The sequence below is a fragment of the Pistacia vera genome, unplaced genomic scaffold (genome assembly GCF_008641045.1).
Source record: "Pistacia vera cultivar Batoury unplaced genomic scaffold, PisVer_v2 Contig213, whole genome shotgun sequence".
NCBI classification, from domain to species: Eukaryota; Viridiplantae; Streptophyta; class Magnoliopsida; order Sapindales; family Anacardiaceae; genus Pistacia; species Pistacia vera.
The window spans coordinates 492,187-553,134 of record NW_022196017.1 but is presented as its reverse complement, the minus strand read 5'-3'; the positions used below and the strand labels follow the sequence as shown (position 1 = coordinate 553,134).

Here is a 60,948-nt window from a genome sequence, read left to right as displayed (position 1 = left end):
TCACAACTCATAAAACATAAATAGCAATAACTTCATGTATAATGAATTCAAGGCAATAAGTAGAAAAATGAGTTCAACTACACTGCCATCAACTAATTATATGCTAAAGCTTTAATTTAAGGTTTCTAAAAATCTACAAACCCTAGCATAAACCCTAAAGTCATGGGAGGTTCTTCTACCTTTTTAACTCCTCCAACAAATCCTTGCCTTTGACTTCTTTTACACCTTAATCCTTAAACCCTTCTAATTGAAGATCCAAGGCTCCTATCTTGTTCTGCTTGAAAAATTATGCAAAACTCTTGAAAACCTAGAGAAAGAAAGCTTGTTTCATGGAAGATTTGAGAGAAAATGGAAGAAATGTTGAAGAAAGGCTCTCTCTTTTGGCTTGAACGAATTTCATCCATATAGGAAAATATTTCATTTATTTTCCAAAAATTGCAATTGGCCCAATTATTTTAATTGTTAAACTCATAAGTCCTTAATTCTTATATAAGGGCATTTGGTCATTTCACACTAGACATAATTATACTTAATTAATGCCATTAAATGCAATGAAGCCTACTCATCCTTGACTTTTTCAATGCTTATCCATAGGCAAAATAACCATTTTGCCCCTAAGCCTCTTTATGGATAATTGATTCATATCGTTCCAAATGAATTGACTATTTGCCCTTAGTTAGATTTTATGCTTTTTAACATAAAATAAACATTTAAAGGACTCTTTTGAGTTAGGAACATACCTTTGACATCTTGGGTATTACAATTTCCATTTAAGCTTCTTTTACTGAGGAAACAGCATCTTTGTAACTAACCTCCCTTTAATAGTTTCTTTTGTTTTTCCCTTTAATTTAGTTCTTAAAATGTCTTTTATGTTATATTGTATAGTTTGTTCGATAGGCATTGCATTTTGGGAGTGTGGATTAAGTATGTGCTTGGGCTTTTATCGTTTTGAAAGAGATTGCAGGTTTTCATAATTAGTAGCTAATACAAGTTATGTTTTTGGTTTTGATTGAAATTACACATATCTAATTTTTTAGTTTTTAACCTCTTAATAAGTTGTTTTTGTTTTGTTTTTTTTTTTTTTAATGTTGATAGCATGGAAAACACAAATCAATCCTTGAAGAAAGCGAAGCACATTGTTAACATTAATGTTAGACGTTTTGCGTTTCCAATAGTCAGATATGCAAATGCAGAAACATGATATTCAACATCTGATTGATTTATGTTCTTCATGAAAGTGATAAAGTGATAAATGTGAATTTTGAAATTCAATGGTATACTAATTTGACATAAACAGATAAAAATTAGTAACATGTTATGTGTACGTCCACATCGAGTTACGTAGCTTAAAATCCCTTATACCCTTAGTTGAATTTGTTAAAGTTATTTTGGGAAAAATGTGAAGAAAATCCATTAAACTTGCATTAAGGGTAAATAGTCTTTCCACTCAAAATTAGTTGAAAAAGTGGGGAGTGAAAAGAAGTAGATTTTTATGGAGAATGCAATAAAAATGAGGGCATTAGTGAAATGACCAAAGGACAAAGATGGAAGTTTCAAGAAAGTGCAACGGCAAAATGGGAAAGAAGGCATATTAATATGACATATTAAGGGTTCAAGCACACAAACCCTCTCATTCTCTACACCCCACATGACTTTCTTCTCAAATTCTCTATCTTTCATCAAATTTCCAAGGAAGACAAGGGCTTTTGTTAGAATTTGATAGAGATTTGATCCTAAGCATCAAAAGGTAAGGATTCCTGCTTAGAACGAGATTTAATTTTAAGTATTGAATTCTTATGATTTATGTCCTAGGATTAGAGAAAGGAGTTGGATTAAAGAAGGCTACTAAAGGGTTGGATTGCTCACATCTAAGGTAAGTAAATCCAACTCAAGTTATGATTTGAGAAATCAATCGAGTAGAGAACTTTTAAATGTATGTGTGGTTATGATTTTGAGAATTGATGAGATTGATGATTATGATGATTAGAATTCAGCCATGAGAAGTGGAATTTGTTGTATGGTGATTGATGGAAGTTTGGTTGAATTTAGAAAGAGTTTGAGTAGAATTTATGGAGGTATTTTGGCCAGGTTTAGTGTTGATTTTAGGGAGTTTTGCTCCCAATTTGGTGGCTGAAGAAAGGTAGAAGTGTAGCCAATTTACCATTTGTGTGTGCATATATGTGTTTGATGAAAATCTTAGAGAAAAACATGTTACCATGGTTGCCCTGTCACAGCGTGACCTTCTAAGTGATTTTTGGGCATCTTACCAATTTAATTGGGTTGAGCTTAAACACAAAAGTGTAGCCCTGTCTCCAAGCTTTAAAACGGACTAAGATCGTAGCAATCCAATGTGTATAACTTAAGATAGCCTTCGTGAATATGACCTATGCAGAATGACTACCTCAAAATATTTTGTAGTCTAATAATCTATAATCATTCAAGTATGGGAATGTTGTTGGTAGAAAATATTAGTTCTCTAATGGTATTTTTATATGCATAAATGATTAGAAAGAATAGCAAAGAATGACCATAGTTCCATGCACATACACATGGATGAGAATAGTAAAGAATAAAGAAAAAGAAAAAGAAAGAAAAGAATTAAAGGTAGAAGTATTATCTAAAGAAATATACTTAAAGAAGAATTCAAATCTGAAATTTTACTTAAAGAATGTAAAAAGAAAAGAGAAGTGAAGGTTGTTGCGATGGGGAACCCATGATTGACAAAGAAGAATAGTCCCACATACACGCCGCCTTCAGTGAGCGGCCTCTGAATCAGAAAGAAGTAAGTGTACAATTCATTAGAAGTGTATGTGGATAAGAACTGTACCAACAGAATTACCTACATGCACGCTGCCTTTAGTGAGCAGCCTCAGAATCAGAAAGAAGAGTAGTACAGTCCATTAGAAGTGCATGTAGATGAGGACTATACCCACAGAAAAAGGAACAAAGAAAGAAAGAAAATAATAAGAAAGAAAGAAAAGAAAGAAGAAAAAACAAAGAGAAGTAGAATGAAAAAAAAAAACAGAGAGAATTAGAAAGAAAGAACAGAGAGAATTGGAAAGAAAGAACAGAGAGAACTAGAAAGAAAGAACAAAGAGAGCAAGAAAGAATAGAGCAAGAATAGAGCAAGAGTAGAGAAAGAATAGAGAACGAATAGAGAAAGAGTAGAGAAAGAATAGAGAAAGAACAAAGAAAGAATCGAGAAGAAGAGAAAAGTGTGATGTAAGGAAAGAATTCAGAATAAGAGCAACGGAGATAAAAAGGTAGCATAACAGGTTTACTTATTGAGTAATTAGTGCTCACCCCGTTGTTTTTAATGTTTTTGTAGGTAGTAGATGAGATGCGGTCGCTTGGAATGTCAAGATGTGGAAGGGTCGGGCAACACTATTTATAGTTTTGTATATATAAAATAAAATTGGGCCCATTATTTTATACTCATCTACATGTGTATTTTTGTAATATATATATTTAGTGAGTTTTACTGTTTATTTTACGAGTATACTAGTTAGAAAGAGAGTCATTACATTTTTGGTATTAGAGCAAAGATTTTGGGATTTGACAGTGTGCCTCTCCCGCCGCATTGATGTTCCATAGCCGATCGCTATAAGTTGTTTATTTCCTTACTTGTAGTAGATGAGTTAATTGAGTTGACTAAAAGTGTTGGTGTTATGTAGATGATACATAGAACTCAAGCAGGCAGTAAGAAGGCAATAAGTACGGGTGAACCTTTCAACCCGTCAGAATTTACTTTCCCTGTCCTCGATGAAGCGAGGATATACAATAAGTTCTGGTAGAAACTCAGGGAGGCTCGATACTAGAGAGAGTTGAGACTCCAGTTAATGTACTAACCCCAGAGAGGAGAGAGAGAGGTCGATAGACCCAATAGTGGTAGACGAGTGGTTTGGGTCCGTGGAGCGTATGACGACGCTATTAAAGCTGATGCTCCAATAATATAGCGATGAGGAATAAGAAAAGATTGTAACCCAAGAAGAACAAGAGGGATTGGCAGAATAAAAGGCCGAGAGCTATCTCATTAAGAAAGATTTACTAGATGGTGTTAGTATGGTAACTAAAGAGATGCTCCCAGGGGAGTCCATAATGATCCATGGAAGGGAGTTGTAAGTGGAATTGATAGTGTTTGATATGCCTAATCTTGATGATAGTGATAAGTTTAATTTCGGTGAGGGCCACCAACTTCGTATGGTAAATAGCAATGCAAAGGCCAGAAAAATGCTAAGAAAAAAGGGTGTTCGGGGTATATTGCTCCTGTAGTGCATAGTAGTGAGGTCCCACAATCAGAGATTCAGAATGTGCCAGTAGTCTAGGAGTTTTCAGATGTATTTCAGGAAAGAAAAGTAGAATTCAGTATTGAACTGGCACCAGGGACTGCACCAATTTCTAAAGCCCCTTATCAGATGGCCCCAGCCGAGCTTCAGGAATAGTTTACAGAGAGTTAAATAAAGTGACAGTAAAGAATAAATACCCGTTAGCTCGCACAGATGATTTGTTTGATCAGCTGAAAGCAGTAGTGTTTTCAAAGATTGAATTGAGGTTAGGCTATCATCAAGTAAGAGTTGTAGAACAAGATATTGCCAAGACTGCTTTTGGACTAGATAGGGGCATTATGTGTTTGTGGTGATGCCTTTTGGGTTAACCAATGCCCCATCAGTTTTTATAGACTTAATGAATTGAGTGTTCTAGGATTGTCTTGATCGATTGATAGTGGTGTTTATTGATGACATCCTGGTGTATTATAAGACAAAAGAGGAGCATGAAGAACACCTTAGATTTGTGCTACAATGATTGAGAGATAAGAGTTATGTGCCAAATTTTCTAAGTGTGAGTTTTGGCTGGATCACGTTATCTTCCTAGGCCATACTGTTTCAAAGGAAGGTATCTCAGTGGATCCGAGTATGGTGAGAGCAATTCTAGAATGGCAAAAGGCAAAGACACCTTGGAGCGAGCAGGCTACTATAGGTTGTTTGTAGTAGGGTTTGCTTAGTTAGCTAAGCCGTCTACAGCTCTTACAAAACAAAGGACTCCTTTCATATGGTCAGATGCTTGTGAAGACAGTTTTCAAGAGTTAAAGAGAAGATTGACCACATCTCCTATTCTTGTGTGACCATAGGAAGGTGTAGATTATGATATTTATACAGATGCCTCCTTTCAGGGACTTGGTGCAGTATTGATGTAGTTGGGTAGGGTAATAGCTTATGCTTCTCGGCAGTTGAAAGGGTATGAGACGAGATACCCTACGCATGATCTAGAGTTGACTACTGTAGTTTTTGCACTAAAAATATGGAGGCATTATTTGTATAGAGCAAAGAGCAACATTTATACGGATCATAAGAGCTTGAAGTACTTCTTCACCCAAAATGAGATAAATATGAGGCAAATGAGATGGTTAGAGCTGGTAAAGGAACAAATAGAGGTGATACCGGGAAGGCTTGCCAGGTTAGAAATTTAGCCTACTTTGCTGGAAAAGATTAAAGAAAAAAAAGTTGTTGATGAGTGGTGTCAGAAAATAAGTCAGCAAGTGCTTGAGGGCAAGATATCAGAATTTCACCTGTTAGATGGTGTCCTCCATTTCTGGAATCGTTTATGTATTCCCCAAGATGTTGAGTTGAAGAAGAAGATTTTTGCAGACGCTCATGAAACACCATACACTGCTCATCTTGGAGGAACCAAGATGTATCAAGATTTAAAGAAAAGTTATTGGTGGCCAGGGATGAAGAAGGACATTGTAGAGTTTGTAGCTAAATGCATGGTTTGTCAGCAAGTGAAAGCAGAACACCAAAGGCCATCAGGGTTGCTTCAGCCACTTAGTATTCCTGAATGGAAATGGGAGATTATCTCGATGGATTTCATTACAGGTCTCCCTAAAGTACAAAAGGATATAATGCACATGGGTGATAGTAGACAGATTGATGAAATCAGCCCATTTTCTTCCAGTAAAGGAGAGTACCACTTCAGATAAATTGGCCCAGATGTATATTAAAGAGATAGTGAGACTTCATGGTGTACCCAAGAAAATAGTATCAGATAGAGATTCCAGATTTGTCTTAGCTTTCTGGATGAGTTTAAAGAGGAACTTGGGTACCAGATTGGCTTTTAGTACAGCATATCACCCTTAGACAAATGGCCAGACTGAGGATATGTTGAGAGCATGCTGTAGAGATTATAGAATGACTTCTTGGCATGAGATGTTACCGTTAGTGGAGTTTGCCTATAATAACAGTTATCCGTCTACAATTAAGATGGCTCCTTATGAAGCCTTGGGGTGAGATAAGAGAGAAAGATGAGTTACAAATAGCTCTTGGGCTAGAGATGACTCAGAAAATGATAGAAGATGTCCAACTGATCAACTGTAGAATGATGCAAGCTCAAGACAGACAAAAACGTTATGCGGATTTAAAGAGAAAGGATGTAGAATTTGAAGTGGGTGATAAAGTGTTCATTAAGATTTCCCTCTACAAGCAGGTAATGCGGTTTGGTGGTGATAAAGGAAAACTAGCACCTAGATACATTGGCCCTTTGAACTGTTACAACGAGTGGAAAAGGTAGCTTACGAATTGGCGCTACCACCAAATATGGATAGAGTGCACAATATTTCCCATGTATCAATACTTCGAAGGTATGTTGGTGATCCCTCCCATATACTAAAAGTAGAATAAGTGGACTTAGAAGAGAATCTCGTTTATGAGGAGCAATAAGTACAGATCTTAAACCAATAGATTAAAGAGCTCCAAAACAAAAGCATTCCACTAATAAAAGTCCTATCGAGGAATCATAAGGTAAAAGAAGCAACATGGGAGGTAGAGCAAGACATGCAAAACCATTGTTCCGAGTTGTTTGTTTGAATTTCGGGGACGAAATTCTTATAAGAGAGGGAGAATTGTAACGCCCACATCGAGTTACATAGCTTAACTTATGCCCTTATACCCTTAGTTGAATTTTGTTAAAGTTATTTTGGGAAAAATGTGAAGAAAATCCCTTAAACTTGCATTAAGGGTAAAATGGTCTTTTCACTCAAAATTAGTTAAAAAAATGGGGAGTGAAAAGAAGTAGATTTTCATGGAGAATGCAATAAAAATGAGGGCATTAGTGTAAATGACTAAGGGAAAAAGGATGGAATTTTCAAGAAAGTGAAAGGGCAAAATGGGAAAGAAGGCATATTAATATGAGATATTAAGGGTTCAAGCACACAAACCCTCTCATTCTCTACACCCCACATGCCACTTCTCTTCTCAAATTCTCTCATCTTTTCATCAAATTTCCAAGGAAGATTCAAGGGCTTTTGGTTAGAATTTGGTAGAGATTTGATCCTAAGCATCAAAAGGTAAGGATTCTTGCTATAGATATGAGATTTAATTTTTAAAGTGTTGAATTCTTATGATTTATGTTCCTAGGATTTAAGAGAAAGAGAGTTGGATCAAAGAAGACTACTAAAGTGTTGGATTGCTCACATCTAAGGTAAGTAAATCCAACTCAAGTTATGATTTGAGAAATCAATTGAGTAGAGAACTTTTACATGTATGTATGTGCTTATGATTTTGAGAATCGTTGATGAGATTGATGATTTATGATGATTAGAATTCAGCCATGAGAAGTGAAATTTGTTGTATGGTGATTGATGTAAGTTTGGTTGAATTTAGAAAGAGTTTGAGTAGAATTTATGGAGTGTATTTTCCTGGCCAGGTTTAGTGTTGATTTCAGTTTTGCTCCCAATTTTGGTGGCTGAAGAAAGATGTAGAAGTGTAGCCAATTTAAAGTTTGTGTGTGCATATAAGTTGTTTGATGAAAATCCTAAGAGAAAACATGTTACCATGGTTGCCCTGTCAAAGCCGTGACCTTCTGAGTGATTTTTCTGAATCTTACCAATTGAACTGGGTTAAGACTTAAAGACAAAAGTTGTAGCCCTGTCTCCAAGCTTTAAAACAAGACCAAGATCGTAGCAATCCAATGTGTATAACTCAAGATATGCCTTCTTGAATATAACCTGTGCAGAATGACTACCTCAAAATATTTTGTAGTCTAATAATCTATAATCATTTCAAGTATGGGAATGTTGTTGGTAGAAAATATTAGTTCTCTAATGATATTTTTATATGCCATAATGCATTCTCACATTCTCACATTTGCATTTAGAAAGAATAGCAAAGAATGACCATAGTTCCATGCACATACACATGGATGAGAATAGTAAAGAATAAAGAAAAAGAAAGAAAAGAATTAAAGGTAGAAGTATTATCTAAAGAAATATACTTAAAGAAGAGTTCAAATCTAAAATTTTACTTAAAGAATGTAAAAAGAAAAGAGAAGTGAAGGTTGTTGCGATGGGGAACCTGTGAGTGACAGAGAAGAATAGTCCCACATACACGCCGCCTTCAGTGAGCGGCCTCAGAATCAGAAAGAAGTAAGTGTATAATTCGTTAGAAGTGTATGTGGATGAGAACTATACCAACAGAATTTACCTACATGCACGCTGCCTTTAGTGAACGGCCTCAGAATCAGAAAGAAGAGTAGTACAATTCGTTACAAGTGCATGTGGATCAGGACTATACCCACTCACATGGCCAGGGTTCCGAATCCATGCCTCAACTGAGTCCGATCGGCATAGAAAGAAAGAAAAGAAAAGAAAGAATAGAAAGAAAGAATAGAAAGAATAGAAAGAAAGAATAGAACACAGAAGAAAGAAAGCATAGAACACAGAAAGAAAAGATGAGAAACAGAAAAACAGAAAACAAATTGCATTCTTTATGCATTTATGTACATGCATCATGACATTTGTTTCTCTAGTTGTACTTACATGTTAGTGAGTGAGAAAAAGGAACAAAGAAAGAAAGAAAAGAATAGAAAGAAAAGAATAAGAAAGAAAAGAATAAGAAAGAAAGAAAAGAAAGAAGAAAAAACAAAGAGAAGTAGAATGAAAAAAAAAAACAGAGAGAATTAGAAAGAAAGTACAGAGAGAATTGGAAAGAAAGAACAAAGAGATCTAGAAAGAAAGAACAAAGAGAGCAAAAAAGAACAAAGAAAGAATAGAGGAAGAATAGAGCAAGAGCAGAGAAAGAATAGAGCAAGAGTAGAGAAAGAATAGAGAAAGAGTAGTGAAAGAATAGAGAAAGAACAAAGAAAGAATCGAGAAGAAGAGAAAAGTGTGATGTAAGGAAAGAATTCAGAATAAAAGCAACGGAGATAAAAAGGTAGCATAGCGGGTTTACTTATTAAGCAATTAGTGCTCATCCAGTTGTTTTCAATGTCTTTGCAGGTAGCAAATGAGATGCGGTTGCTTGGAATGTCAAGATGTGGAAGGGTCGGGCAACACTATCGAGCTTCTTGAGAAATTTATTCACACTATTTATAGTTTTGTATATATAAAATAAAATTGGGCCAATTATTTTATACTCATCTACATGTGCATTTTTGTAATATATATATTTAGTGAGTTTTACTGTTTATTTTACGAGTATACTAGTTAGAAAGAGAGTCATTACATGTTATGAGGGATTTAATTTAATTTCTTTGTCTTTCTATTTTGGTCATCTACACAACATTGTCTACAAGTGATATTTTCTGGGGTTGTTATTCTGTCCTAGTGTATAATATTTTTATCTTCTTTGTCGCAAGTCCCTAGTATTTTCCTTTTGATGAGAATCCTTGTTGTTGGATTCATGAATTTGAAGGCTTGTTTGCAATTCCTCATCCCGTTGAAATAGTTTGGTTGTTTTACCAATTTCAATAGAATTTGTATACCTTTATTTTCGTATATGGTTAGCAAAGCAATTGCGAAATGATATAGTGCTTGCATGGTATTTGTCTTGCAAGTTGCACTCAGCATAGGTAAAATGAACACTAAATGTATTCCAAGTAGTAACAAAGCGTGTTCATTTTCTGTGTTTACAAAGGTCGTTAAAATTGAAAGTCCCTCTGGTGTTATTGTTGGTAGTTTTTATATTTACTTGTAAGTGTTCCTTTTATGCATGACTTTCTTATGTTCACTTGTTTGTTAAGATATTTACACCTGCAAATTGTTAGATAAATAAAGAGTTGTTGGAGTCCCACACCGACTAGGCACGCTCAAGCCTACTGGTTTATAAGAGAGGGTAATCCTCCCATTCAACAAGACCTTATTGGGTGATGAGTCAAGCCCACGTCAAATTCTATCATGGTATTAGAGCTGAGGTTCAGTTGAGCTGTGTTTGACCAGCGGGTGAGGAGTTAGAGCCAACAACTACCTCCGTCAACAGGCATGACCCAACATATGGGCTTGACCGTGAGGGGGAGTGTTGGAGTCCCACACCGACTAGGCACGCTCAAGCCTACTGGTTTATAAGAGAGGGTAATCCTCCCATTCAACAAGGCCTTATTGGGTGATGAGTCAAGCCCACGTCAAATTCTATCATGGTATTAGAGCTGAGGTTCAGTTGAGCTGTGTTTGACCAGCGGGTGAGGAGTTAGAGCCAACAACTACCTCCGTCAACAGGCATGACCCAACATATGGGCTTGACCGTGAGGGGGAGTGTTGGAGTCCCACACCGACTAGGCACGCTCAAGCCTACTGGTTTATAAGAGAGGGTAATCCTCCCATTCAACAAGGCCTTATTGGGTGAGGAGTCAGCCCACCTCAAATTCTATCAAGAGTGACTTATAGCTTGCCATAGTATTTTATTATAATAATCAATATTGCTGGTGTTTCATTGAATGCTCTATGCATGCCATAAACAGATCCAAAATCCATACTTGGAATCTCCAGAAAACTTGGTTTCATCATAGTAGCAAGAGAAAAGTTAGTAAGATTTCCTACAACGTATCAAGCTACCAGCACCCAAGAAAAGACCAAAAGTTGCTGCACCCCATAAGGTAGTTTGACCAAACGAAGTATAAGAAGAGTCTCATAAATTCAAGCAGATACACCATGAAGTTATTGAATACACAAAATAAACTAAAAGATTTTGAGCAAAGGCAACTTGAAAATATACTAAGCCCCCAACTAGAATGTTTTAAAGGTTCCTCTAATAACACCTACAAGTCAAAATGGACAAATTTAGCACAGAACCACATTGAAAATAAGTATAAATAAAGTTGAGAGCACACGTGCATGAGCTCGTCTGCTTTCTTTCCTAGCTTCGGTAAAATGCATGGTGATACATGTATTTATTAGAAGGTTATCCAATTCTATAGTCTCTATCAAGTCAGAGTTCCTAGCAAGCAAAAGATTTTAGAATTAACACCATGATGCAAATACGTTACACGAAATAATTTAACCATCAATATTCTCCAACACAAAAAATGTTACCATATCAAACTACGATCTGTCAACTTAACATCATGAGAGCTCTCCCATGCTTTGTCAATCAATTGACAACTCGCAGAAGCAACACATAAATTAAAAGAATTAAACAGCGTTTTAAGGGATGATTAAAGGGTTATGATACAAGTAGTAGGTTCAACCCATAAGCAATTTCGCATAGGCAACAATAAGTAGACTCAACTAAGCGAGGGAGGTCTAACCCTCAAATTCATCTAACAAAGTTGGAATGTTTAATCCCACAATAATCCGGGTAAAAGAGTTATTAAGAGAGAGGATATGTGCAAAGTACAAAAGTCTAAGGGATACTAATAATTATTCATCAAAGATACATTTTTCTAATGTATCCTATGTACGAAACACATCAGCGTTATTCTGCATTAGTCGTTTCATATTCAACTGAATTTTTGAAGTTGGCATTGAGCCATTTGAAAACAAAAATCTACACTGTAAAACCTCAAATTACTAAATATTAGCCGCCCATAAAAAATTTATAGAATTATAACCATTCAAATTGGAAACTTTAGTTGAAAGAAATAAACAACATATGTTATTTTTTTTTTTTTTCCAATTATACCTCCCCATGGTGATTAGTGCGAATTCCACCTATATTGTAATGCAGAGTCAATAAAACTGGAATGGGCTCCTTTGTAACATCAATTATCAATCGAAGAAACCTTCTTCTAGTGAATCCTGTGTATGGAACACAACAGCATTATTCTGCATTAGTCATTGCATATTCAACCGAATTTTCAAAGTTGGCATTGAGCCATTTGAATTTCTAATTTTGTCTAGCTAGGCAATGGTCTTCCAACCCGTGTCTTTCTCCAATGGTTTTTGTTTATCCCCTGCACAAAAATGGAAAAAATATCTTTAATTGATCATACAAACATCATCCACAATTATCTACCACTTCTAGACATTAAACTTGCCTAGTCTCTAGATCTCTCTATTTGCACAAGCTCGATAAAAAACAACAATGTCAAGAAGAGAATTTGCACCAAGCCAATTGGCACCATGAATTGATGCCTAGGAAGCCTCACTAGTTGAGGACAAGGTTAGTTGCTTTACAATGCTGCAAAACAAGAGACAAATTAGATAAACAAATGTCAAAAGAAGAACCAAAAAATAGAGAAGTCATCCATGAAGACTTCTATAAATTGTTCCACCATATCACTAAAAATCACCATCATACAACGTTGAAAGGTGGCCAGTGCATTACATAACCCAAACGACATCCTTCTATAAGCAAATGTGCCGTAACGACAAGTGATTGTCTTGATCTTCAGGAGCAATTGGAATCTGGTTATATTCTGAATAACCGTTTAAAAAGCAATAGTCATCATGTCTTACCAATCTCTCTAACATCTGATCAATGAAAGGTAATTGGAAATGATCCTTTCTTGTTTCCTCATTCAACTTCCAGTAGTCTATGCATACCCTCCATCCAGTGATTGTCCTTGTTGGTATCAATTCATTGCTTTCATTTTTTACCACAATGATACTGCCTTTCTTGGGAACCACTTGTATTGGACCAACACATGGACTGTTTGATATGGGATAAATGATTCTTGCATCCAAAAGTTTCACCACTCCCTTTCTCATTGCATCCTTCATAGTAGGATTCAATCTTCGTTGTGGTTGAACTTTTGGCTCGAAATCCTCTTCCATCAGAATTTTATGCATACAAAATGAGGGACTGATATCCTTTATATTTGAAATAGTCCATCCAATAGCAGATTTGTGTTCTCTCAACACTCGAATCAACCTCTATTCCTCCTCCTTACTCAAATTGGCACTGATAATGACCTGAAAAGTGTTTGATTCTCCAAGGTAAACATACTTGAGATGGGAAGGCAATTGTTTAAGCTCAAGCTTCGGAAACTTTTCTAATTCATCTTTCTCTTTCTCTTCACTCACATCCAAGTCTTCAAATTTTGGAGTTTGAATGGCATTCATCGGTTGTAATGCTTTTAAAAGCCTTGCACATTCTTCTTTCTCCAAATCATCTGCACTTATAGTCTTGGATTGAGTGATACATGCTTCAAGAGGTAAGTAGGATTATCTTCTTTGAATGATTGAATAACCAATCTATCCACTACATCAATTCCAAAGCATGATCCATTTTAGATGGAAACTTCATCGCCTCAAACACATTGAAGGTTACCATCTCATCTTTAACTCTCAAAATCAACTTTCCTTGCTGTACATCAATCAATGTTCATCTAGTGCAAGGAATGGTCTTCCAAAAATGAGTGGTATCTCTTTATCTTCTTTCATGTCCAATACCACAAAATCAGTAGGGAGGATAAACTTGTCCACTTTTACCAACACATCTTCAACAATGCCCCATGGATGTTTAATAGATCTATCTGCAAGTTGAAGAGAAACCATGGTTGGATTGACTTCACCAATCCCCAATTTCTTGAAAACAGAAAGAGGCATTAGGTTAATACTAGCACCCAAATCACATAGAACTCTATCAAACTGAACATCTCCTATAACACATGGAATAGTGAAACTCCATATATCTTTAAGCTTTGGAGGTAGCTTCTTTTGGATTATGGCACTGCATTCTTCTGTGAGCATCACAGTTTCATCCTCTTCAAGCTTCCTCTTGTTTGAAGGAATCTCCTTGAGGAATTTGGCGTAGCTCGGCATTTGTTGCAATGCATCTGCAGAAGGAATGTTAATTTGCAATATTTTAAATACATCAAGAAATTTAAAGAATTGTTTATCCTGGTTTGGCTTTCTAAGTCTCTAAGGAAATGGCACTGGAGGTGTGTGATGTGCAAGGTTATGTGGAATCTCAGGAAAAGGTAGCTTTTCCTTTCTTGTCCTTGGCACATTCTCTTTCTTTGAATCATCTTTCTGTGGCTCACTTGGTGGTTCTTCCACAATGATTGTTAGAGTAGGTGCACTAAAGCCAATGATTTGCCTCTTGTAAACCCATTTCAAATTAATGAATAAAAGGCATTGCTTATTTATGAGCATATATTGTAGCATATATTTACTACGCATAAAGAGAATAGTATATGTGCTTAGAAAGGTTGGAACTGGTGACAAGGGAGTTAAGCATTATAAGTCTTAATTGTGAGAACCCTATGAGCAGAAGGTGGCCTTCTTAAATTGTCCGTAGTCATAGTATAAATCTGACCAAGGATACAGATCATACGGAGAGACTATCATTGCGTTGAATGACCCTGTCAAAAGGTAGTGATAGATCTCACTTGTCAAGGTTGTGGGCATCAACCTGGTGCAATGTATAGGTGCTTGCTTGTGCAAGTACACTGGACTGACCTATCAAAGGATTCCACACGAGATGGTAAACCCAGTGTCTGTGGAATATATCCTCTTACGGATCTTGAGATTTCCAGAGCGTCATGCGTAAATATCGATGTGATTTGACACTAGCCTAATGTCGTCTCTTTTAGGGATTACCAAAACGGTGGTGATTGGTTACATCAAGAAGTACACTATGGCTATGGTGGATCAACAAAGGATTCATCACTCCTGGTTGCAGGAGATTTCATCTTAGCGAGATATTTGGTTAAAGAATTACGACCTCAAATCTGTGGCCATGGTGAAACCGAGTTGGTGCTCGAATCCAATAGTCATCAGATTCAAGAACTAAATATAGAATATGTCGAGGTAGCTTTTGAGGTAGACACTATTTATGTACCTAAAACCTTGATGAGATAAAAGATGATGAAACAGATCGAATTGCATAGTAACCATATTGAAGACAAGGTAAGCATAAATCGCTAATTCTTTACTTACTGGGGATTCATGACGTAAGTGAGTGAAACAGATTCACGCTCAAGAAAAAGATAACAATGTAAAAAACAAAATGAATCTGAACATCTGGTGTGCTGTCATAGGCAACCAAGATTAAAAACCTTCATAACCTAACTACTGAACTGTAAATAGGGTAAGCAAGGGTCGATCCCACGAACAGTGTCTAGCCGAATTTTCGATGATGTGAATAAGGCTGGGGGGTTTTGAGTAAAATAGAAAACAATCTTAGCCAAAAACAAAAACAAAAACAATTCAATTCAAAATCAATTAATATAATGAAACTTGGTCTCCGTCAACATCCACCATCGGAATCTTACAACTGATCATTGATGCAAAAGTAAATCAATTCTTACTTTGAATATTCACCGTTAGAACTATTTTCCTATCTCTCCTTAATTATAATTAATAAGGAAACAAGCGATCTTAATTAATCTTACCACTAAACAACCCTAGACAAGTGCTAAAGATTTAATCTAGTGGCAGCCTTAAGAATTAGAGAAATAGATGAAGCTAAACAACACAAACACAAGCGGTTGTATTTAATTTAGTTGAATGTTCTTCTTAAGATTACTAATTCCTGACGCAGCAAATTATTAACCCTAATTGCTTCACAAGTTAGAGGGATCAAACAATTACGGATTTGATATCAAACTTAGCAGTAGATTACAACAAATAATACACTAGTAGGCCTCCTAGTAATTAAATGCATCAATCATGAAGATATGCGCAGAATAACATTCAATACTCAAACATGAAAATTGAACACTAAAATAAAATAGATTAGATCTCACAGTTGGTTGATTCCGAGGTCTCCGTTTCCTTCGACCAAGTTACCAAAAATCAGCCACTCATGGCCATCACGAAAATACAAAGAAAAGTTCCAGAAAAGACCGGAGAGAGGCATGTGTGTTTTTCCAAACCTAATCTGATCTCCTTAACAAATATCCAGTTCAAGTATTTGAAATCCACTAAATCTCCTAAAAGAAATATTCTAATATCCTAAAATAACATTTATCCTAATCTAATTAATTGGAAATAAAATAAAGTCCTAAAATAAAATAGGAAAGTGGTGATTGCGTGCCACATGTCCTCAAATCTTCCAATAATAAACTGCCCAATTGATTTGCATGACAAGGCAGAATGCTCCAGGACGTCGGCAGTGCAGGTGCATCAACTTCAAGCTCTATTACAACCTTGATTCAGCGAGTATCCCTCCAAACTCAAAACATAAAAGTTGTAGATTCTTTCTTATGGTTCCACATCATTTCGAATCATCTCAATCGGAGCTCGGATGAGAGAGTTATGCCCAGATTACCAAACAATGTCGAAACTGTCCGAATTCACTTAATTAATTTCGTTTTGCAATTAACGCTCCCATTTGCTTCCTAAATCAAAATAGAATAATAATCAGTACATTTTAAGAAACAAATAAGTATAAAAGACTAGACATTAAGGGGGGTCAATATGACATTTTGCATTCTCATCAACATCACATTAACGACCCAAAATCTGGGTAAAGATTATAACGTTATAAACGAAAACAGTGTAAACAAAATCTGTATAAATCAAAGTCTAACCCATACAAGGATTCGGAATACATTACCAGCATTTGGATGCTCCTTCAATATCTCTGATTTGATTTTGCTCTCGATTCAAAGTAGAATCACACTCATGTCATCCACACGAAGATAATCCATAGAACTATCGAGTGATTTGCTAGATCCTCTTGATGGCTTCAAGAATCAAGGTTTTCAATGAGTCAAGAAGAGAAAGAATATTTCTATTCAAGCAATGAGTGAGGCGTGAGAGAAAGAATAAAAGGGTGGCTAGGGTCTTAATTATTGAATAATCATCATCTCTTGATTTAATTTTAAGTTGCACTTGTACAGTGCAACAATTAAAACCCTGTTCCACTTAGGTATAGCCATGGGCTCCAACCCTAGTTCACCCTTGTGACCAAACACCCCCTTTATGGTATTTTAATTAATTAATTATTATTATAATTAAAATCAATTAAAATATAATAATATATTAACATTTAATTAATAATAATTCATTTAAATATATGCATAGATATATTTAAATATAATGTCACTAATTTAATTTTAATATTAAAATTAAATACAAGCAACAACCTCAGCAAATTTAATTGCATTATAAGATTACAAAAATACCCTTTTATCCTGAAAGATGAAAATACCCTTCTCACAAATTGATTTTTAAATTATCTTCTAAGTTTGTGACCCGTAGGCTTCTCATCATACCGGCAGTGTATAGTATTGCGATTAACACCAATTAATCGTCTCACTACACAAAAACCAAGATTAGCCCCTAGCAAGGCATCATGGCCACCCAATAGCTTTGGATTCAGTAAAACTGCAGTCTGTCAACAGTATGGTTACCATGTAATCAAATCCTTTCATCATCTGTTATCTCATCGAGACTAAGGTACAGAAATAGTGTCAACCTCAAAATCCTCAACATGTTTGTATTCAGTTACTGGACCAATGACTGGAATATAAAATTGGATTGAGCAACAACTCAATCCCACTGTGGCCACAGATTTAGTATCATTGCCATTTACCGAATTACCCAGTGAGATAACTTCTCCTGTATCCAGGAGTATTGAATCCTTTGTCGATCCACCATAGCCTCGATACACTTCTTAATGTAGCCAATCACTATTGTATTGATAGCTTTGAATAGAACTACGTTGGGCTAGTGTCAAACTACATCAATTGGTGCATAAGGCGCTCCGGTGATCTCAAGTCTAAGGATCACACGTAGCACCATCCGTTAGAGGATTTATTCCATAGACATTGGGGTTACCATCCATATGGAATCCTCTGGTGGGTCTGTCCAATGAACTTGCCTCTAGCAAGCACCCATGCATTGCACTAGGTTGTCGGCAAACAACCTTGACAAATGAGATCAGTCACTGCCTTTCGACAAGGTCTTTCAACACTATGATAGCCTTACCGTATTATCTGTGTCTTTTGTCAGAATAATACTAGGGCTACGGACGTTTCTAGAATGGCCACCATATGTGATCATAGGGTTCTCACTATCAAGATTTGAAACACTTGATATCTACCATCCTAAGGACATATATCATTACATATAACTATGATTTACACAATATAGAAGAGTATGCCTTTTATTGATAAATGAACATTTATTACAAAGTCAGTTTTACAATAATAGATTGGCTCTAGGGCACCTACTCTAACAATCTCCCACTTGCACTATAGCTAATCATTCATGTATTTAATACCGAATGACCTTAAGTGTTTTTCATGCTTTTGTTGTGATAGAGGCTTCGTGAATGGATTAGCGAGATTGTCATCAGTATGCACTTTACTGATCTATACATCTTTCCTCTCAACCATTTCTCTAATGAGATGAAAATGTCTGAGTATGTGTCTAGACTTCTGGTGAGACTGTGGTTCCTTTGCTTGAGCTATTACTCCATTGTTATCACAATAGACATCTATTGGATCAACAATTATAGAGACCACACCAAGTTTAGTGATGAACTTCTTAATCCAGACTGCTTCCTTGGCTACATCGGATAATGCAATATACTCAGCCTCCATTGTAGAGTGTACTACAATGCTTTGCTTGGAGCTCTTCCAGCTCACTACACCCCCATTGGGACAAAATACAAACCCTAATTGAGATCGATAATCATCTTTATCCGTTTGGAAACTAGTATCACTGTATCCTCTTATAGTGAGCTCATCTTCCCCTCCATAAACCAAGAACATGTCCTTAGTCCTCTTCAGGTACTTAAGGATGTTCTTGATAGCTATCTAGTGACACTCACCTGGATCCGATTGATATCTACTGCAAGTGTTTAATGCACACGAGACATCAATCCGAGTACATAACATGACATACATGATAGATCTAATTGCTGACGCATATGGGATCTTGGCGTGCTGTTGTAGGCACCCAGAATTAAAACGCTAAAAATACACATAGTAGTGTTAGTAGGGATCGTTCCCACGGAGAGTGTCTAGCCGAGTTTTATGTTACGTGAACCAGTATGGGGGGGATTTTATTAAAAACAGAAACAATTTCAGGAAAAGAAATTCAACCTAAATTACTGAAATCAATCAAAATAATGAAACTTGGTCTAAGTCAACATCCACCATCGGAATCTTACAACTGATCATTGATGCAAAAATAAATCAATTCTTACTTTGAGTATTCACTGTTGGAACTATTTTCCTATCTCTTCTTAGTTGTAATTAATTAGGAAACAAGTGATCTAATTATATCTTACAACTAAACAACCCTAGACAAGCGCTAAAGATTTAATCTAGTGGCAACCTTAAGACCTAGAGAGATCGATGAAGCCAAACAACACAAACACAAGCGGTTGTATTTAATTTAGTCAAATGTTCTTCTTAAGACTTAACAATTCCTAACGCAGCAAACTCTTAAACCTTAATTACTTCACAAGTTAAAGGGATCAAACAATTACAGATTTGATATCTAACTCAATAGTAGATTGCAACAAATAATAAACTAGTAGGCCTCCCCAGTAATTAAACGCAACAATCATGACAATATGCATAGAAGAACATCCAATACTCAAAACATAAATTGAACACTAAAAAAAATTAGATTAGATCTCACAATTTTATTGATTCTGATGTCTTTGTTTCCTTCGACCAAGTTATGAAAGTTTAGCCGTTCATGGCCATGAAAAACTCAAAAGAAAATGAAGAAGAAAGACAGAAAGAGAGGCGTGCGTGATATATCTCAATCTGATCTCTCTCTTCTTTTAAACATATCCCATTCAAGTATTTGAATTCTACTAAATCTCCTCAAAATATTCTAATATCCTAAAATAACATTTATCCTAATCTGATTCTAATTAATTGAAAATAAAATAAAGTCCTAAAATAAAATAGGAAAGTGGTGTGTCCAGCTGTAACTTGCTTGCAACAGGTCTTCAAATCTTCCAATAATAAACTGCCTCTTTATTGCATGACAAGACGGAATGTTCCAAAATGTCAGTAGTGCAGGTGCGTCAACTTCAAGCCCGATTATAACCTTGATGCAAATGTAGCAAGTATACTAATCGCACAAGTAATATAATGATGAGTGAGTATCGTTCCCACAAGGATTGTTGCTAAGCACTAAGTTTCATAACGTTCTCAAGTTGAAGCAATCAAATTCTTTTTGGATTAAAGGGAGCAATTTAAACTATGATTAAAACAAAATTTTACTAAGATAAACTTAAACTATGAAAGCAAGAATTAAACGGGATAAAATCAATTCAAACAAACGGGTAGGGTTTTGACTTCATTCGGACTCTATGGGTTAAACTTTAAGAATTAAACTAAATTCAATTTCTCATGCATTGATTGTAAATCGAACTCTCTAAGGTGTCAAACATACTTTCTCAGGCTATGTTGTCCTACTCTTCCCTATTAACCTTCCGCACCCAACAAAATGAAAGTTAATAAATCTAAGTTCATTAAGCACAAGAATCCTAGATTGATTTCATCGGTTCTTGAATCTATCTCTAGCATCCAATAATACAATGGTGATTATCCAAGACGCTTAACATAAATTATCTCTCCATCTCATCATGTTCATCACATACAAACAATAAAAACAGAATAATCACACAATCAACACAAAATTATATGAAATTAATAATCATCAATTCTCTAACCCATTAGAATCCGAACTACATCAAAACCCTAACCCAAAATAGGTTAGTTCATGGCTAAATCAAATAAACAATTAAAAGAAATGAAAAACTCCAGGTTCAACATAATGGATACAAAAGAAAAGGAAAAGAATCTCCCCAATTTGATGAATCCACTGGTTTCCTCGAATCTTCCAACCTTGTTAATCCAAAAATCACTCAAAAATCAATATGAAAATAATGTGAAAAACTATCTCTATCACTCCACGAACGCCCTAGACAAATAGACTAAGTCTCCAATTTATACCTCGCCCAAAATAATACAACTTAGCCTAAACACGAAACTGTGCGTTTTACAAAAAGTAGAATACGCAGACTTCGCCATGGCGAAGAAGGAATCTCGCCACGACGAAGATAGAATCTGAATCTGGTGCGTCACTAGCCCATTTCGCCGCGGCGAAGCTTCCTGAAGAATTCTGAAATTCCAAAATTGCCCTCCGCATGCTTCTGAGTCCAAAAACTCCAAATCCACCTTTATTCGCTCCAAATTTCCATTTTTAACCTGAAACATGAAATGTAAGGAATTAAGTATCAATTCAGGCAAAAATAGACTAAGAAGTATCTAAAATCCGGCCTAAAAGCTTAAATAAACTAGTATAATCCTCCGATTATCAAATACCCCCAAACTACGGTGATGCTCGTCCCCGAGCATCACGTACACAACAAGATAAAAGAAATAAACACAAACATACAGAAACACAAAACAGCAAATGACACAAATTAAATAAGGGAAACAAAAGACTCGACTCACAAAACAATTGCCTAGAATTTATACCAATCTCAAAAGTTGTTGCAAAATTATTAAAATAAAAATGTTTAACACTCCAAGAAGTTATAAGTTGCATCGACTTTCTTTCTCAACTGGTCCCCCGAGTAGGTAATCCCCACTTCAATTCACCTTCCGACTTCCCGGATTATTTTATACAGGAATGCAAAGTTTATCAAATGGTGGCAGCCTCCATAAGCCTAAATATTGAACTACTCTCCACTAATGAGGACTAGACAAAGATAAGAATCAACAGGTCTTTATAAGCTTGTAACGTTAGGCTCGGGAAATGGGTTCCAAGAAAAAAGATAGGAAATACAAAGTAAGAGAACTCGGTTTTCCTCATGCAAACACTCAATTCATATCGAACTCCATTTCTTCTCACCCACCAATCAACGTATCCACTAATTTACACCCCTCAAACTTATGTCTTTCTTATTTCTGATACCATAAATGCGCGGGTCTAAGGTGTACATGGCGTTGTTAAACCAGAGGTTGCCAAGTACTGCTAGGCAATTATTAAGGCGGTTACTGGTTTCCAGCCGATATACCCTTAAACTTGGCAAAAGAATTTTTTGTTTTTTTTTGAATGAAAGCAAATCGATTGAATTGAGGTGAACTACCTCTTTTTTTTTTTTTTTCCTGCCCTTCTCACGACCCCCAAACTATTCTTTTGGCTTATTCATACAACTCTTTTTCCGTTCTTTATGTTTGCACTAAGGCCGAATTCTCTTAAGGGTACGACAAAGTGTTTAGGGTAAAAGGATCGGACAATTTTCGGTTTGCCAAGAAAAATAAAGCAATACTGATTCATACAGCTCAAACGGGTGACTAGGGACAATTTCATTACTGGGTCAGCTAGAAAGGCTCAAACGTTCCAAAAAGAATGCCTACATCATCTTCTCAACCATGTCTAATCCTAGAATTTTGCCTCAAGCACTTCTCTACTAGGTTCTAGAGTCCACCAACATTATCAAACTTCACCTAATCACATAAAATGAATCTAAGCATGCCGAAATAAATGAAAATTGTGGCTAAACCACTCAACAAACCTCAATCAAAATCCAGTCAATAACATAAACTTGAAGCAATGCTTAACATTTCTCAACAATAAAATTGCAACAACCCTATTCTCATCATTGATTTATACAATTCATCATCGACAAAAACAATCAAATTAAAGAAAAAAATAACAAAAGTTTTTTTTTTTTTTTTTTTTTCATTTGAGATGTACATGGCGTTGTTATACCAAAGGTTGCCAAGTACTACTAGACAGTTTTTAAGGTGGGTTCTGGTTTCCAGCCGGTATACCCTTAAACTAGGCTTTATTTCTATTTCCTACCCCCAAACTAAATATGACATTGTCGCCAATGTTCCATTACGCATAAATCAAGAATAGAAAACCAAAAATAACAAAGGTACGAGAAAGCTCCCTGGTTAATCCATGAAGTGTCGCTCCACAATGCACACTCGGTCTCAGACTTTTCATTACCCATAATATATAAACTAAGTTTAATGTTTCAAATGAAAAACCAATTCAACTAAAACAAAATCAAATAAAGAAAAACTAAAAACAGGTGCTACGATGCTCATTCTTCTCCTCCCTCTTCTTCCTCTTCTTTCGCTTCTAATTTGGAGCCCATCCACTCATCTGCATCCCAGTCGGCCCATTGGTATGCTGAAGTGTCGACATTGAGCTCTTTAAAGCTATTCTTCTGCATCTCATACATCATATGGGTCTGCTCAACCAACCAATCCTGACGTTTTGCCATATGTTTAATCAAACCCACCATCTGCTGCATCATCTCTTTCTGTGTAGCTGTGGAGCTGGAGGATGTGGCAGGGCCTTGTGTGGTTCGCCATTGTTTTGTCCCTGCTCTTGGTTGATCAACTTCTGGATGTTCATAATGCTTCTGAAAATAATCTGTATCGAGGATAGAGGCAGCATGAATACGTTGCTCATCATCTCCTACCTTGGCTCCAGCTCTAATGCACAAAGCTGTGATGAGATGTGGGAAAGAATAACTTGATCGACCTGGTTTGGCGGCATGATGAATGTTGTTAAAGATAATTCTTCCCACATCGATACTCTTTCTTGTGGTAATGGAATGAAGCAGTAATGCTTTTTCCTAAGTTACTGTACTATAATGCATTTCTGGCATCAACTTCGCAATAACAAAATACTGCCACACTCGAGCAACCGGTGTCAAAGAAGTTCCCTTAATGGTCTTCTTTTGTTTCTTTGACATTGACCAAGTTGCCTCCGGTTTTGCAATGATCGGAGGAATGATATTATCCTCAAACTGTGTCCCCCTAAACCTTCCATACTCATCCTAATCAAATCCGGGCAGGTTGTAAAACTTGTTGATCTCATCTGCTGTAAATGGCACATCAACCCCTCTCACAAATGCAAAACCCTCATCACAATCCAGGAGATTGGCATAAAACTCCCTTACTAGCAGCTTTATAGCCAGTTGTGCAGGAGCACTCATGAATAGTTCCCATTGTCTCCCTCGACTCCAATCCAATGCCTGACTCGCGGTGAATCCGCGCTCAGGAATAAAGCCATTATCTCTCCTTTAGATAGCTGCTTGATACCATTTCTGGGCCTCTTCATTCACAAAACAGCTATCCACTTTCTTTCCTTTTCCCTTTCCTTTGTATGGCAACTTAATTTTGGGTGCCATTTCCTATAATCCAATTCACAACACAACCCAAAAATTCAAGCCTAGGTTCCCACACAACCAATTCGAACCTGAAAAAGAGAATGAACAACATTTCCAAAAATCTGCAATCAGACCCCCAAACTTTGATTTCTCCGAATTCAACAACACACTCCAAAAATTCAACACCCACACTTCTCAAAATCACAACATGCACAATAATTCCTTCTTCAACAAAATCCAACTCACAAAATCCGCAATTCAACCAAAAATAAATTTCTCAGATCTACAACTTAAAACTTGGAATTTTGCGAAAATGAGTTAAGGGAACTTGAGATCTTACCAATATGAAGGATCATTTGCCACCAATTTCCTCATAATCAGCCCAGATTGGAAAGCCCCAAATTTCTTGAACTTGAATTTTTTTTGCGAAATTTTCAAAAAAATTATTGTTGAAATGAGTTGTTTTGGTGTTTAGGAAGGTTAATGAGTTAAAACTTTGGTTGGGAAAGCACTTGGGAGGCAAAGGATTGAGATTGGAAAATTTTTCTCTCAAAAATATTTGACAAAACGCGTGAAAAATGAAAAGACAACGCGAGTTTATATAGAAAACAGTCTTCGCCGCGGCGAAGTTCTTCGTGTATGAACCCTAATTGGAAACCCAGGTTTCGCCTCGACAAAGTACAAACTTCGCCGCAGCGAAGTTCTTTGTTCATGAACACTAATTTGAAACCAAGTTTTTGCTGCAGCGAAGAAAAATACTTCGCCGGGGCGAAAAAATACAGTGGCTAATCGCCGCAGCGAGAAAAAATCTTCGCCGCGGCGAAATTTCCTTAGAAATATTTCGTCCAACCTTCTTCACTGCGGCGAAGACAAATTCCTCACCGGGGCAATAAAATACAGTAGCTATCACAAAAATTCAGGTTGCGTTGCCCCGGCGAAGAAAAATCTTCGCCGCGGAGAAGTCTGGGACTTGCAAAATTTATTTTTACCTAATGTGCGTCGCCGCAGCGAAGAATACTTCTTCACCCTGGCAAAGTCTGGAGCATTTTCCCTCCTGTATTAGCTGAAAACTTCACCTGAAACACCCAAAAACCCAAAAAAAAAAAAAATATTAAAAAGAATCAAAAACATTCAACACACTGAAATAAAAATGAATTAATAAAAATTTAAACACTTGGGTTGCCTCCAAAGAAGCGCTTGTTTATAGTCGGTAAGCTCGACTCTCTCAATTTTTCAAGTTGGAATGTCAAGCCGTATTGGGATGGATTTGCAACTCATCACCCCATCAATGTATGGCTTCAATCTCTGTCCATTGGCCGTAAAAGTGCCCTTTTCTTCATGTGTAACTTCCACTGCTCCGGATGAGTGAATCCTTGTAATAGTGAATGGTCCGGACCATCTAGGCTTAAGTTTTCCGGGGAATAGCCTAAGTCTAGAGTTGAACAACAACACTTTTTGCCCCACTTCAAAATCCTTCTTCATGATATGCTTGTCATGCCACTTTTTTGTCTTCTCCTTGTAAATTCGAGCATTTTCATATGCTTCGAGACGGAACTCGTCGAGTTCGTTCAAAGTCAGCATCCTTTCCTCCCCAGTAGCTCTTAAATCCATATTTAGCTACTTGACTGCCTAGTATGCTTTATGCTCGAGTTCCACCGGTAAGTGACATGCTTTCCTATAAACCATTCTAAATGGGGACATACCAATCGGATTCTTGAATGCAGTTCGATAGGACCACAATGCATCATCCAATTTCCATGACCAATCCTTCCTGGGCACATTAACTGTCTTTTCTAAAATGCCTCTAAGCTCTCTATTAGACAGTTCCACTTGCCCACTCGTTTGTGGATGGTAAGGCATTGCAACTCTATCTGTCACTCCATACTTACCCAACAATGCATCCAATTGCCTATTGCAAAAGTGGGATCCTCCAACACTAATAATTGCCCGTGGTACCCCAAACCTTGAGAAAATATGCTTTCTCACAAACTACCCTAGCATCATTAGTCGGCAATACAACTGCTTCCACCCACTTTGACATGTAATCCACCGCTACTAAGATATATGTATTCCCAAAAGAGTTTGGGAAGGGACCCATGAAATCAATCCCCACCACATCAAAAAGCTCAACCACCAAGATGTTTTTCAATGGCATCTCATCTCTTTTTGAAATATTACCACTCCATTGACACTGGTCACACTCCTAAATCATCCGAAAAGAATCCTTAAAGAGGGTTGGCCAATAAAACCCTGATTGTAAAACCTTGGTTGCTGTCCTAGTTCCTCCAAAATGGCCACCTACTTCCCTCTCGTGACAATGTCGTAAAATGCTTTTCATCTCCTCCTCCGGGACACATCTCCGTATCTCTTGGTCCGTGTCTGTATAGAAATGGTTCTTCCCAAAAGTAGTATTTCAAATCTGAGAAAAATTTTCTCTTTTGTTGGAACGTCATATCACTTGGGAGCACCCTTGATGACAAATAATTTGCAAAATCTACATACCATGGTGCTTCATCCACTCTCATCAACTTCTCATCCGGAAAAGTTTCTCTAATGGGGATTTCCTCCACATTTCCGTGAAGTGGTCTCTCAATTCTCGATAAGTGATCTGCCACCACATTTTCTGACCCCTTCTTATCAAAAATTTCAAACTCAAAATCATGAAGCAATAAGATCCATATTATAAGCAAAGGTTTCGCTTCTTGCTTTGCCAATAGGTGCCTAAGTGCTGAATGGTCCATGTAGACGATCACCTTTGCACCTAACAAATACGAACGAAACATATCAAAAGCAAAAACTACGGCCAACAATTCTTTTTCAGTGGTGGTGTAATTCAATTGTGCATCAGTGAGTGTTTTGCTAGCATATTGAATTACATGCAACATTTTGTTCTTCCACTGTCCTAAAACTACCCCTAAAGCAAAATCACTAGCATCACACATTAATTCAAATGGCAGTCCCCAATCGGGAACTGTAATAATAGGTGCAGATACTAATAATTTTTTCAGAGTTAGAAAAGCATGCATGCATTCATCATTAAAGTAAAAAACAACATCTTTATTCAACAAATTGCACAAGGGTTTAGAAATCTTAGAAAAATCCTTGATGAAGCGTCTGTAAAACCCCGCATGCCCCAAGAAACTTCGGACCGCTTTGACATTCGATGGTGGTGACAGTTTCTCTATCACTTCAATCTTTGCTCGATCAACTTCTATTTCATCCTTTGAAATTCTATGACCGAGCACTATTCCCTCCTGGACCATGAAATGACACTTGTCCCAATTGAGCACCAGGTTCGTCTCCTTACATCGCTGCAAAACACGAGAAAGATTAGTTAAACAACTATCAAAAGACGAACCAAAAACTGAGAAGTCATCCATGAAGACTTCTGTGAACCGTTCCAGCATGTCTCCAAAGATTGACATCATGCATCTCTGGAATGTTGCTGGTGCATTACATAACCCAAAAGGCATCCTTCGGTAAGCAAAGGTTCCATAGGGACAAGTAAAGGTCGTTTTCTCTTGATCCTTAAGAGCGATGGCAATTTGGTTGTGTCTTGAATACCCATCCAGGAAACAGTAATACGCAAGTCTTGCCAACCTCTCCAACATTTGATCAATGAAAGGTAGTGGAAAATGATCTTTCCTTGTTGCCTCATTCAATTTCCAGTAATCAATGCACACTCTCCAGCCCACCACCGTCCTAGTTGGTATCAATTCATTACTCTCATTCCTTACTACCGTGATACCTCCCTTCTTCGGGACCACTTGTATCGGGCTCACCCATGGACTATCGAAAATAGGATAGATAATCCCCACATCTAAGAGTTTCACCACCTCCTTTCTCACTACCTCCTTCATCGAAGGATTCAATCTTCGTTGTGGTTGCACCCTAGGCTTAATATCATCCTCCATGAGTATCTTATGCATGCAAAATGATGGCAAGATGCCTCTAATGTCTGAAATTGTCCATCCAATTGCTAGTCTATGTTCCCTTAACACCCTAATCAACCACTCTTCCTCCAATTTACTCAATCCTGAACTAATGATCACTGGGAAGGTTTCTGAGTCCCCAAGATATACATATTTGAGGTGGGAAGGTAAAGGTTTTAACTCAAGCTTTGGAGGTTCTTCATTTTTTTTCCTTTTCCTTCTCTTTTTCGAAATCAAACTCCTCAAATTCTAAATCCTGACTCTCATAAATCAGTTGAAGTGCTTCTAACAACCTAGCACATTCATTACTCGCTGAATCATCTACCTTTACTATTTTGGATTTGGCTATACATGCTTCTAGAGGTAATTGTGGGGTGTTTTCTTCAATGGATTCCACTACCAATTTGTCCACCACATCGACACTAAAACACGAATCCGTTTCGGATGGAAACTTCATCGCCTCAAAGACATTGAAAGTTATTGTTTCATCTTGAACTCTCCACAGTAACTTTCCTTCCTGCACATCTATTAGTGTTCTCCCCATGGCCAAGAATGGTCATCCCAAAATGAGAGGAATTTCCTTATCCTCTTCCATATCCAGAACCACAAAATCAGCTGGAAAATTTATCTTGTCCACTTTCACTAACACATCCTCCACTATCCCCCTCGAGTGTTTTATGGACCTATCTGCTAGTTGCAACGACATGGTCGTTGGCTTCACTTCACCAATTCCCAATCTCCTGAAAATAGAAAAGGGCATTAAATTAATACTAGCACCTAAATCACATAAAACCCGATCAAACATAATATCTCATATGATACAAGGAATAGTAAAACTCCCTGGACTTTGAGCTTCGGGGGTAACTTCTTCTGGAGAATGGCACTGCACTCCTCCGTAAGCATTACGTTTCCTCATCTTCTAACTTCCTTTTGTTTGAGAGGATTTCCTTTAGGAACTTCGCGTAGCTTGGCATCTGTTGCAATGCATCTGCAAAAGGAATGTTAATATACAATTTTTAAAAAATTTCAATAAACTTTAAAAACTGCTTATCCTAATTTTTCTTCTTCAGTCTCATAGGCAAAGGCACGGGTGGAGTGTGATGTGCCAATTCTGGTGGTGTCTTTGGAAATGGCAATTTCTTCTTTTTCTTTTGCCTTTCTTCCTTCTTCTTGTTCTCTTCCTCTAAACCACTTGGTTTCTCATCAACAATGATCTCTTCATCAACTTCTTCTTCAGAATCTTCCTTTCTAGCTTGTTCAACTTCTTCCAAAACTGTCACACTCCTCAAAATTATGGCATTTGCTTGCTCACGTGGGTTAGTCACCGTGTTGCTTGGTAAAGACCCCTGTGGTCTATCATTTAGCTTCTCGGCCAATTGGCCCATATGAACCTCAAGATTCCGAATGGACGTCCCTTGATTTCTAAAGTTTGTCCTCGTCTCATTCATAAACCCTGTGGTTTCCTGCATAAATTTTCCAAACATGTCCTCCAACTTTGTCACTCTTGGATCTCCCGGTTGATTATTCACCCCTTGTTGGTTATTTGGAACTGTCCTCTGGTTCCATTGATTATTTTGCTGGTTTTGATTGACTCAAGCCAAATTTGGATGATTTCTCCACCCCGAGTTGTATGTGTTAGAGTACAGATTGTTTGGTTGTCTCTGATTTCCTGCCAAGTAGTTCACTTGCTCCGATGATGAAGATGACGAAGCAAATGTGTTCCCCATTTGACACTCGCTGCTCACATGGTTTCCTGCACAAAAATCATATGTAAATTGAGTAACAAGGGATTAAGTGTAGTAAACCCTTCATTTCACCCATTTCCACCGCCATTCTCATTCTCTATTTTCTTTCAATCCTCCACTCAATCTTCCAAGATTTCTAAGGAGTTTTAGGGAACTTTTGAAAAGTGTTTAGTAGAGATTTCATCTAAAGCATCCTAAGGTAAGGATTCTTGCTTTAGATGTAAATTTACTTATAGTTGTGTTGAAGTCTTATATTGTTACTGTTATTGTTTAAAGTTGTAGAGAGTAGCTAGGCTACAAAAAGGGAATTAAAAGTGTTAGAAAAGCCACTTATTCACAAGGTAAGTAAATCCAACCCAAGTTGAGATTTAAGAACTTCTTTGAGTAGAGATTTATGTACGAATGTGTATGTATTATGTTTGTTGAGATGAGATGAGATTATTAGTTATTGATGAGTATTGAATATATTGGAATATGAGATGTGTTGAGATTTTGTGATGTTGAGTTGAGTTTTGATTGAAGTTGAAGGAAGTTTTGAGCAAACCCTGTAGGAGTGTTTTTCTTTGACAGGAGTTTAGAGTGCATGAGAGAGTTTTTCTCCCATTTTGGATGACTAAAGGGAAGAGAAAAGTTATTGTTAAAACAAAGTTTTATATGCACATGAGTTGTATGATGAAATGCTCAAGAGAAGCATGAGTAAGAGTATAAAGCCTTAATTTTTGCTACATAGCATAATTGCATTTCATGAGTGCATTAATGAGCATGAGTCATCCATATGCATTAATTAGGCATTAGCGAAAGAGAGTAGAAAAAGAGTAGAGAACTTTGAGTGTGAGCTTTATTAAGAGAAAAGAGAGAAAAAGAGAATAAAGTAGGTTGTGCGATAGGGAACCCATGAGTAATGGGTAGAGTATTCCCGTATGTACGCCGCAAAGACAGAGAGCGGCTTAAGTATGAGAGAGAAAAGTGGTGTAGCCCGTGAGAGTACATGCGGATGAGGGTTATACCCGAGAGTACCCGAGAGAGAGTTTATATGCTCACATGGCCAAGGGTTCCGAATCCATGCATAATCGCGTCCGTTCGGCTAGAATGAGTAGAATCATGGAGAGCGGGAGCGAGTCCCAGCCGTGCCTCCGGTAAGATAAGGCCGTGACTTACAAGAGAGAGTTAGTAGAAAAGAGTTATGAGAAAGAGAGAATAGAGAGAAGTATAAGAGAGAGAGTAAATGAGAATTGTAAGGAAAGAATCAGAGAAAGAGTTACAGGATTAGATGAGTAGAGGATTTACTTACTGAGCATTGTTTTAGTGCTCACCTCGTTGTTTTCTATGTTTTGCAGGATCTAGGTGAGGACACGGTCGGATGGATGTAAGCATGCGAGGGGAAGTGGTTACACTGTCCACCATGTTTTTGATAACTTTTGTACATGATACAAATTTTGTATAAAGAATGTATATGCTTAATAAAAGAAAAATTTGGGCCCAACTCTTTATACTATCTTATATGTATTTTTATTATGTATATTTTGTGAGTATTTGAGTAGAAAGCAAATATTACAATTAGTACATATCAAGTGATTAGATAGTCTCACATACACCTATCTTAATAAAGAGCTTCTGTTATGAATGTGTATCTTATAACCCTAGTTAGTAAATATGCGTTTTATATGTGAATTGTACGGCCAGCCATATAATTCGCGTATAAAACGCGTTTTGACGTATGTTATAAAAACTGCCAAATTGTACGTGTATAATATGAATACCGCGTATTATTCACGAATTATTGCAAAAAAAAAAAAAAAAAAAAAAAACCATTGCTCACCCCAAAACGACGTCGTTTTATTGGGGTTTAATTCAAAATTAAACAAAATCTCTTCTCTTTTTCGATTCTTCTTCTTCCTCAGTTCTTCGACGGATGACATTTTTGGCTTTTCTTTCTCAGTTCTTCGACGAATGACATTTTCGGCTTTTCTTTCTCAGTTCTTCGATGTTTTCAGCTTTTCTTCATCTCTTGGGTCTTCATCTCAGGAACCAACACAAAGCATATATATTATAATTCACTAAGTAGTAGAGTAGTAAATTGTAAATATATAAAAGAAAGGTAAATAACCTCCTTATCAGGAGCACATTCTTCTTCATTACAATCAAAGACGTTAGAGGAGGCTCAAATGGCAAACTGGTTAACATTTTTAACAGGTTTGTGTTTGTGTTCAGGGAAGAAGAATAAGTTTGAGGAAGGGAAAGTATTGGCAGAAAGAATAGTTTGTAAAGCAGAAAGAATAGTCTGTAAAGCAGACGTCACTGTTAGAGCTCTGAAAGAAGTAGCTGGCCTTGTGGTTGAGAAACTGAGAGATGATTTAATTGAAGAACAAAGAGGGAAGGGGGTTTTTAAGATGGTTCATGGGTGTTTTGTGTTTGTGGTGGATTTCAGTCTACGTGTCAATCTCAACACTCAACACTGCAGATTACGTTTCTATTGCACAAACAAAAAAATAAATAAATATCTTTTCTACTGGCGGGTTAGAACTTAGAACAAGACATGGGCCTGGGAATTTGTTAAGGCAAAGAAAAGATTAACGTTAGTTAATTGAATACTTTGCATTTGAAATGTTATATTGATTTTAATCAGGTAGTCCATAAAAGTGTTAAAACTAAGATTGATATTGCCGAATTTTTTAAAACGTATTATTGACAATGCACTGTATTAAACCCGTATATACCCATACCGTATTTTTCCCATATTCGAATTTTATGGCCGAATTTTTATAAACATATTTTTTATCATTTGCTGTATTATACCCGTAAAATCCCCGTACCGTCTTTTTGTCATACTCGTATTTACTAACTACGCTTATAACCTTGTAATCTCTATTATGACCCCAATTGCTTGTAAAATTTGGAAACAATGGTATCCATCAAAACTGAATTCTAAAAACAGTTACAAAATTCCTGACAACAATGTTTGGCACCAGGCTTTAAATGAGAGAAATTTCTAAAATAGCTACAGAGTAGTTTCGGATATCCATGTTTTACATAATCCATCAAAGAGGGAATTCAAGCTTTCAAGGTCAACTGCAAACTTATTATTTACTAAAGTATGAAACATTTCCACTTCTTTCAAAACACATCCATTCTTGCAAAGTCCATCAATGAAAGTGCTATGTGTCCAAGAATAAGGTAAAACCATTAAGTTGCATCTCACCAACTAATTTTTGTGCATCTTTTACATTAGCTTTAAGAAAAAGGCAAGTTAACAAATTGTTATTTATAATCATTAGGCCTAATTCCTTCTAAAATCTTCTCCTCATAAAGACTAAGAACTTCGTTGACTTCTTTATTCTTGCAATACCATCTGATTAAAGTATTGTAGCAAACAACATTAGGTCCATATCCCTTTCGAGTTAAAACTTCTTCATTTATAAGATCAATTTTTATGTTGTTTATTAGAGACTATTATTAGAGGTGCGCCACGAGGCAGTGAAGTTGGATTTGAAGTTCATTAGAGACTATATTTCCAATAATAGATGGAATCAATTAGAAGAGAGAAAAATTTTATAGCTATAAGACTTTTCTATTCTAACTTTTCAACACATCATATTCTGCGACAAAATTAATGAAATATGAGACAGAATTTTGAACTTTTCTCTCAATGTTTTAACATGCTAGTTCTTTCAATTAATTTCTCTTATTCAATGGTAGTGGATGGATCATTATGTATTTATTTAACATTTGTTTGTTGTTTATTGATTAAATTTTCCATCTTCTCCTCTTTGTTTTTATGTTAATCCTATAAACCACAAATTTTATGAGATAATTTTAATCATGTTTAGTTATGATGCTCATAGAAGCCAAAATAATTTCAAAGGAATCCATGAATTTTAATGTTAAACATTTATAATTAGTGTTTGCTTATTGATTAAAAGTTTCTTACGTCAATCGAGAACACAACTACTTTTATAACTTCAATAATGCTTAATAAAAGATATTACTATTAATTTAATCTCCTTTATAAAAATATTATTTAAGTGCAAAACATTTAACTTTAAGCATGTATAAACTGATTACCTATATTAAAAGCAAGAAAGACCACAAGAAATTGAAATTATAACGAAATTTCAACAACAATTTTGTTGGAAAACAACTTGACCTAAAAGGTTAAGCTGAAAAAGAGGCATTTTCACGTGTTACATAAACCAAGCCCAAATTCAGATAGAAAGACCAACCCAAATACAGTAGGATGTAATAGATGAGAGATTCAAATCATGACCTCTACTTTAATATCTGTTGTGTGTGATTTTTTTCGTAAGCTCAAAAGTCTCAGTAGCCCAAAAATCAGTAGATCGACGTGATCTCAAGGTCATGGAATCTTGAAGTCTGATCAGCATAACCTCGTCACAAGCATCCAATACAACTGTTTGACGGACTAAGGGATAAGCCTTACCTCGAGCATCTCAGGAGGGATAAGAACTAATCAATATATGCGCGATCTTAGCACGCAACCACTAAAATCACGAAATCGCTTACCAAGTCTGATGGCAATCTCGAATTCATCTCTACTTCCTTTGGTGTAAACTTGTATAAATACCCCTTCCAAATATGAGAAAGGGGTTAGCAAATTCCAAATATGAAACTCATAGGCGCGAAGTTAGAAGACAAGCTAATTCCAGGAGGTGACATGGGAAAAAGCCCATGGGAGAACAAGTTAATAATGGTTGCCGGGGGGAATCTCGCACTTAGTGAATTAGTACATAAAAGAAATGAAAAATGAAACATAATTCATAGATCACTTAAACCCTTTCAAGTACTCGCTTAAAATTAAGAAGGAATATCATACAAATGCCATGGAATAGCATTTAATCCTATTCATGGGGATTATGTAAATATTCCATTCCGAAAATAGAAACTGAAACAATTAGATATTTTTTGAAGATTGGTACTAATTCATGATCTAACATGTACAAAGTGAAAACCTCATTCTTGATTCTATGAGAAATTTTATGAAAGCATCCAATAGAATCATGAAAAGTCTAAGTTAAACAAACATAATCATATGAGATATGGATATGGATATGGATATTCATTCAAAATAGACAACAAAAATAAATATATGTGTGCGGAAATTTTAATCAAGCAAGCATACAGATGATATTCTTCATATTCTTCCTCAGACAATTTCTAGACCAAAGACATTTTTTCACATTTTCTACAAGCATGAGATGCAAGGCCATTGCTGTTTCAATACACAAACTCAATAGTGCTCTAGTGGTCCATCTTTCTGCATTAGGATTTTCGTCTATGACAAATAGTAAAATGGATTCTCCGCTAGAATAGAATCAATAGGTATGAAAAAGCAAAGAAGCTAACAGTTGCACTATGAGTATTCAATGTTATTTTAGACCAAGAATAGACCACCAACCCATAATAGTTTTCATGATCTTGTTGAATAAAAAGGAACATGATTGCCATCTAATTGGCTAAAATTTCTCTAAATCTTAGGTTAAGATATGGAGGCTATCCTCATCACAAATTGGATGAAATATATGTTCCACAGGAAACATATTAGAACTTTACCCTTTTGAATAAAATGGGTATAAACTTTGACATATCTGGAAGAAAATTTACAAGAAGGGTACTAATATAGATTGATCTCAATAGAACATATATTTTTTGTCCTCAAACAAGTTTCTTTTGTCATAACTATGTTTACAGAAACATATTAAGGAAAAACCTTGCATTTTTTATAAGAAAGAGAAGTTTGTCAATTACTGTGCTATTCGACTTAACATATAACATGTTACCCCAGGAACAAACCTCACTTCTTAAGGAACATTTCTCTGAACTCATTATTTGATTTCGGCTTCTCATCTTTCACTTCCTCGGCTTTTGGATTTGTCGAGGGGACACCAAGTGGTCTGGCGTTCCTTGGCATTGCAAACGTGTTCCTCCCCTTCAGCTGAATGCTATCACTATGTTTATTAGTAGCAGAGTGTGGCGCTCTAGAATCCCTGAAAGTCTGATTACTACTTTGCGCTGCCATTTAACCCAAAGGAGTAAGAAAATAAAAGGTAGAAGTGGGAAACACAAACATGCAAATGTCTATAGACTGCATTGTACACAAACAAACACACACAAGTAATAACAAAGATAAAACATAATTCCACTTAGCCTACCATGTTCTCTAGAGGCCCCATGACCAGTAGAATCCTTTCTCTTTTGCTTCGGATTTGATCTTGCAATGCTTATCCTCTTCCCAAGATTCTTTTTTTTTTTTTTTTTTTTTTTTTTTTTTTTTTTTGTTCTTTCCTAAAGCTACGCAAGGTGTGCATCATAGGCAAAATCCATATATGTGAGGCCCTTCAAAAATCGACCAGAGGATATTAAATTAGTATGCAACGGTCCCTACATGCTCTATAGTTTAAAGGCAAGCTGGAATATGGGTAATCTGTGGGACTATGGTTGGCTCTAAGCATATCACTTGCTAGCAAATGAAAAAAATATGCTCTTAGACAGTTAGACTCTTTATACTTAGAAAATTAAGCAATTATACCATAATTATGGAATTCAACGTTTTGTAGGTTTATTTGAGACTGCATAATCGTCTCTAGAAAGGACATCCATCTTAAAACCAAAAGCATAAGAACTAATGATTTATTGACTGCATGCAAGGAAGAAATCAAATTGAAGTTTCAGTGAGCACCCTTGAGAAATTTGATCAAAAAGAATGGACTACAATTAGCAGTTTCTATCTCCCTGAAGCATCAACCATGGTGATATCCAATCTCATTAAAATTAGTTTCTAGGCTATTTATGTGGTACAGTCCACATTATGCATACATATGTTGAAGATTAAAGGTCAAGCAATGTTAAATGATTTGACTGTAAGACTGATTGCACATGAAGGTCCAGTGGATAGCTTCCCTTTTTCATTTGAAGCATAAAGGACAAAGAACATTGACAAATAATGAATGAGAGGAAAGAGAGTATACCCTTGACTTTCGGTGAAACTTGTCTTGCAAAATTCGAACAGCTCCAACCAACCGGTCCAGTGGATAGCTCCCCCTTTTCTTTGAAGCATAAAAGGACAAAGAACATTGACAATAATGAATGAGAGAAAAAGAGTCATACCCTTGACTTTTCGGTGAACTTGTCTTGCAAAATTCGACAGCTCCAACCCCACCAACATCGTCAAAGAATTTTAGATCTTTCCCAGTTGCATAAAAATTAAAACCATTTCCCCCCTTCCAATTCTTTTCTGTCTTTGCTGGCCAATGTCCCACACCCCCCCCCCCCCCCCCCCCCCACACGGCCATCTCTCTGCGTGCCTGAGCGCCTGTTATTGCTGAAGTCAAGTTTGTTCCACCTGCCGTCAGTTTGTCCAGGTTCTACTTGGCTTTTCGTTGTTCGGTTTGCTTCGCACCGCGCTGCGCTGTCTGTTCCAGCATTGTTCCGGCCGCCCCGGCATGCACGCCGCCCCCTCAACCACTCCGCTGTGTCCCCCCCCCCGCCGCCGATCCCACGGCGTCTATTCCGCTCCCACCCTTCCCTGTGGATTTTTGCCCGGGTATGTTCCCGTTCCCGCGCTGTGTTTCTTGTCCGCGTGCCCAGCTTCGTGCTCGGCGCGCTGACACTCGGTCGCGGATGCGAAGTGCGCACGTCAACCCAGCCTGACGCATCTCACTGTCAATCCTCACCGCGCTTTAATGATGGTGTCCGACAGACCATAGGGGTCACACGCGCGCAGTCTGCGTCGGCACGACGTGCGACCTGTCAGTCCATTGCATGTTGTGAGAAACTACTGCTTCATGTTGTATGTACCTTCTTGTCCATTCATACGCTGCTCAAGGAGCAAGTGTACATTGCTTAGCCTGTTGGACGCCAAATAACGTGGCCTGTCTTCTCTACAGTGGTGTGGGATGGGGCTGACACGGAGGTAAATGTTGCTGAACGACAAGGGACGAGAGAGAAGACAAGCACGTACTTATTGCCTTGAGGTTTAAAATAGCACAGGATAATGCAATATCAACAGTCAGCTACGATGACAGCAGAGGCCTTGTACCCGTAACAATCTGACTTCAAGCTTAACTTGTAGGGTTAAGGTTTTCAACAACCATATTAAGAATTTACAACAATCTGTGCGGCTACTGTAGCCCCCAGTCAGGAGCACACCCACTAAATATAAGCTCAATACATATACAAGTTTATCATATAATACGAGCCTCTTTGTTAAAACTCTTATGAAGTGGGTGTGTTTGGGCTATTTAGACAGGGCCACCCCATAGGATAGGACTATCATGGCCACTCCGCTTTTTGCCTGAGAAAGCCATGTGTTGGGCGGTTCTTCCTGTAGCCACCTATGCGCATACAAGGTGCACCATGTTTTTTCATTACCGGAATGGGAGAACAAGCGATGTTAGCGACTTTATATACAGCCTGCAGAAATTCTTACCCGTGCTGCCCCGAGGAATGCTGAACACACAAAGGGAGGATGAAAAGACTCATTGTACTCACACTTATATAGGTTTTAACACTTTAGGCGGACAGACACACCCACTGCGTTAGCATAAGCGCAACGCAAGTGGGACCGGCCTGATTTTCAATATAAATGTAAGAGTAGTTGACGAGTGTAAGAGCTTTGCTGACGACGGTTGTGCTAATGGTGAACCCCTGCGTTGGGTTGATTATTACAAAAATAGTATTTAGTGATATGCCCACAAAGCTCGCCACCGTACAGCATCTGGCCCCGCAAATGGGCTCCTAACAGGAGATTTAAAGGGCGCATCGATAACCCATCGACGAACCGAGTTTACATACGGTATGTAGAAACAAATGTTGAGAGACTATCTATACTGGTAGAAAATACTGAGCCTATTAACTTAGTTTTATCAAAACATATTTTTTCAGTACAAACGCAAGGAGGGACCAAAAGGTCCCTCAGCTATAGGCGAGCAGATTAAACATGTGAACTTCACCTACGCAATAATACACCAAGCTTGTGAAAGTTCTTGAGTTTTAGTGGTGAAATCGGAGAGATGTGTCTTAAGAATTTACTAGATAAGCACATGTAGAGGAGACTCTTAAGATAATCTACTGAAGATTCCTCACTTACGCCCCAGCTGGTGAATAGATATTATCATTCCTAGCTTGGAAACTAGATTAACAAACAATGTCTAGGCAGTCCTTTTGTAAGAATATATGTTGTCTGCTGACTTGTAGGCAGTAGGTAAAACATAACAACTATCTTCTATTCTATTCTCTTTGATGTAAATGTCTTCTATTTTCAATCTGTGTGTCGTCTATCATATATCAGATGCACAGATTGTGTGATATCCCAATCGTAACCTGTTGTCATAGTACAACCTATAGGCTCCGCACTTTTGATTTCAGCTCTCCCGAGATTCTTCTTAGCCATATTAGTTCACAAATCCCATGAGCCATAGCACGAAACTTAGCCTCAACACTAATTCTAGCTACCACTTTTACTGCTCCAGGTTACTAAATTTCCTCAAACAAAAGTACATAACCTAAGGTCGATTCTATCATCACAAGAACCAGTCCAATCCGCATCGTGAATGGTTCTACTTTCCTTTCATTTTTTACCAAAAAACAGCCCCTTCCTAAGGGTCATTTAAGGTACCTTAGAATACTCACAACCCCAAAATGATTCTCTTGTGGGTTATGCATATGCTAACCACTACGCTGCCGGAAAGGCTATGTCAGGTCTAGTATGAGATAGGTTATCAATTTCCCAACCGCCCTTGATACTACCTTTATCAACCAGAGCATCACACTCCTTTTCTCAAATTTCATATTGGTTCAATGGGAGTCTCAACTAGGTTGCAACCTAGCATACCATCTCCTTTAGTAAATCCAACACATTTTCTTTGTAAACTGAATTCCCTTTTTACTCCTAGCAATCTCTATACCAAGAAAATACCTCAACTGCCCCAAGGCTTTCAATTCAAAATCCCGAGCAAGAACCTCCTAACAACCTCTATTTCTTCAAAACTATCTCCAGAATAATAATATCGTCTACATAAACAATTAGAATAGTAATCTTACTACAGAGGTTTTAAGGAATAATGTATGATCAATCTGTCCCCCAGTGAAACTATACCTCTTAACAACCTTTGTGAATTTTCAAACCAGGCCCATGGAGACTATTTTAGGCCATATAATGATTATTAAATTTGCACACTTTTCCCTCCTTTCCACTCCTTCAACATGGTGGCATTCTATGTATACCTTTTTTGTAAGTTCACCATTCAAAACACGTTTTTCACATCTAGGTGTTGTAGAGGCTAGTCTAGATTTGTTGCAAGAGACGAGCATCGTGATAGTATTCAACTTAGCCACCGAAGCAAGGTCACCTCATAGTCTACTCCAAGGTTTGGGTAAATCCTTGTCGCCAACCTTGCCTATACCCTTCAACTATTCCATCTGCCTTAACTAATAGTAAACACCCACTTGCAGCTCACAGTTGTTTTCCCTCCAGGTAAACTACCAGCTCCCAAGTCTTGTTTTTTATCAAGAGCATCCATCTCCTCTATCACAGTCTTCCTCCAGTTTTCATCTAATGCTCCATGTACCAGTGTTGAAACCTTCACAGCTGAGAGGTTATGGTGAATGCCAAAAAATCATTACCAACTTATCGTACGCCACATACTTAGCAATAGGATGCAACATATAGGATCTAACACCCCTTAGTGCAATAGGTAAATGTAAATCATCATGCCCTAATTTAGATCAAGAAGATAGTTTTCCTTACCTTATGACTGTGAATCACTGGTTTCTTTCAGTTGGGATGATTGCTCATGAGATCATTAGGTTTCTTCCACTTTGATAGTCAGTTCTTCAGAAAATAACATTGGAGACTCGACTGATTTAATCTCTCAGACCCCTAGTTCCAATCTTTCCTGAGATTTGGTTTACCAAGAGTAGGCTATATAGTTAGAGTAGGACCTAAATTGGTAGGCTGACTAGAGACTGACTATCCTTATGGGACTAGGCTGACCTAAGAAACCTAACCTGAATTAGGCTGAATAGGAGACTTACATTCTTATAGGATGAGGCGACCTATAGGAAAGTAGGTGACTTTGAACTTTGACCTAGACTGGGAGACATTGAGACTGACTCAAGGTGGTTGTAAGGTAACATACTTCCCACGAATGACCTCACAATCTCTCAAATTTCCCTGAGGGAAGTAGGAAAGAAGGAGTGACTTAAAAATGTAATATCATTAGAGACATATAATTTTCTCTTTACAGGACAATAGCACTAATAGTCTGTCCATGTGGGAGAGGATCCAAGCAAGATACATTAATGGCCTTAGAGTCTAGCTTTCCTTATTAGGAGACATAACATGTACAAAAGTAGTACATCCAAACACTTTAAGGGTAAAGTATTAGGATCCTACAACTAGGAAAGATCTTAGTAAAGTCTCAAGAGGTGTATGAAAATCAAGAATTCTAGTAGGTAATCTATTAAATATGCAACTGTTAAAATCGCATGACTCCAAAAATACAGAGGTACAATTCATGGTAAACATTAAGACTCTAGTACCTCTAATAGGTGCCTATTCTTTCTTTAGCTATCCCATTTTGTTGAGGGGTATTAACACAAGAGCTTTGATGTACAATCCGTGATGAACAGGTAGTTTCCTAGGATAGAGTGAAAATATCCTTACCATATCAGTCCATAAAACCTGGATTTTTTCTTGAAACTGAATTTCAACCATTGAATGAAAGTTTTTGAAAATTGACCTGCTTCAAACGTGTTTTCATCAAGTTAACCCAACATACTCGAGTGTGATCATCAATAAACGTAATGAACCACTTAGACTACCTAATATTTGTAACTTTGAAGGCCCCCAAATATCACTATGAATTATTAAAAAAGCCTATAACTCATATTATGAGCTAGATAGTAGACTTGGTGTATTTTGCAAGTTGACAAGTTTCACACTTAAAGAAAATAAACTTTATTTCTGAATAACAATGGTACAATTTAGTAAATAAGGAAAGCTAGGGTGTCCTAGTCTACTCTATATCAACCTATTGTGTTTCAAAAACTACTCCAACCATGGTTTAAATGTTATTGCTTCATATGCCAAATTTCATCAGAGTATCAGTAACTCCAAAGTTAAAGTTAAAAAAATAAACGTCATGGATTTTCAACTAGCATGACCCCTAGAGATACTGTCATATATCATTTACATATGATTGGAAAAAATTATCAAAATGACATATTAACCATTATGATTCTAGTGCCTAAGAAAAGGTTGACCTATTCCAAGGCAACTCTCAAAAATATTCCAGCGTAAAGATGATCTACATTAAGAGTTCAAAAGATCTCCATAAATTGCCCTACTTGATAAACAACATTTTAACAACCTTGACTTAAGCCATTTGTTTGGTTTCAACTTCCATCAGCTGCAAAAAGAGAATAAAGAAAGAAATGTTTGCATTGCAGATGACAAATATCAATTGATTTAAATAAAGCTGCATCGTATACTACTAAAAGCAACAATTTTCCAAAAAAATTAAAAAATAAAAAAATAAAAAGGAAGGAGGAAAAAACCAGTTTAGAAACATTCAAATTCAAATTCTATCCATAAATCAATCTAGTATAATTGAAAGCAAGTAATGTAAAAGAATTATACCTCTAAAGCTATCCCAGTAAATCTTTTACTGTAGCATCTCCTATAGATGGACCTAGCTTCGTTTAAATGTCCTAAATCAATTTCCATAGCTATATAACCTTGCCAAGCTTCCAACATTGACTCGCTGCACAGACAAAAAGCAAGTTATATGGACAAAGATGAATCATAAATCAATCATATTGAGCTATACAGGATAAGAAAGAGAAAAGGATGAATGGGCCAAACCAGATCTTAACCAGGCTCTCCCAAACACGTAGAGCTGCAGCCAAAATTAGCTCCAAACGAGTCCAATAAGAATACAAATGTAGCAAACCATCTGTATTCTTCATCTACTTAGATAAGTAATTTGATGCATGCTGAAAGAAAGAAACTGCACAGTTAAGTATTCAAGTATATATAATACATCCAATCATACAGAGCCTGCAATTTCGATGGTACACTAAAGAGACATCAGATAATTCTTTGTAAACACAAATATTGAAGACAACAATTATACAACAACGATGTACCAGTTGAATATGACATGCAAATTTTATAAATTCACAGATCCATAAAGATATCTTCCGTGCATGCAACTCCCATGCTGAATGAGAATTCTTTTTAGCAAAGGACACTATTCCATGACAAAACAATTAACAAAGGTAACAATCTAGCAATTAGCAAAAGTCATCTTGGAGTACCGAGACTTATGCACTGTAATTTCTACATAAAGTGGTCATAATGGTACTATAACAGCACACTAAATGAAGTAAAATAATAGACTTTTCTTCGGAGTCTAAGGGTGAAGCACTTGATACACATTCGTAAGAGATCTATGCCTGGACCCTAAAAGAGTAGACTAGCTACAAGGTCCACATTTTCTTCATCCAAAATTCATCATGAATAGAGCATCTCTTGAGAAGCTTCAAGTTCTTAACATGAGTAAAAACAATTTTAACAAGGAAAAATGAATAGTATATATATGCGAACCTGAAACGTTTCCCTTATCAATGAAAAATTCCGTGCATCCTCTTCTGCTCTAGGCAAAAGGATTCTTTGTCTCAAACCATCCACTCGAGTGAGGAATAAGTTTATGTACTGAAACAAAGAGGATCCAATTAACAAAGATCTTTAATGCATAAAATGTAGATGAAACAATAACGAGTTACAAAAAGCAGTAAGTCAAGCTTGCAAATTAGAGAAAAGAATATCTTTACCTCATCAATGGTTGAAAATGTCCATAGAAAGGACTTCTCAAAGACCTAAATGTGATATGAAATTTTTTTTAAACAACAAGAGTAAACCTCTATATTTGTAAAAGGAGTAGAATGAAATTCCAACACTAAAGTTTGTGAAACTTCATTGCTATTAAGTTACTTATAAGAATCTCTCATAATTCACAACAGATGAAGGGTAACAACTGAAACTTACAGTAGATATCTCTTTCTCAGGCGCATGGCAATGTTCCAAAGCGAGCAAAGATCGAACCCAAAGATCACCAACCTAAGGATAATTTTTCCTAGCCCTGTAATGAACATCCCGCACAATATTTCCTACCTGAAGGGAAAAAGAGATGATTAATTGCTAAATTACAAATACCTGAAACATAAAGAACTGAAAAGAGAAAATATGAGTGAAAATTTCAAGGTTTTATCCAAATAGTGAGTATAATCAAGCCACAGATCACTTGATACAGGTAACTCGGTAATAGAACATACATAGAGAAGTTGAACACGGGTTGGATCTCCAGAAGACTGATCAAACTTCAAGTAGATCTGCAAAAATTTCAAATTAAAATAATAATATTAACACTTTAAAGAAGGGAAAAAAAAAAAGGTAACCTATTGCCATTTTGCAAGTTCTTATGCAACCCCCCACCCCTAGGAAAAGAAGAAGAAGAAGAAGAAGAAAAGATCTAAAGTTTACATAAATTGATTACTTATTGTTAAAATATATTCAGAAAATAGAGATATTATTTCCTAGATTGACTGTTAAGATATATTAGGAAAATAGAGATATTATTTCCTAGATTGACTGTTAAGATATATTAGGAAAATAGAGATATTATTTCCTAGATTGACTGTTAAGATATATTAGGAAAATAGAGATAGTATATTGATTTGTGTAAATATGGTAGACTAATATTATGTGTATATCCTTGATTATTTAGGATCAATTCTTTCCTAATTAATGTAACTTGTACATTGTACAAATTCCCATCTTACTTGGGGAAATAATCAAGCAACATATTTCACAAACACTGTTGTTTCATGGTATTAGAGCCAAGTTGGTTCTTGGCCTTCTTCTTCTTCTAAATCCATCTATTTCAGAAACCCTAAAACATATCTTTAAAGGAGGCGCCCCTCTTTGCTTTTAGGGAGTTTATTTCTCGATTCTCCTAGTTTGTCGACATCTTCTATTTCTTCTCAGGTGATCGGTTTCCTCCAGTTCTTCCTTCTTATTGGTGATTCAACTCTGACAGAGGGTGTTTCTATCATTTTGGATTTATCTCTCGCTTCTCTTGATTACAATGGTAGAAGCATCAAAATTAGGTGTTATCAAACCATTCTTCTCTTCTATTTCTAGTTCTCTAACAAGTACTATAATCAAGCTTCAAGGTAGTATTAATTATGCGTCATGGGCTGCTTCAGCAAAGTTATGGTTTATGGGGCAGGGTTATGATGATCACTTAAGTAAAACATCCACTGATATTTCTAATACTGAGAGGGCTAGTTGGGTTAAAGTTGATGCTCAGTTATGTAGTCTCCTTTGGCACTCTTTAGACCCTAAACTGCTTAATTTGTTTCAATCTTGTAAAACTTGCTGTAAGGTCTGGACCAAAGCCAAAACTTTGTATACGAATGATGTGCAAAGAATATATAGAGTTGTTTCTGATATTGTCCACCTTCAACAAAATAATCAAGATATGTAGAGCTATTTAGGGCATTTAAAAGATCAATTTGATTCCCTTATGCCAGTATCTGATAGTGCTACTGAACAAGAGAGACAACATGACAAATTCTTTATGGTCTTAGCCTTAATCTGACTACGATCTGACTTTGGTTCTGTTCGAGACCAAATTTTAGCTGGCCCTACCATACCATCTTTGGAAGATGTATTTGCTTGATTACTACGTCTTTCTTTAAACCTAGGCGATACTAATGAGGTTGAGACATCTGTATTAGCTGTTCAGGCAAAAAATCAGCAAGGACAGAGTGGTTCTCAAAAGGGAAAAGGAAAAGGAAAAGGATCTAGACCATATTGCACCTATTGTGACAAGAACAGCCACAATGAGAGACACTTGTTGGGATTTGCATAGGAGGCCGCCACATCAATCTTCTAATCGATCCACCACTCATGTGGCTTAAGCAACTGGAGATGGACTCCTTCCCTTACCCGATGCTACAGACCAATAACCCAACTCCATTACATTGTCTGGGGCTGATTACAATGAGTATCTTCAATATCAAGATGTCAAGCAAAAGTCATCCTCATCTGGCACCTCCCAAACTGGTAATTCCTTTGCCTATCTGAGCAAGACCTCCTCCACTGGCCAATGGATTTTTGATTCCAGAGCATCTGACCACATTTCTGGTAATAAAAATCTTTTATCTCAAATTACTTCTTCTCCCACTTTATAAAAAATTACTCTTGCTAATGGTTCACAGACTATGGTCAAAGGGATAGGAGAAGCTCAACCACTTCCTTCCATTTCTTTAAACTCAATCTTATTCACCCTTGAATGTCCATATAATCTAATTTCTATTAGTAAGTTAACTAAATATCTTAACTGTTCTGTCACCTTTTTTGCTGACTCTATTGTGGTGCAAGATCGGAACATAAGTCAGACGATTGGAACAGGACATGAATCACATAGACTGTACCACCTCTCCGATCCAAATCCGCCAGTTGCCTTCACCTCTGCTGCATCTACCGACATTCTTCATAGTCATCTTGGTCATCCAAGTCTTGCCAAATTTCAAAAATCAGTACCTAGTCTGTCTACATTATCTTTTTTTAATTGTGAGTCATGTCAACTTGGAAAACAAACTAGAGCTTTCTTTCCCAAGTGAGTCAATAATAGGGCCATCTCAATGTTTGATATTGTTCACACAGACATACGAGGTCCTAGTCGTGTTAGTTCAACTTTGGGTTTCTATTATTTTATTACTTTTATAGATGACTATTCTCGTTATACTTGGGTATTTTTAATGAAAACTTGTTTTGAGTTTTTTTCTATCTTTCAAAATTTTTGTGCTGAGATTCGTAATCAATTTGGTGTTTCTAATAAGATTTTGCGTAGTGATAATGCTAGGGAATATCTATCTTCTCCCTTTACTAAGTATATGTCTTCTCAGGGTATTATTCACCAGACCTCATGTGCCTATACTCCTCAGCAGAATGGGGTTGCCGAACGCAAAAATCTTTATCTTATTGAAACAACCTGTACCTTACTTATACATCATCATGTTCCTTTTCGATTTTCGGGGGATGTAGTTCTCACCACCAGTTACTTGATTAACCGTATGCCTTCTTCTGTCTTGCAACATAAGAGTCCTCACTCCATTCTGTTTCCTAGTAAAGACCCATACCTAATACATTTACGGGTGTTTGGTTGCATTTGCTTTGTTCATGATCACACTCCAGGCAAAGACAAATTACAGCCTAAATCCGTTAAGTGTATCTTCTTAGGATATTCTCGTCTCTAAAAAGGTTACCGTTGCTATGACCCAACCACCAACAAATATTTTGTTTCTGTAGATGTAACTTTCTTTAAGACATCTCCATACTTTTCTGAAAACATCGAAATAACAATCTTATCCTTGCCACCTTACCTATCCCCATCCCTCATTCCTCGTTGATGGATTGTCTTTCCCTCCAAGTTTATTCTCATCATCCTCATCCTCTTACTAATCCCAATGGTACTTCCCTTCTTGATACAGGTACCTCGGTCAATCCTGATGACCCATCTCCTATTCCTCCGTCGCCTGCTCTAGTCATGTCTCCTATAGACGAGGCAACTCTCCACTTGCCCTTCGCAAAGGTATTCAATCTTCTCGAAACCCACATCCTATTTATAATTTTCTTAGTTATGATCATTTATCTCCATTTTATTCTACCTTTATTTCAAACCTATCTTCTACCGCTATACCTAACACTGTTAGCGAGGCAATGGCACATCCAGGGTGGAGAGCTGCCATGATTGAGGAGATGACTACTCTCAATCATAATGGTACTTGGGACTTAGTTTCCTTTCTGCTAGGCAAGACTGTTGTTGGGTGTCGTTGGGTTTACACTGTTAAGATTAGTCCTAATGGCAAAGTTGATCGGTTGAAGGCTCGCCTTGTTGCAAAGGGGTACACTCAGATCTATTACCTTCTCTCTTGTTTCTAAGATTACTTTGGTACGCCTCCTTATCTCTTTAGTAGCCATGTATCAATGGCCTTTTCATTAGTTGGATACTAAATATGCCTTCTTGCATGGTAAACTTGTTGAGGAAATGTATATGGAGCAATCGCCAGGCTTTGTCACTCAGGGGGAGTTAGGATTGGTGTGTCATCTACGCCGGTCTTTATATGGTCTCAAGTAGTCACCTAGAGCATGGTTTGGACGGTTCAGTTATGTGATTCAACAGTTTGGGATGTCGTGAAATACAGTTGATTATTCAGTATTTTTCCGCTGTAATGATCATGGTAAATTTATATACTTGGTTGTCTATGTTGATGACATTGTCATAACAGGTAATGACCGAGATGGGATTTCTCAACTGAAGCAGCATCTTTTTAGCCACTTTCAAACCAAGGACTTGGGGAAGCTAAAGTATTTTCTAAGGATTGAGGTAGCACGGCCTAAGGCTGGTATTACTGTATCACAAAGGAAGTATACCTTGGACATTCTTAAGGAGACAGGTATGTTAGACTGTAAGCCTGTAGATTCTCCTATGGATCCCAATGTTAAACTTGTTCCTGGACAGGGGGAGCCATTAGAAGACGTTGGAAGGTATCGAAAATTGCTTGGTAAGCTAAATTATCTCATGATCACCAGACTAGATATCTCCTTTGTAGTTAGTGTGGTTAGCCAATTTCTCCAGGCCCAATGTAGTGGTCATTGGGATGCAACAGTTTTGCATTCACAAGTATACTAAGGAGCTCCAAGACAAGGCTTGCTATATGAAAATAGGGGTCATTCTCAAATTGTTGGGTATTCTGATGCTGACTGGGCAGGGTTTCCATTAGATAGATGATCTACTTCTGGATACTGTATCATGATTGGAGGTAATCTAATATCTTGGAAGAGTAAGAAGCAAGATGTAGTAGCTAGATCAAGTGTAGAGGCAGAATATAAGGCTATGACTATTGCAACTTGTGAGCTCATCCGGTTGAAACAACTTCTTCAAGAATTTGGGTGTAGTGAAGTGAAGTAGATGAAACTAATATGCGACAATCAAGCTGCTCTGCATATTGCCTCAAATCCAGTCTTTCACAAAAGAACAAAGCATATAGAGGTTGATTGTCATTTTATTTGATAGAAGATTGAATCCGGATGCACTATCACTAGTTTTGTCAACTCAAATGGCCAACTAGCAGATGTTCTTACTAAGTCTCTTAGAGGTTCCCGAATTGGATACATTTGTAACAAGCTAGGAACATATGACTTATATGCTCCAACTTGAGGAGGAGTGTTAAAATATATTAGGAAAATAGAGATATTATTTCTTAGATTGTCTGTTAAGATATATTAAGAAAATAGAGATAGTATATTGATTTATGTAAATATGGTAGACTAATATTGTGTGTATATCCTTGGTTATTTAGGATCAATTCTTTCCTAATTCATGTAACTTGTACATTGTATAAATTCCCATCTTGCTTGGGGAAATAATCAAGCAACATATTTCACATTAGGATTAAGCTACTCTAACAACCTCTTTCATGTATAACATGGACCAAACTAAAACTAGGTGTTGGGCTCTGTTGATGCGTGATTTTGACACCAACCAAACGCACGTGTGAAATGCTGAGCTGGCCTAGAAGACACACGTGGATGAGAGAATAGCGTTTAAAGTGGTTCGAATGCTCAAAGAAGCAAATCTTACGTCCATTGATTTTGTATTAATAATAATGGTCAGGTCGCATTCAGCAGACTAACTTACAAATGATTACACGAAACATAATGCTATTTTTCTTTAGAGAGATTAGCTAATCCCCTAAATGAGAGAGGAGCTCTCAATTTATAGTGGGATGGATTAAGGTTATGATTACTAAATCTGTGAGTTGGTGGGATTATCTGTGCAAATCCTTCTTTATGTCCCATTGCCCACCTTCTAGAGTGATTTACACGATTTGGTGCAGGGATTAGACACGTGGAATCCCTATAGCTCCTGGCTGGTCTGACGCGCACCCATTGGCCTGATAGGAGCATGCTGTCCTTGTCATTGTATGACCTGGCTATTTCTAACTAGCTGTGGGCCTACCTAAGCTCTGACTTTTTATACTGACTAGGTCTTGCATCAGCCCTACTTTTTCAGGCATAACAGAAGTCCCCTAGTTTTTAAGATGTGAGGATCGGACCTTGGAAAATATAATTCATGCCGTGACAAGATGCCTTCGAGGAAATTCTGGTGATTCTGACCTTTTTGAAAAGAGGTCGAGGCTGCTTTTTTGTGCGCGTGACCTGATACGGTCTTCACTTAAGGATAAACGACCTGATTTTAGACCATACTGGTGCTTTGATTTCGGTTTTCCAAAGTTCACGACCTAATTATACTTGGAATTCCCCTCTGGACAAGGGATTGGGCTGTTTCAGAACTTAATATTCATCGAGAGTCATGTTGCTTCGCAACCAATGGGGTAGAATCAAGGAGTCACGTTGCTTGGTGACTGGTCAGACGAAGAGTGCTCTATGTAACAATCTCTTCAGGCGTCACTTGCTGCATTTTCATAATGGATATATTTAATGAAATGCCTTCTGTTCTGACAGACGTGCCCTATATGCAATAAATGCCAGCCATGCGCATTAAATGCATGACATACTGAAACGATATCCCCTATTAGAGCATTAAATGCAGATTAGGGCGCAATTAATGCAGCAAGAGAATCGTTCCATCACTTGAGTTTTTCAACGGAGAAGGATGACGATTTGGTTTTCTTGGAGCGCGTAACGCCCTATTTGAGGTATGTGGTTAAGAGTCGCTCTATTGCTTAAATGCTTATTGATTCAGCTTCAATTAAGATTATATGTTGTTATTTTGGTTTGGTTGAGTGTTGCCCTGAAAATTATGAAGACTTGGCAAAATTTTGGGGTTACAGGCTTCGCCGGGGCGAAGAATAAGCTTCGCCGCGGCGAAGAGGTGTTGCAGCCCACGGAGTAGCTGCTGGAGTGTTTCACCATGGCAACGGAATTGTCTTTGCCGCGATGACGGGTTGGCTAAAAAGTTGTATTAGGTTTTAGATATTTTTACCCTAAGGACAATTTGACCTTTCTACCCCTAATTAGCAAGAAATGTGGGGAGTAAAATGTAAGGAAATTTCATGGAGAATATGTTAGTATGGGCGTGTGATTGTAAGGAATCAAAGGATATGGATGGAATTTCTAAGAAAGAGCAAGGGCAAAATGGGGATGCTTGTGTATAAGTTGAGCTAAAAAGGGTTGAGTGTAGAGAACCCTTTATTTCATCCATTTCCACCGCCTTTTCCATTCTCTTTTTCCTCTCAAATTTCCTTCAATCTTTCAAGGATTTCTAAGAACTTTTTGAGTAGTTATTAGTAGAGTCTTAATCTAAAGCATCCTAAGAGAGGAGACAAGATTCAAAAGGGAAGGAGAAGTGCTAAGAAGCCATTTTCCTCATAAGGTAAGTAAATCCAACCCAAGTTGAGATTTAAGAACTCCTTTGAATGGAGATTTATGTATGAATGTGTAATTATTATGCTTGTTGAAATGAGATGAGATAGATGTTATTTATACTTGTTGTACTATATACTTAAATATGAGAAGTGTTGGGATTGTATGATGTTGGGTTGAGTTTGAATGGAATTGAAAGAAGTTTTGAGCAAACTGTATAGAAGTGTTTTCCTTTGACCAGGATGGAGAGAGTATCAGTGAGCCTTTCTCCCATTGTGGATGATTAAAAAGAAGAGAGAAGCTATAGTTAAAGTAGAGCTTTATACGCACATGAGTTGTATGATGAAATGCTCAAGAGAAATATGAGTAAGAGTAGAAAGCCTTAATTTATGCTACATGGCATAATTGTATCCTATACGTGCATTAATGAGCATGAGTTATCTATGTGCATTAATTATGCATTAGAAAAAGAGAGTAAAGAAATTGAGTTTAAACTATTCTAAGAGTAGAGAGAATGAGAGAATGAGCACTAGAGAATAAAGAGAGAGTAGTGCTAGACAAGAGAATAGAGTAGGTTGTGCAATGGGGAACCTGTGAGTAATGGGTAGAGTATTCCCGCATGTACGCCATATTGAGAGAGCAGCATGAGTATGAGGGAGAGAAGTGGTGTAGCCCGTGAGAGTACATGCGGATGAGGGCTATACCCGAGAGTACCCGAGAAAGAGTTTATACGCTCACATGGCCAAGGGTTCCGAATCCATGCATAACCGAGTCTGATCGGCTAGAATGAGTAAAAGTCACAGAGAGTGGGAGTAAGTCCCAGCCGTGCCTCCGGTCAGAAGGGGCCGTGACTTACTAGAGAGAGAGTTAGTAGAAAAGAGATTTAAGAAAGAGAAATAGAGAGAGAGAAACCGAAAGAGAAAGCAAAGAACGTAATGAGAGTAGTAAGGAAAGAATTGAGGAGGAAGAGTTCGGGGATAGATGAGTAGAGAATTTACTTACTGAGCATTGTTTTGTGCTCACCCAGTTGTTTCCTATGTTTTTGCAGGAACTATGTGAGGACACAGTCGAATGGACGTCGACAAGCGAGGGGAAATGGCTACACTGTCCACCTTATTTTTGACAGTCTTGTACATGATGCGAGTTTTGTATAGAAAATGTATACGTTTAATAAAATAAAATAAAAATTTGGGCCCAATGTTTTATGTTACTTTACATGTATTTTTACTATGCATATTTTATGAGTATTTGAGTAGAATGGAGTCATTACATTTTTGGTATCAGAGCCGAGATTTTGGGATTTGATAGTGTACCATTCTCGTCGCTACGATGTCTGAAAGCTGACTGTGTAAGTTAATTCTTTCCTTATGTTAAGTGTTTTCTGGAATTGATCAAGTGTGGTCGTTTTGTAGATGAGATGTAGTAATAGGAAGAAGGGTAAGAGTGTGATGAATGAGGGAGAATCCTTTAACCCGCCAGAACCAGCCCCCCTACTCTTGATGCGGCAATGATCTAAAGTATTGTACAGCAGGTGTTAGCAGAGAGTTAGGGGAGAGTTGTACCGGAAAGAACTGAGACCCCAAGAAGAGGACCGATCGCAAGACAAGAGCGAGAAGGTTCGGTACCTCAGACAGTACAGAGTCGGGTTGATCTGATTCAGGGGCTTGCAAGCTAGCACTAGCCTCCAGAGTTTAGGGGTACTAGGGACCCGTTAGAAGCAGAAGAGTGGTTTAAGTCTGTAGAGAGACGGTGGCTTTGTTTCCCATGACTGATAGAGAGAGGATTAGATATGCTAGTTTCTTATTTCGGGGAGATGCCAGAATTTGGTGGGAACTAGTGGAGGAGACCCATGACATGACCTCAATGACTTGGGAAGAGTTCATAAGATTATTTGAGGCTAAGTATCGAACAGAAGATCGAGTGCACAAGAAACTCCAAGAGTTTATTAATTTGAAGCAGGGGACTAGTACGGTGAAAGAATATTCAGTAAGATTCAACTCCCTTGCTCGTTTCGCACCCGGGATAGTGTACACTCCATTGTTAAGGCGGGACAAGTTTGTGTAAAGGTTGAGGTCTGATATTGCCCTAGATGTGATGAAAGTAGCCAAGCCTCCTCATACCTATAGTAAGGCTTTGACAAGGGCTTTAAGGGCAGATATTTATGTAAACAAGCATATTGCAGAAAGGTTATCTGCACTAGTACCTAGCGAACCATCCACTACCTTACATAGAGAGAGAGTGGAGACAACAAGGAACAGAGAAGTAAGGGCCAAGAAGAAGTTCCAACCTTAGAAGAATAGGAGAGACTAGCAGAACAAGCGGCCCAGGTCAGAAGGGTTTCCCCCTTGTGCTAAATGCGGAAGGGACTATTTGGGAGAGTGTTTGAAAGATAGAAACGTGTGTTACAGGTGCCGACAGCCAGGGCATCTGAAGAGGGACTGTAAAGCTCCTCTCCCACCTGCAACTCATAGTTCGAGAGGTACCAATGCCAGAGTGTTTACAGTGGCACAGGGTGAAGCTGAGGCCAGTCCATCCGCCATAACTGGTCAGTTGTTATTCCATGTTGTTTCCTTATATGCTCTAACTGATTCTAGGGCTACCCATTCTTTTGTATCACATGGGATGATAGAGAGATTAGGTTTGAAACCTATTAGAGTGAGTCAACCTATTAAGATTGAGTTACCTGATGGGGTGAGTGTGTTGACTCAGGAGATATTGTTATGAGAGTCTGTAGTGATCCATGATTGAGAGTTAGCAGTTGATTTAATAGTCTTTGATATGCCCGATTTTGATGTGATATTGGGTATGGATTTCCTAGGGAGATATGAAGTAGAAATCAATTGTCAGAAGAAGAAAGCGAGATTTAATCTTGATAATGGAGATAAATTTAGTTTTGGAGAGGGCCATCAGTTGAGTATGTTGATTAGTAGTGTGAAGGCTAGAAAGATGTTGAGAAAGGGGTGTTCTGGTATATTGCCTATGTAGTGCAGAGTGGTGATGTTCTCCAGCTAAAGATTCAGAGGGTGCCGATAGTTTGAGAGTTCTTAGATGTGTTTCCGGAAGACTTACCCGGTTTGCCACCTGAAAGAGAGGTTGAGTTTAGTATCGAACTAGCACCAAGAACAGCACCAATATCTAAAGCCCCTTACCGAATGGCCCCAGCAGAGCTTCAGGAATTAAAGAAGCAACTCCAAGAGCTGTTAGATAAAGGATTTATCCGACCGAGTCATTCTCCCTAGGGAGCTCCAATCCTGTTTGTAAAGAAGAAAGATGGGTCACTACGGATGTGTGTTGATTACAGAGAGTTGAATAAGGTGACAGTAAAGAATAAGTACCCTATATCTCGAATAGATGATTTGTTTGATCAGTTGAAGGGAGCAGTAGTATTCTCCAAGATTGATTTGAGGTCAGGGTACCACCAGGTAAGAGTGGCCGAGCAGGATATAGCAAAGACTACATTCCGTACCAGGTATAGGCATTATGAGTTTGTAGTAATGCCATTTGGCTTGACTAATGCCCCAGCCGTTTTTATGGATTTGATGAACCGGGTATTCCATGACTGTTTAGACCAATTCATAGTGGTTTTTATAGACGATATCCTGGTTTATTCCAAATCAAGAGAAGAGCATGAGGAACACTTGAGAATAATACTGCAACGATTGAGAGAAAAGCAATTGTATGCTAAGTTTTCCAAGTGTGAGTTTTGGCTTGAGCAAGTAATATTTCAGGCCATACGGTGTCTAAGCAAGGGATTTCCATAGACCCGAGTAAAGTGCAGGCAATCCTTGAGTGGCAAAGGCCGAGGACAGTAAAAAAGGTTAGAAGTTTCTTAGGCCTGGCAGGTTACTATAGACGTTTTGTTAAAGGGTTCGCCCAGTTGGCTAAACCATTTACAGCTCTTACTAAACAGAAGACTCCTTTTGTATGGTCAGAAGCCTGTGATGAATGTTTTCAAGAGTTGAAGAAAAGGTTAACGACAGCTCCTGTGTTAGTGTTACCTCAGGAGGGTGTAGATTATGATATCTATACAGATGCCTTTTTACAAGGACTTGGTGCTATGTTAATGCAATTAGGTAAGGTGATAGCATATGCCTCTCTGCAATTGAAAGAATATGAGACAAGATCCCTACGCATGACTTAGAGTTGGCAGCCATGGTCTTTGCATTAAAGATTTGGAGGCATCACCTTTATGGTGCAAAGAGTAACATCTACACTGATCATAAGAGTTTAAAGTTCTTCTTCGCTTAGAAGGAGTTGAATATGAGACAAAGAAGATGGTTGGAGCTAGTTAAAGATTTTGAGTGTGAGATCAAGTACCAACCGGGAAAGGCCAATGTAGTAGCTGATGCCTTAAGTAGAATAGCTTATTTATCCTGGCTTACCCAACAGAAAGAACTAATAGAAGAGTTGTGTAGAAAGCAGATCGAAGTGAGTCTGGGAGGGATTGCCAGATTAGAGGTTCAGTTTACTTTACTGGAAGAGGTGAAAGAAAAGCAAGCGGCAGATGAGTGGTGTCAGAGATTAGTGCAGCAAGTGCATGAGAGCAAGACAACAAAGTTCCATTTAGTTGATGGTGTCCTCTATTTTAGAAATCGATTATGCATCCCTCAGAATGTTGAGTTGAGACAGAGGATTCTTATGGAGGCTCATAATACACCGTACACTGCTTATCCTGGAACAACAAAAAAGTATCAAGATGTAAAGAAAGGCTACTAGTGGTCAGGCATGAAGAGAGATGTTGCTGAATTTGTAGCTAAATGTCTTACTTGTCAGCAGGTGAAAGCAGAACACCAAAGACCATTAGGGTTGCTTCAGCCACTTAGTATTCCAGAGTGGAAATGGGAGAGCATTTCGATGGATTTTATCATAGGTCTCCCCAGAGTACAGAGAGGATATAATGCTATATGGGTGATTATGGATAGGTTAACCAAATCAGCCCATTTCCTTCCAGTAAAAGAAAGCTCTACTACAGATCAGTTGGCTCATATCTATATTAAGGAGATAGTCAGGTTGCATGGTCTGCCCAAGACAATAGTGTCAGATAGAGACTCCAGATTTGTTTTAACTTTCTGGATGAGTTTGTAGCAGAATTCAGGTACTTGTTTGGCATTCAGTACTGCCTATCATCCTCAGACGGATGGCCAAACAGAGAGAACGAATCAAGTGCTTGAGGATATGTTAAGAGCCTGTTGTATGGATTATATAGTATCTTGGCATGAGATGTTACCCTTAGTGGAGTTTGCCTACAATAATAGTTATCAGTCTACAATCAGAATGGCGCCTTACGAGGCCTTGTATGGTAAACGATGTAGGTCTCCACTACATTGGGACGAGGTAGGTGAAAAGGATGAATTAAGTGCTGCTCTTGGGCCAGAGGTGACTCAAAAACTGATAGAAGATGTGAAATTGATCAGAAACAGAATGAAGCAAGCACAAGATTGACAGAAGAGCTATGCCGACTTGAAAAGAAAAGAGGTTGAATTTCAGGTGGGTGATAAAGTGTTTCTAAGAGTTTCCCCTTACAAGCGAGTGATGTGCTTCGGGAACAAAGGGAAGTTAGCACCGAGATTCATAGGTCCATTTGAGATATTACAACGAGTTGGGAAATTTGCCTACAGATTAGCACTACCACCTAATATGGACAAGGTGCATGATGTTTTTCATGTCTCGATGCTGCGAAAGTATGTAAGTGGCCCCTCCCATATCCTGAGTGTAAAGGACATTGAGTTAGCAGAGAACCTCGTATATGCGGAACGTCCAGTACAGATTTTAGATCGAAGGATTAAAGAACTTCGAAATAAGGGTATTCCGCTAGTGAAGATCATTTGGAAGAATCACAAAGTAGAAGAGGCCACATGGGAGGTAGAACAAGACATGCAGAATCGCTTCCCAGAGTTATTCGTGTGAATTTCGGGGACGAAATTCTTTTAAGGAGGGGAGAATTGTAACGTCCCATTTGAGGTACGTGGTTAAGAGTCGCTGTATTGCTTAAATGTTTATTGATTCAGCTTCAATTAAGATTTTCCTGCTAATTAGGGGTAGAATGGTCAAATTGCCCTTAAGGAAGAAAATATCTAAAACTTAACAAACATTTTAATCGGCCTGTCGCCGCGGCGAAGAAGCTTCTGTCACCGCGGCGAAACTGCCCAGAGAGTTTCCCCGGGGGTTTCAACACCTCTTCGCCGCGGCGAAGATTCTTCTTCGCCCGGCGAAGCTTGGCATACTACACTTTTTATTTTAACCATTCAAGCAATTATTCAACTAACACCATACTAATGTCAAACAAACAATATACCAAGACACCCTCTCAAATAAGAGCAAACGAAGGAAAATAACTACGTACCTCAAGTGGGGCGTTACGTTATTCCATGTATTTCCTTATATGCTTAATTGATTATGGGGCTACCCATTCTTTTGTATCCATGGATGATAGAGAGATTAGGTTTGAAACCTATTAGTGAGTCAACCATTAAGATTGAGTTACCTGATGGGTGAGTGTGTTGACTCAGGGATGTTGTTATGAAGAGTCTGTAGTGATCCATGGAGAGAGTTACAGTTGATTTAATAGTTTTGATATGCCCGATTTGATGTGATTTGGGTGATGGATTTCCTAGGGGGATATGGGTAGAAATATTGTCGAGAAAAAAGCGAGATTAATTTGATAGTGGAGATAAATTTAGTTTTGGAAAGGGCCACATGCAGTGTTAGTTAGTGTGTGAAGGCAAAAAGATGTTAGAAAGGGGGTTCGTATATTCCCATGTAGTACAGAGTGGTGATGTTTCCACAGTCAGAGTATCGGAGGTGCGATAGTTTAGAATTTTTAGAGGTGTTTCCGAAGACTTACCGGTTTGCACTGAAAAAAGGTTGAGTTTAGTTTGAACTAGCACCAGAACACACCATATCTAAAGCCCCTTACCGAATGGCCCCAGCGAGCTTAGAATTAAAGAAGCAACTCCAAGAGCTGTTAGATAAAGGTTTATCCGACCGAGTCATTCTCCCTAGGGACCAATCCTTTTGTAAAGAAGAAGGAGGTCACTACAGATGTGTTTGATTACAGAGAGTGAATAAGTGACAGTGAAAAGTACCCGCTACCTCAAATAGTGATTTGTTTGATCAGTTGAAGGGAGCAGTAGTATTTTCCAAGATTGTGAGGTCAGGGTACAAGGTAAGAGTGGCCGACAGGATATAGCAAGACTGCTTTCGTACACGGTAAGGCATTATGAGTTTGTATGATGCCTTTGGTTGCTTTAATGCCCCAGCGGTTTTTATGGATTTGATGAACCGGTATTCCATGACTGTTTAGACTTTATAGTGGTTTTATGATAATCTGTGTTTATTCCAAATCGAGAGAAGGCAGAGGAACATTGAGAATATGCTACAGCGGTTAGGGAGAAAAGCATTGTATGCTAATTTTCGTGTGAGTTTTGGCTCAACCAGTAATATTTATGGGCCATACAGGTGTCTAGGAAGGATCAGTAGATCCGAGTAAGGGAGAGGCAATCCTTGTAACATCGCTGAGAACAGTACAAGGCATGCATAATCAATAGAAAATGGGGCCCAAAGTTTTCTTGAGAATGCTATTTTCTTTAGAAGATTACTATCCCTCAAATGGAGAGGAGCTCTCAATTTATAGTGGGATGGATTAGGTTATGATTACTAAATCTGTGAGTTGTGATTATCTGGCAAATCCTTCTTTATGTCCCATGCCCCCTTCTAGAGTGATTTACCGATTTGGTGCAGGATAGACACGTGGAATCCTATAGCTCCTGGTGGTCTGACGCACACCCACTGGCCTGAAGAGCATGCTGTCCTGTCATTGTATGATGGCTGCCTAACTAATGCTGTGGGCCTACCTAACTCTGACTTTTTATGCTGACTAGGTCTTGCATCAGCCCTACTTTTTCGCATAACAGAAGTCCCTTAGTTTTTAATGTGAGGATCGGACCTTGGAAAATAATTCACCCGTGACAAGATGCCTTGAGGAAATTTTGGTGATTCTGACCTTTTTGAAAAGAGTCGAGTGCGCTTTTGTGCGTACACCTGATAGGTCTTCACTTAAGATGATGACCTGATTTTAGACCAACTGTGCTTTGATTTCGGTTTTCAAGTTACGACCTAATTATATTGGAATCCCCTCTGGACAAGGGATTGGGCTGTTTCGACTTATATCTCGAGAGTCACGTGCTTCGCGACCAATGGTGGAATCGAGGAGTCACGTTGCTTCTGACTGGTCGGACGAAGAGGTGTCTACATAACGATCTCTTCAGGCGTCACTTGTTGCATTTTCGTAATGGATATTGTAAATCCCCCTCAGTCAGTATCCTCTGAATATCCTCCAATGAGAATCTCGAGGATACTGTTTGGAAAACGAGTTGTATTTAGAAAAAATATCTGTTAAGGATAATATAGTAATATCCAATACATGCATATAAAATGTCATGCAGGATCCAAACATATATTTCTAAACTTTAAGAATTTATCCATAAAAACACATTCGAAACATATTTATAGGGTGGACTATTCCAAAGGTGTTTCACAAATATTTATCATTTACATTATTTACATCAAGATAAAAACATCAAGATGACAATAAATCATCTCCCCTCACGGTAGCCCGCTGTCTCTAGCATCCCTTGCTTCTAGTCTACCTGCAAGAAATCAACAATAAAAGGGTGAGTGCTAATCGCTCAGTAAGGAATGATCCGTTTCATTCATAATGTGCTATTTGATCTTTATTTAACATATTGTTAACACATCACTTCTTTTACATCTAGGGATACTTCCCTTTTATTATATATATATATTATTTTTTTTTTTTTTTATTTCATGTCTTTCATCATTTTATCCCATGGCTATAAACATCAATGTGTACACATACAAATAAGTATGTAAACATAGTACACGTACATCACATGTCATGACATAAATCTAAAATCATCTAACGAGCATAAATCATCACATAATGTAAATAACATCATAGCCATATGTCTACAAACGCATATGAACCATTTAATGTCTAGCCGATCGGACTTTTCTTAGCATCTTAAGCACTTCATATCATGTAGCCTCAATTCATCTAGAGCTCATATCATCGGGGGCGTGCTTACGCGTTATTTAGCATCTAAGTATATATTCATTTTTCCTCAACCCGTATGCGAGGATATGCTTACATGTTTCCCATCATGTCTAATGAATCTCTACATCTTATGGCATGTAAATACATATTTTGGTGAGTTTAATACTTTTAATTCATCTATGGATTATCAATCCATTTACATTACCTCTTGCTCACATACATCATCTTAAAACATGTATTACATTGCATCTTCATGCCCTTTCTAACATTAATCATGCATTGCATCATGACCATGTATATCTTTCAAAGATCATATAACTAATGGGTAAACATTAGTACATGGCATAATTACAATAATACATTAATAATCAATTCATAATCATAAGATTGATCATGTTAATCTTAAACTTTAATAACCAGTTTTATACTTCAGGCCATTTTCCCCATTTCTCAA

At 37.5% G+C, this 60,948-nt stretch overlaps 1 protein-coding gene across 1 annotated transcript; it reads right to left on the bottom strand.

Moving 5' to 3' along the window:
* Positions 1 to 13,522: 13,522 nt before the first annotated feature.
* On the bottom strand, positions 13,523 to 13,969 carry LOC116129694. The gene has a single exon (XM_031415421.1). The coding sequence runs from the start codon at positions 13,967 to 13,969 to the stop codon at positions 13,523 to 13,525; it is 447 nt and encodes a 148-aa protein (XP_031271281.1).
* Between the last annotated feature and the right edge of the window lie 46,979 nt (positions 13,970 to 60,948).

What these genes read in the sequence shown, in the direction of transcription:
- LOC116129694 (XM_031415421.1), bottom strand. Translation starts at nt 13,969, where the DNA reads ATGCCGAGCTACGCCAAATTCCTCAAGGAGATTCCTTCAAACAAGAGG.